The sequence below is a fragment of the Callorhinchus milii genome, unplaced genomic scaffold (genome assembly GCF_018977255.1).
Source record: "Callorhinchus milii isolate IMCB2004 unplaced genomic scaffold, IMCB_Cmil_1.0 Scaffold14, whole genome shotgun sequence".
Classification (NCBI taxonomy): Eukaryota; Metazoa; Chordata; class Chondrichthyes; order Chimaeriformes; family Callorhinchidae; genus Callorhinchus; species Callorhinchus milii.
The window spans coordinates 15707044-15779132 of record NW_024704755.1 but is presented as its reverse complement, the minus strand read 5'-3'; the positions used below and the strand labels follow the sequence as shown (position 1 = coordinate 15779132).

The 72089-nt window shown below is 39.4% G+C and overlaps 1 protein-coding gene and 1 long non-coding RNA gene across 2 annotated transcripts; one reads left to right on the top strand and one right to left on the bottom strand.

The window, feature by feature from the left end:
• Positions 1–47723: 47723 nt before the first annotated feature.
• Positions 47724–52900, bottom strand: LOC103185890. The gene is made up of 8 exons (XM_007904632.2): positions 52816–52900; positions 52266–52586; positions 50994–51313; positions 50548–50646; positions 50248–50291; positions 49431–49535; positions 48873–48980; positions 47724–48287 (listed from the first exon to the last, which is right to left on the bottom strand). The coding sequence occupies exons 3-8, from the start codon at positions 51112–51114 to the stop codon at positions 48159–48161; spliced, it is 606 nt and encodes a 201-aa protein (XP_007902823.2). The 5' UTR covers positions 51115–51313; positions 52266–52586; positions 52816–52900; the 3' UTR covers positions 47724–48158.
• A 6495-nt stretch (positions 52901–59395) lies between these two features.
• On the top strand, positions 59396–62397 carry LOC121850124. The gene is made up of 2 exons (XR_006085467.1): positions 59396–59907; positions 62097–62397. It is a non-coding gene; the product is annotated as an uncharacterized LOC121850124 (long non-coding RNA).
• The last annotated feature ends 9692 nt before the right edge of the window (positions 62398–72089 follow it).

Sequence of the window (72089 nt, the reverse complement as noted above, 5' to 3'; positions counted from 1 at the left end):
CCTTCCAACTATATGATAATATGTAGTCTATATAAGGCGTTATAAAAATGGAATTTTCTTCTTGTTGTTTAAGGTCGGAAGAAGAAAATCGCTTTTATGACAACCGAGAATCACAGCTGAAATATAGCTGAGAAGCTTTGTTCTATCGACTCTGCCTAAATTGGAGAAATAGTTTGAATCTGATATTCTATTTAATAGGAGCTAAAGAGAGGAATGAGTGAGTGGTTAATGTCGAGATTGTCTAACGATCTTCTTTAAGGTTTGATAGCACCTTCCATATAATGGGATCACCATGTAAATCCTTCAAGTAGAATCGTTATTGCAGAATCTGCTAAAATTTCCTGTCAGGCACAATGACAAAACAAAATCAGACTGATAATCAGACAGAACAAAACCCCATGTTGATGCGAGTGAATGTTCATAGCATTTTAATACAGGACTCTAGGAATGTATTTCCCAAAATGTAGCCCTTCGCGTGTCATACAGATAGAAAACAACTGACATTAACTTAGCGCATTTCACATGGCAGCACGTCTCAAATTGCTTCATACTGCTGATAAGGCACCCAAGTTAGCATGAAAGCCAAAGGGAGCAGGGATGGGAAAGATGATAAAATGCGCAGTCAAAGAGGTTCGTCTTGCGGAGGGATTTGATTTGTACCAGTCTCCACGACCATACATGCATGTGCAAGTTCAGATCATTCTAATTTCAAATGCATAATGCTTTAATTAAGTAATAGTGAGAAAAGTAAAATTTAAATATTTGTGCATTAAATTATGATTGGTATCTGTATGTAAACAGCAGAAAATTAAACATTTACTTATTCTGCATAGCTTCAAAGGGCAACAAAGTCAGGACTTCTTGTTCTCAAAAATGGAAAATATTCTGCAGCATTGTATCTAAATCTTTAACAGTCTGATGTCCACTAGTCCACATTTACTCCTTATACTACAACAACAAATGACATTTGTATAGCACCTTTCACGCCTTTCACATCCAAAGGCACTGGACAATCAAGTATCTGCACCCAAGCTGGTGGTTGGGATCAGGAGGGGTGGAAGGCTGGGAAGGTAGGGGTAGGAGGGTGACCGAAGGCATGGATGAAGAGAAGGGTCTTGACATGGTCTTGATAGAGGCAAGAGAGGGGGCGAGACAGAGGGACTATGGGATGGAGTTCAATAGAGCGGTGGTAGAGTGGCTGAAGGCTCACCTGTCAATGGTGGGGCGGGCAAGGCAAGGAACATGAAGCAGGCTGGAGCCCACAGAATGGAGGAAGCAGACAGGTTAGTAAAGGGTTCGGAGGTCACATAGGAAAGGAGAAACAAGGCCATGGAGTGCTTTGAAGGTGAGGACCAGGATCTTGAACTATAACTTCTGAGTGATGAGGAGCCAGTGGAGCCGGGCCAGGATGGGGATAATATGGTCATGGAGACTGGTGCGGGAGAGTATATGGACTGCAGAGTTCTGGATGATCTGTAGCCTGTGGAGAGAGGAGTTAGGAAGGCCAACAAGCAGGGAGCTTTCATAGTCGAGCCTGGGTGTCTTGGTGGTCCATGGTGTGAGATGGTGGTAGAGCTGGGCAATGTTGCAGAGATGGGGAATGGCGGAGTTGGTTATGGCACGGATGTGGGGGATGAAGGACAGTTGAGGGTTGACATTCCATCTTGGCTTCATAAGGTATAGAATACATCCATGAAGGGTGATGCTGTCAGCTCCCGAGGCATGGAGGTGCTGACAACAAAAATAACAACAAAATTATATTTATAGAGAGACTTTTATGTAGGGAGGACATCCCAAGGCGCTGTACAGTCAGGGGTCAGGACTGGAGCATGGGGGAGGGATAGGGTTGGGGTGAGGAAAGGCAGAAAGGTGGGAGGGTGACTGAAGGCACGATCGAAGAGAAGGTTCTTGAGACTGGGCTTGAAGGAGGCAAGGGAGGAAGTGAGGCAAAAGGACTGTGGGATGGAGTTCCAGAGTGTGGGGGCAGAGAGGCTGAAAGCCCAGTCACCGATGGTAGGGAGGGTCGTGAGACACGGAGCAGGAAGGAGCCCGCTGAACGGAGGGAGCGGGCAGGTTGGTAAGGAGTCAGCAAGTCAGAGAGGTAGGAGGCCATGGATGGCCTTGAAAGTGAGGACGCGGATCTTGAACTCGATCCTCTGGGGGATGGGGAGCCAGTGGAGTCGGGCGAGGGTGGGAGTAATGGGGTCGCGGAGCCTGGTGCGTGAGAGTACACGAGCTGCAGAGTTTGGATGATCTGCAGCTTGTGAAGTGAAGGCCGATGAGGAGGAAGCCAAGCAGGAGGGCCTCGGTCTATAGATAGATGCGATCGAGGTTCACTTCCTGCTATTTTCCCCTGATACAATCAGTGGTAGAGGTTGACATTCAGAAGCTGAAAGAAACCTCTATTTGTACTTTCGAACCAAAATAGTTTCCTTTTATCTGCCCTTGTTTTACATAAAACATAAAACTACTTCCTCTATGTTCTTTTTCAGAAAGTTGAAATATACTACAAACACATACCTATGAAAATCATCCCTATCAGATACATTTGCTGAAGCTCAAAATTCGCCAAAATTCTATCCTTGAACTTGTCTGCAACAAGGGATTGCAATTGCTCGACATAACAATGGTGGAGTGACGTACAATTTCCTGTTCAAGTTCAAGAGTTTAGATTTGTCTATTTTTGTTTTGAGAGTGGGTTGCAATAAAGGCTTAAAGAGTGACTAGAATCTCAGGTCTTATTGACAACAGAGATGAAAGGTAAATTGTATTCGTAAGTAATACTCAAAGTTTTGTTTACTAAACCATAATTGAAATGTTTAGGAGTCAGGGTCGTTTTAACTGATAGCTGCAACCAAGGATAATTTCATGAGAGCTATATCATTCTAACGTATACAATCTTAGGTCAATCGAGTTGCTACAAAAGAGCCATTTATACATTAGACATTTTTCCCCATGGAGCAACTTCATAAGTAATTTTTATATGAAACACTGAAGCTGATAAAAGAATAGAGTTTAATCTCGTGCAATTTGTACTGATAAAAGATAGAAACAACAAACCAGAAACATTCGGAGAAAGGAGCAAATCAAATGGATATATTTCACCCATCTTGCACCAGGATTGATGTTAGACTGGAACCCGCTGAAAGATTGTTTGTGCTTAACTCTAGTCAAGAGGAAATGACTATCAATGTAACCTATTTCGCAATATTTCATGACAACATCGGACATATTAATAACCCAGTTCCAAGAAAATATATTTAAAAACTGGCTCTTGAAGATCGTGTGTGAATAAATAGTGTAGGGCAATTTTCCAGTTGTTATGCATTAATTATACGGTCCAGGCTTCTATGAGATAACCAGTACACTCGAACATGGCCATAAGGAGCTTGCACTTGAAGTGTGAGCAAATATGTTGTTGCAATAATATTTGCGTAATAGCTACAACCGCTCACCACAGGCTCTATATTTAATGTGAAGAGCAAGACTTTGGTAAGTTTTTTTCATTGTCGCTGTCACAAACAACACGAGCGAGAGATTAGTTACATCCTGCTAGGTACGTTCTAGCAGATACGTGACAGACAGACCGACCACTATTTAGCTTATTCACTGGAGCAGATGAATTTTATTTATTTTATTTAAGCAGTTTCAAGCTAACCTGAGACAAATGGTTCTGCCTTCAATTTTATTGAAGAGGCAGGATGAATAAGGGAGAAAATATGATTTACATATTTTGTAAGTTGTTTAGGTGAAACAAACATAGTGATTGGACGTCTAGAGCTTCCAGCAACCATATTTTGAATTACATGTAAATTAAATGATGATATAAAATAGGTTTCCAGCAGTATTAGTGAACTGAAGATATGCTTTTCATCATTAAATATACCAATGTTAAACAGCCAAGCTTGGTATTGTATTAATATTCCAACCTAATTTGCTTTCTTTCTGTTATGCCTTTTTAATCAGGTTCCTTGTATTATGGTCATTGGTTTCCTAATTTTACATACNAAAAAACTCATGGTATTCAATGCCACATTTTGCATGATTTGAAATGTTTACGCCCAATATTGATAGAAAATTATGTACTAATGTGCTTGAGACTGCTCTGCTGTAAATGTGAGTTGATAAGGTTCTGTGAGAAGTTTTACTTTTCTGAATCTATTGAAAAAAAAATGAATGATCTGGGGATGGGGTTAAGCGGTATCTCATTGAAGCTGAACTGGCTCCAAGATAAAATGTTTTTTGCAACAGAATGTGGGAATTGAGCCAGGCTTCTATGGTGGGCTAGGTAGTGCGATTCCTGCACCAGGTGTGTCTCCAGTACTCCATGGGCATTGCTGATGACAGCACAGCCAACCTAGCTCATTGGCAGGACCTGGAGGAGCAGACCAGTCACTGGGGGCAGGGAATCATTCCATTCAGCTCCTGTAAACCCTGCAAGCCAAAGCCCTAATGGGTTGGGTGGGTCAAGCTGGACAAGCAGCAGGAAAACTTGCCAGATGGCAATATCAATGGCAAGCAATACATCTGAACCAAAACACAGTACATCTTATCCTTCCTTCCTGTAAAACAGAATAAAAATAATAATCCTTGCATTTGATATAGCGCTTTTCACGTTGGGAGGATGTCCCAAAGCGCTTCACAGAATACACTGTAAAGTGAATTCACTGTATATTTGTGGGCGAACGCGGCAGCCAATTGCGCACAGCAATGTCCCACAAACAGTCGTAGATTGAAAATGACCAATTTATTATTGTTTTTTGTTTTGGAGGGATTATTATTAGGCTCTGTGTGGAGTAAGGAAACTTGTCCAAGGTTTCGCCCTCTGCCTGGAATTGAACTCAGGTCTCTCACAGAATGTGTGAGTTACCCAAACTATGACTTATACTGTCGGTACAGCAATTCACCAGTAAAGAACTGATGAGGTGATTTTGTGTTTTAAAACATGTAATGGAACCAAAATCTTTCAGAAGCTTCTGCCCCCGGCTACGGAAAAAAAGCTTAAACTGCTTAAAATAACAAATTCCATTAAGAACGTCAATGAACAATAATTGTAGGCAGATTAATAATTATATTTTCTTCGTGCCCTGGCACTTCCCTACCTCTCTGACCTGCTTAATCCCAAACACACTACCCACTGCATCCGCTTGACGAGCTTTAGCTCCTGCTTTTCCCTCATGCCCTCCATTCCACTATCGTTGGCTGTGCTTTCAGCTACCCTGCCCCGAAACTCTGGAATACTCTTCCTCTATCTCGTCCCTTGCCCACTTCTTCCCAATCTTTAGATCACACCTCTCACTTTAACTGTGCCTATGGTCATCTGCCCCTCCCTCTGGATTGACCTCCTGCTTCACCATTGTCACTTCCCTGAGACACTACCCTGTGTGGAGGGGTAACATTAACGACTTGTAATATAAATGCAAGTTGTTATTGGTGTTGGACAGACACGTGTAAGATATTCACATAAAACAAGTGCATTGCCAAAACATTATCTCTGCTATGCACAGTATTGGTACACTCAAAACATCAAAACGTGAAAACCGGATTAGTTGATATTTTTGAAACATGTCATACATAGACACAATCCTTTGTGGAAGGCAAACATTTGGTTATTAAACAAACCGATGTATTAAATTCAGCTAATATTTTATTGAATACAATTCGAGATAATTGACAGAAAATATAATTTTCAATATAGTGATATAAGACATGTTTTTCTCATTGTCAGAAATGATTCCACTGTATTTAGGCAGAGATACACATATAGAGAGTCGACTTAATTTAAATTTGTCTCTTGAAATGCTGGATTTTTGTTTGCAAAGCTACTTTTGTGTTCACGACTTTATACATGCAATATCTCATCAATAACTATTCATTTCATGGCTGTTGGTAGTTCATGAATCTTTTGTGAAGAAATTGGTGCCCACATTCGCCTACAAATGATCCGTGCGCTGCTCATTAATTTCCTTGAAGCGCTTTGAAACATTTCAATGTGATAAGATGTTATAACAAAGGATATTATTATATATGATCACAGCAATAAATGTAACAATACCAATAATGCACAGGTGAATTCGAGGATTGTATTTTACTATTCATATATAACACACATTGTTTGCTTCTCTGATGCACTCAGATGTAAACTGTACATTCCCTCGATTCTTCAGTTGTACTGCAGTCAGACATTTCTTGGCACCTCTTTCTTTCATGATCTAACGGAACATAATTATAAATATTGCTGAATTATTCATTCTGTTATTGATTTCACTAATTGCAATGTTTGGCATAAAATTGGTCTTTTTTGTGATTTTGGACAATGGAGCTTCTTACATGATTTGCCACACGTCCTTCACCCAAATGTGAAACCATCAGTTTGTTGAATAATTTTATTCATATTGATTTAAATCGATTATAATGATATTCGTTTTTCAAGTTTGGTTAAATTTAGGATAGAAAGATTATTCAAACAACACATCAAAATATTTAATTTTCCCACTCTAAATGTAGCCTTAACATATTTAAGGATTTGTCCCAGGCAGGGCGAAACCTTAGGCAAGTTTCCTTACTTCACATGCTTCTATTTACCGAGCAGTAAGTAGGAACATGGTTGCTAGTCGATTGATGGATCGCTTTCTGGGTGTAATAATCCCTCAAAAAAATTGTCACTCAATCTCCAACTGTTTGTGGGACACTGCTGAGTGGTTCTGCATTTCACCCACAAAATATGCATTAAATTTACTTTACAATGTATTATGTGAAGCACCTTGAGACATCTCAATGATGACATGATAAGGTGCTATATCAAATGCAAGTTTTGTTATTATTATATTTAAACGATGGTGAAAGTATATTTCTGATTTCTTGTTCGACACCACAAACAATTTAATATTAAAACAATAGTAGTCTCAAAAAGTAATACATATTTTACCTTTGAAGGAGAATAATTCTGAAATGGTCTACAATGATGATGGTCAAGAGTAGTAATACCAGCACACTCAATATAAACCGGGAAATTATAATATAGCGGTTTCCATCAAAACCTATGAAGCAAAGACAGAACCGTTAGGCTGTGCGCTGTTCATACTAGCATTTAACTGAAATTAAGTGGATTAGATTGAGGAGTGGCACATGTCATGATGTGGCACAACAGAAGTATTAACACTTGGATGATTTTGAACAAAATGTGATATTAAAAAGATAAGGAAAAGACATAAACGATTTTCAAAAAGCAACAAATTTGTGTGACATAATATGTCAAAATTAACCTACCCATTTATGAAGCTTAAACATCACAGACAGTTTTACCTTACATCACCCCAAATGCCATTGAAACCCTCAACCACACCTTTTCCATCTCCCCTCAACGTCAAACAAATGCTTTACTGGTCTCCCCAGTTGCACTATCCAAAAGGTACAAATCATCCAAAATTGGGCCACTGGTGTCCTCACTGGTTCCAAAATCCGCATGCTGGCGATCCCTGACTCCGAAGGAATCGATTTCAAGACTCTCACATACACATCGCTTCACCGAGCAGCTTCCAATCTCTCTGACCTCACGCCTCTGCTCCCTTTGCTCAGCTGATATAGGCCTGCTGCGTTCCCCCCCTCCCGACCATCATCTTGGTCATGTTTTCAGATCTACCACCATAATCTCTGGAACTCCCTGCCTCAAATCTCTGCACCTGACACCTTTCTATTTTTTAAAAAAAATAAGATTTCCCTCTTTGACGGCGCCTATGGTCATCCCCTAGATTTGACTCAGACACTGCCCTGGGTGAAGGGCATTATATATATAAATCCACATATATAAAGGTTGTTAGTTTGGTGTAGTTCGTGGCATTTTCTAGCAATTTACTGCTGGTAAACTGTGATCAATGGGTCAAAATGCTCAATGCAGGTGATATTTAAGTCAAAATACACCATCAATCCACTTTTCAGTATATCCTGTGAAGCATTTTGAGACCTCTCGATGATGTGATCAGATGCTGTATCAAATGCAAAGATGAGTATTATTATTGTTATTATAAATGGATTGCTGGACGCATCCACAGAGTAATCTCCAGGTCTCAGCCAGGTTTCAGGGAAAATGAGCAGCCAAATCCCGACTGACGATGGCAACAGAAATAAAATATAGTTATGGGATCTATATCGCCACAAAAAAACATGCAGGAAATATAATCAGATAATAGGGAAATATTTGTGTGAAAAACAATTGCCATTAATTGACAGTAAGAATTTTGCCATCAAACCTGTGTCAGAAAAGTGAACTGTGTAGTACGCAGTGCCTGAAATTTGAAGACTGAGGTGAAAAACTTGACAGGTATAATTAGCTTTGCTCTGGACACCCTGTGTCTCTTCCACAAAGCTGGAAGCTTCATACAATCCCTCCGCATTCTGCTGTTCAGTGATATTTATTCCAGTTGTAATTTCGATGCCATTCTTATACCAAATCAAGGTGAGATTCTTCGGGTAATATGCAGCTGTTTGACACACAAGAGTCAGAGACACAGATGGATCACTTTTAGGAAACCTCGGGTGAATCTTCAGCGGCGTTGGTTGAACTATAGAACAGATAATGGAGCAGAATTACATAACTTCTATGTAACTTATTTTCTACAATACAGATCAACTCCCACAATTCATGTAAATCGGAAAGTTCCAGTTGAATGCACGTGTATCTGGGATTTTTAATAACTTATTATTTCTATTATTATATAGTCTTATAGTTGGAATTGAATTTGAGATGGAATCTCAGGACAAGAAAATACATTTCAAACCGTGTCACAATTCAGCTGAGAAGCTCTTTTATATTCCTCCTCAATTAACTGGAAAAATGGTTTGTGGCTGAAATGGTATTTAATGAAAGTGAAGATTCAGGTTGTCTGTACTAATAATATTAAACAAAATGATAAGCCTTGTATTCGGTCTATTGGTTTATTAGGTTCAAATACCTCAAAGCTCTTCACAGAGGTTTTCTGTCAAGTGCAGCACCTCTAATTGTAGAGGGACCCTGCAGTCAATCTTCTCATGCCAATGAGGCATAAATATTCAGGAGGTGAATTACTAATTTAAAATGGGAATGTTGATGAGAACCCAAGGAGAAACTTCCTTCTCTTTTCGAAAACTGTCATGGCTCTTTAGCATCCACCTGAACAAGTAGACTGGATCACAAACCTAATTAACAACAACAAAATTATATTTCTATAGCGCCTTTCATGTCAGGAAGATGTCCCATCAAGGATTAGCAAAGATGATAAGGAATGGTTACAGAAGGACTTGAAAATACTTGTGAATTGGGGAGATCGCTGTTAGATGAAACTTAATGTAGAGAAATGCAAAGTGCTTCACATGGGGACAAACAAAAATCCAGAAAGGGACTATTATTTAAATGGAAAGAAAATAAACTGGACTATGAGGAGCGATCAGCTGAACTGGGTATGTTAATGTTATGACTGCCAGGATGGTGGAAGGCGAACTGATAGACCTTGATCTTCTTTCACCTAGCAAATTCTTATGTTCTTATGTTTATGGTTTAGCGTTTCATTTGAAGGACAATACTTCTGACATTGAAAAAATACGAGGTTGAGGTGGGGGACTCTAGAACAGAAAAAAGAAGCAGATCACATAACCGGAGTTCAAATAAGTATTAAACTTTATTCAGTTTCGTACCCAATTTGTTTCGCTATAACGCTTTGATTCCTGTTCATTTGCTTTGCATTTCATGAATAGTTATAAATGTAATTCCTAAGAATAATTACTTCCAGCATATCATCTAGGGCACAATATCCATGTATACTAATTGTATTGTTATAATTAAATTATAGCTATATATTAAAAGTGACGAATTCGAAATCAATGAGAGTTATATTGTTACAGACTAAAAATAATCAGTTTGGAACGACAAACAATGTACAGCTGCTGCATTATTTATATTCGCCCGCATCTATATTGTTTTATAGCATTGGGCTTTCAGCCCGAAACTTTGGAATACTCTCCCTTAATCCCTCCGCCTTGCCCCTTCTCTCCCCTTTTTCAAGTCCTGCCTTAAGACCTTATTTTTCGACCCCCGGTTCAGAATCAGGCTCCATCAGTGTTTAAGTGCTCTGAGACGCACTTTATAAATGCAAGTTGTTGTTGTTGTTTTCACAGTAGCTAAATCTTGACAATTCCAGTCAATCTTATACTTGTAAATATCTAAGTTTCCATCAACAAAATTTTGCTGAACCTCGCCATCAGCGACTAGGAAGAACTTAAGAGTAAAATGCATTATTGATGCTGCTGGAGACTCATTCTCCTGCTATAGCTTTTCAATATATACACAATTTGATTTTATTCTGCTTCTTTTATCCACACGCGCTTGGTATGGACATGTTGCCTTTGCACATTCACATCAATTAAAGAAGAAATTTGTAACAATCATGCAGTTACATAACGCATTGATGTCATGCGTAGTGCTAGAATTGGTATATATAGAGGCAGAATTAAACATCAATTTACACAGTAAGTATTTTGCTTACTAAAAACAAAACTATAAAATATTCTGTACTGTTCGTCTGTGTTTTTTGTGCATTACACCAATATAACATCAATCAAGATCTGGGCTTTATGACACTTACCACAGACAGTTAGATGTGATCCAGATCCATTTCCTGCTATTTTTCCCTCACGGATCAGTGCACAGTGATAGACTCCAGAGTCTTCGACTCTCACATCTAGGAGATGGAAGAAGCCCCCGCCTCTTCCATGTTCTAGACCAAAATTTTTCCTTTTGTCCTCTTCTGTTTGTAGGTATCCACTCTCCCCGTGCTTCCACCAGTACACGTTTATACGTACATTGGTTGGAGCTACAGGAAAGATGCAGTGGAAGGTGATGTTTGTACCACTGATTGGAGTCTGGAGCTTGGGATATTGGGTCACTGTGATCAAAGTGCCGCCAATAACTATCAAAGATAAATTGGAACACAGATTAGTTAAATATGCTGATGGAAATTGGTACAGTAGAAATAAAATACGGTAAGACACGGAGAACACAGACAGAACAAGATAACTGCTTGGTTCACGCTACATGAATGGAATTGATTTCATGTTTTTTTTAGCAATCCAGGATACAGTGTATTAGAAACACATACCTGCAGAAATCAACCTAATGAGAGAGAGATATTGAAGCGCATCATTGGCCAACATACTGATCACTTGTCCTTGAAACCCCGGCTCAACTGTGACAAGGCTTTGTAGTTTCTTACAATTAAAACCGAGGCAGTGACGTTTGACTTACCGCCTCTTGGTTCAGATCGATTAACTTTGTTTGTTGGGTGGGATTTGTAGAGGAAGTTGTCGACTTAAATGATGACTAGGTTTGTGTAGTTAGCAACAAAGATGAATGTTAAATGTTGTCTGCAATGAAAACTAAAATCTTGCCATATGTTTACTGACGTAAACTGTTTTGAATCTTGCATTAGTTTACCTGCTATAACTGCAGCCTCCAGGAGTATCATTAAGTGCCAGCAACAATTTCCTCCAGAAGAATGCTCCTGTCCATAAACTTATATTGTAACCTTATAGCAGATTAACTAATGACAGAAGGTGATACAATGGAATGTTTTCCCATGAAGAAGATGGACTGTGTGAAACACTAAAAAAGTCGAAATGACAAACATCAACTTAAATTAATATTTAATTGAGTGGAATTTAAAATAAGTAATACAGACGTAATTTTGTCCATTAAATCTACAATGGTTAACACACTTATCATTAAAAAGTAGTTTTACAGTGACTTTACATTGTCAAAATACAATGGGCAATGCAATTTAACCTTGTCACCTGAAAATAGAAGTTTGTATTTTTGCAAAGCTATCTTCGTATTGATTACTTGACATAATTAACATGTCTAAGTGCAGCAATAGTTATATTTTGTTGCAGTGAAATCCTGAGAGTAGCAGCGGGCCAGAGTAGCTGGATAATTTACATCTGCTGGTAAAACCGAGGACAGAATATCAATCTATGAAATCCAACTACAAAAACAACAAGATTACATTTGTATAGCGCCTTTCACATCGGGAGGACATCCCAAGGCGCTGGGAGTCCTGGAGCTGAGTGGTTAGAGCACTCGTCTCAGAAGCGAGAGACCCAGGTTTGATTCCCGGCAGGGCAAAACCTTGGGCAAGTTTTCTAACCATACATGCCTGATAATAATCCCTCAAGAAAAAAAATAATAATATTGGTCACTTCAATCCACGACTGTTTGTGGGACACTGCTGTGCGCAATTGGCTGCTGCGTTATGCCCACAAATATACAGTCAATTCACTTTACAGTACATTCTGTGAAACGCTTTGAGACGTCTAGCAAGGATTATTATTATAAATCTAAACGCAGTGCACATGCATTTGGAGATGAACAATATTACTGTCATCTTTAAAATTATGCAATACTTATTCCCATTCAGAGTATTTGTTGCTCTCCATTTCTCAATTTCACTTGTTCACACATTGTGCATATTCTTGAACTCACATAGTCTAGAATGACATTCCAATGCGGTGTTGGGGGTATGATGCATTGTCAAAGGTGTGGTCTTTAGGATGAGATGTTAAACAAGATAATAATAATATAATAATAATCCTTGCCTTGATATAGAGCTTTTCATGTCTTCCAGATGTCTCAAACACTTCACTGAATTTACTGTAAAGTGAATTGACTGTATATTTGTGGGCAAAACTTGGCAGCCAATTGCACACAGCAGTGTCTCACAAACAGTCGTGGATTGAGTGACAAAATTATTATTTCTTTTGAAAGGATTATTATCCCCAGAAAAGTGAACCGCCAATTGACTAACAACTAGGTTGCTCCTTACTGCTAGGTAAGCAGAGGTGTGTGTGGAATAAGGAACTTTGCCCAACATTTTGCCCTGGCGGGAACAGAACCCAGATCTCTTGCTTTTGAGGCGAGTGCTTTAACGATTGTGCTACAGGACTCTACAGAGCTACAGGGATCTAGTCAATAAAGTTCCAAAGGCATACTCTAAAAGAGAAGGAAGGTTTGCACAGTGTCCTGGTCAACAATCCCTCAAATTAAAACTGGTCATTAATTTCATGCCGGTTGGTTGGACGTATCTAGGAATAATTGAGCTTCCGTGTTTGCCTAGAAATACAGTCATTACATTTGACAGTAACCATGTGAAGTACTTTGGGACTTCCTCCCAACAAGAAAGGCATTGTACCAAATGCAAGGATTATTGTTATTGTTATAATTATTATTACAAACTCCCTTGAATATCGTGTTCCCTGCAGTTAGTGTGTTTCCATCAGTTTTTCCTTCAGCTTTGCCTCTGAAAACAAACTAATGATTATTTAATACTATCTGTACCCATTGAAGCTACACTTGCAACCAAAAGATTCAATATCGAATGTAGATTTCCGTGATACCACTCACAAACCATCTAACATCCCATAAACACTGTGTGCACACCTTAAGCAAAACTGCCATACATGTACAATGAGCTTGTTTGGGTCATAGTTCATCAACAATAGAAGTTCCTATGTAAACTACACTAACCAAAAGGGATTACTGTGTGATCTGGCAGGTACTCGAATTATTGCAAGGCTTCCGTGTAGACAACATCTGCAGTTTTTTCTCCGTGGCCATGATGTACAGGTATTGAGGTGAATGCACATGTGAGCATCCAACATTCAAAATCCATTGGAAGAGCAGGGTGTATTCAAGAAAAGGTCAGCAACCTTTAAGCTCTGCCTCTGTGCCTTGTTAATTGACATGGTAAAGCACACTTGAACAAGGAATTAGAGCCTTTTGAACTCAAACTGGCTGTCATTTGTGAACAGTGGGATGCGAGGAATGAATATATTCTTCCCCTTTGACTGACCAGTCAGAATAGTTGCTTGTATAACCTGTGGCCTCAACTGGTTTACCACCTACCTTGTGCCATTGCATAGCTTTGGTGCATCTAGATTCCTTAGCAGCTATGAGTTTGTGCGGAGGCATACCGGATGGTTCCAAAGAGTTTAAAAACTCACTTGGGTAGTTGACAGCATTTTCGATGTAAGGAACAATATCTATGGACTTGTGCAACAATTTCTTGGGATGTCATTGAGTCGCTGGGAATTGATCTCACTGGCAGACTCATTTTTTGGAGCAAGGATTGCTCGTTCATATGAACACTTATGATTTGTGTAGTTATGGCTGTGGTTCGGGAAAACTTTGGTTTTGAGCTCTGCTATATCTTGTACAATGGACCCACAACCTTCGGGGCTCTCAATTTGGCCATCTGTTGCATCCACTGGAATTTTGCTATCCCCAATTTCCAGAAGGAGGTCAGCATATGCCCCATCTGTGGAACTGCCATGAAGATGGACTCACATGTTTGTCCTGAGGCTCATCTTCTCCACAAATACCCACAGCGTGGATGCCTTAAGACCTCTGAGTCGCTCTGGTTTTACCAGGCCAAGCAAGCAACACATGGAAGGAATTTCTTTTGCCCATTTCATGGCTCCACACAGGGCACATATGTTTAACACATTCCAAATTTGATGGGTAGTCTCTGCCTGGATCATAGTTGAGCACAGCTGCTGCTGGATGTCATGTTGCCGTGTTCTTGCATGCCTTTCTGCGTTCAAGTCCAGTCGAACTGTTGTTTGATGGGGCAACTTATTTTGCTGTGTTCTTACAGTTCTTTCTGCATCGAAGTCCTGCGGGCTGTTCTTTGAGTGGGCAACTCATTTTGCTGTGCTCTTGCAGTCCTTTCAGCAACGAAGTCCAGCTGCTGTATTTTGAGTGGGCCATTAATTTTGCTGGGTTCTTGTATGGCTTTCTGCGTCCAAGTCATACCATGCTGTTCTTTGTTCTTCCGTTTCATTTAATCGGCCTTCTCTCTTTCCCCTGGCATTTTTGATTTGTCCTTGAAAATTTGGATCTGCTTCTTGGGCATCTTGAGTAAATGTGCCATTTAAGTCGTACAGACAGTGTTGTATTTGACATGATGTAATTTTCATATTTTATAGCAAAACATATTTTGGTATAATCTTATCAACAATTACAGATACATGCCTGATAATAAAAATCCCACAAAAAAAAGAATAAGTTGTTCACTTCAATCCACGACTGTTTGTGGGACACTGCTGTGCACAATTGGCTGCTGCGTTTCACCCACAAAAATATGCAGTCAATTCACTTTACAGTATATTCTGTGAAGTGATTTAAGATGTCTAGAAGGCATGAAAAGCGCTATGTCAAATGTAAGGATTATTCTTATTATTATACTGATTGCATAATATTTTTATGATAGTTTTTAGTGCTGGCGTTTTTCAGTGATACCACTCACAAGCCATTTTACATGCCATAAATTCTGCATGAACACCTTCAGCAAAACTGCTATACATGAGTAATGAACTTGTTTAGGTCATCAAGATAGGAGTTAGGAGATCACACTAAAAAAAACGCCAAAGGCCTTTCCAATAAGGTATAAATTATGCCAATCTACTTGAATCAGTTATTGTGTCATTGGCAGACAGACACAGAGACAGACATTTCGTGTTTATTAGGATAGATTCAATTTAGAATTTTTTTGGGTTAAAATAACCATTTTTTAAATATTCATAGAAGCATAGAATTATGCAGCACAGAAGGTGGCCATTTGGCCCATCGAGTCTGCATCGGCTCTTTGAAAAGAGCTTTCCAATTTAATCCCACTCCACCGTTTTTCCCCAAAGCCAGCAAACTTGTCCTTCCCAAATAATTATCTACTTCTTTCTTAAAAGTTGTTATCAAATCGGCTTCCACAGCCCACTCAGGCAATGCATTCCAGATCCGAACAACTCCCTGTATGAAAAAATCCCCTCCCCTCTGTTTCTTTTAACAACTATTTTAAATCAGTGACCTCGGGTTACCAATCCACCCGCCATTGAAACAATTTCTCCTTGTTCACCCTATCGAATCCCCTCATAATTTTGAAAACTTCTATTAAGTCTCCTCTTAGCCGTCTCTGCTCCATAGAATAATCTTAGCTTCTCTAGCTTTTCCTGATAACTGCACCCATTCCACGATGTCCTCCTCACTGTTTATTATTTTTCCGAGCTTAGTATCATCTGCAAACTTGGAAATTGTACTCCCTATACCCAGGTCCAGCTTATTTATATAGATCGATCACAGCAGTGGTCCCAATACTGACCCCTGGGGGACACCACTAAACACTTTCCTCCAGTCATAAAGAGAACCGTTCACCAACGCTCTCTGCTTTCTGCCTCCCAGTCAGTTCTGTATCCATGCTGCCAATGTCCCTTTAATACCATGGGTTTCTATTTTGGTTACAAGTCTCTTATGAGGCACTTTATGAAACGCCTTTTGAAAATCCATATAAACCACATCAACTGCACTAGCTTCATCCACCCTCTCTGTTAATTCATCAAGAAATTCTATCAGGTTGGTTAGACATGATTTGCCTTTAACAAATCCATGTTGGCTGTCTTTTATTAACCCAGCTTTTTCCCTAGCTTCTGATACTCTATCTGTAGGATCTCAGCCTTTTTTTCCCTACGTCATGGATCTCAACCTGGAACATGACTTTTGGATGTTCCCCTTCCTCCTGTAGAACGTTTTGCACCCGTTCCATGATGTCTTCAACCCTGGCACTGGGGAGGCAACATACTATGTGAGAGTTACGTCTTTTTTTTGCAGAAATGCCTGTCCACTCCTTTCATATTGTGTCCCCAATGACAATTGCATTTCACAATTTTAATATAACTATTATATATTTTATAATTATGGACCTCTTTCCCCCTTTGCACCGAATTCCCACTTTCACTAAATTCCTGGAGAGAATTCTAACTCTGTCTCACCTCACTCAGGTGCCTCCTCACGGTGCTGGGCTCTCTGCTCCTATAATGAAGCAGAAATAGCACTAACTTTGTTAACAGTATTAAATATTTATACAATCTACATTGCATTATTTCATATTAACTTGTTATTAGCACTTTCACTCTGATGACCCTTTAAAAAACCAGACACAACATATATATTTCTCCTATCTTCTACTGAGAACTTCAGGCCTTAGGCTTTAGGCTTTTGTTTGAAAAATCCGTTATGTTCTTTTTATTTCGGTTGAAGATTGTGCACCCAGTATAAACAACAACTTCTGCGTGCGTTGCTCTGTGTGTAGCGATTTATTTTTGTTTCAATATCATGAGGAAAATGTTTTCTCAGAAACTCGTATCTTATTCGTTTATGACATTTTTATGACACCAAGTTAACAATAATCGATTTCACAACGATTGATATAAGAATGCATACCTGTTTGGAATATTAAACCGTGCAGTTGATAATTGCTGGAATCTCAATACCAACTTGAATTTTCTGACAGATATAAACAACATTGGGCAGTCCCTATCTTTTGCATAGAGTACAAAAAGCATCACATCAGTTCACCTGAATTCAATTATTTTAGTGGCAATTATCCAGTTGTATTTTGAAATACAATGATTTTCTGACTCAGTTAGTAGGACTGTCGCATCTCAGTCAGAAGGGTGTGGATTCAAGTGGCTGAAGGCACGGTTCAAGAGGAAGGTTTGTAAATGGAACTTGAAGGAGGGAAGAAAGAGCGTGGTGGAGGGATTGCGGGACAGAGTTCAGAGTGTGGAGGCAGAGATGCTGAATGCCCGACCGCAAATGGTGGAGCGGGAGGTGCGGGGGACCTGAAGCAGGCCAGTGTCCTCCAAGCACAGGAAGTGGACGGCCTGATATGGAATTAGGAGGTCCGTGAGGTGGGAGGAGCAAGATGTGTTAATAACAGTATTTCACCTTTGTCTCTGTGGACAGCACCACATTTCTCTGTTTTACTGATTCAGATATCTCTTTATGTACTGCATTACATTCTTCCTCAGTTTAGGTTTTCTAATTATCTTGCAATCCGGACACCTCGGCGAGGATTATGTGAGATGTAAAAAAGAAGCATGATATGGGATTTGCTGATTACTTTCATGTAGCTGTAGAATGCTGTGATGAGCCACAGAGGGAGAGAATAATAGGCAAGAGCTGAGAATGTGTGTTGTGGTAATGCTGGAGTTTAATCAGTTAAAATCACATTGCATTCAAATCAGCTGTCTCATCCTCATTCGTAATCCATTCTCTGTGATTTTCCTTTTCCCTTTTTGCTTTGTTTTGGATTGAATGTAACACCTTTCCATGTCAGTCTGAAATGCCCACATGCCACCCACTTCCATATTGAGCTGGAATCTATTGATGATAATATTTACAGAATTCTATACACTATCTGCTTTGCTAAATACAATAAGATGAAACACTAAACATTGGGAGGTGACATATATCTCGTGACAAATAGTTTGCACTGGCAATGATCATGGTTGTGGAAGTGGAAATACATCATTATAAAATATGTAGGAATATGATGCACTTCAAACGCATTTCTTTTGCTTCATTTTCTTTGTTTAGTTGACCTTAATAAGGTCAGATTTTAAGACAATAAAAATAGTACTGCAATGTTCTTATTTAACGTATGAGGAGAATAACTTCAGTGTAACCTTATTCAGCAATAAATAGAATCACTACATAATGAGTAACACTGAATGTTCACTGCTAATGGAAGGACAACAACAAGATTTCATTTATAGAGCGCCTTTCACGTCGGGAGGACGTCCCAAGGCGCTGGACAGTTGGGTCAGGACCCGAGCAGGGGGAAATGGTCAGGGTGAGGGGAGGGAAGGGAGGGAGTGAGGAGGGGGTAGAGAGTCGAGAGGGGAGCTGAAGGCTCGGTCAAAGAGAAAGGTCTTGAGACCAGGCTTGAAGGAGGAAAGGGAGGAAGCAAGGCAAAGTCACTGGAGGAACGGAGGGTACGGGCAGGTAGGTAGGGGGATAGTAGGTCGGAGAGATAGGAGGGAGCAAGGCCGTGAATGGCCTTGTAGGTGAGGATGAGAATCTTGAATTCGATCCTCTGGGGGATGGGAAGCCAGTGGAGGCGAGCGAGGGTAGGAGTGATGTGGTCCCGAAGCCTGGTGCGGGACAGTACACAAGCTGCAGAGTTCTGAATGACCTGCAGCTTGTGGAGGGAGGGCCGGGAAGGCCGGCGAGGAGAGAGTTCCCATAGTCCAGCCTTGAGGTGATAAAGGCGTGGACCAGAGTTTCAGCAGCGTGAGGGGTGAGGTAGTGCCGTAGTCTGGCGATGTTCCGGAGGTGATGGAAGGCGGTGCCAGTTGTGGCGCGGATATGAGGAAGAAAGGACAGCTCAGGTTCGAACAGAACGCCGAGGTTCCTGATGGCTTTGAGAGGTGGAGAGTGCAGCCTTGGATGCTGATGCTGTCAGCGCCTGAGGTGCGGAGGCACTGACGTGAGCCAATCAGGAGGGCCTCAGTTTTGCGCACGTTGAGCTGAAGAAAGTTGTCTCTCGTCCAGGACTCGATGTCGGACAGGCAGCTGTCAGGACGTCGGTGGTCGTGGAGTTGAGGGTAGAGGAGGAAAGGTAGAGTTGGGTGTCATCCGCATAGATGTGGAAGTTAACCCCATGTCTGCTGATGATGTCACCAAGGTGGAGCATATAGAGGGTTAACATAGGTTAACAAATCATGTTCCATATTTAATCACATGCAGCGAGACGGTTGCAGTGGAATTATATACGTCACTTGCAAGCACAGCAAAAATAGCACTTTTAGAAATTATGCTATAGCAAATTCATGACCTTTGGAACGCCCACTGTTTAAGCTTATCGCTGATTGCGATTAATTGTATTAACAAAGTCTGAAGCTAACTTATGTTACGTAATACTTTGTTACTATTTTAGGGTTGAAGTGTTTGAAAGCGCAAAATATGTTTTATGAATTATGATCGCTTTTTGGATGAGACATTAAACCGAGGTCCCGTCTACCTGTTTAAGTGGACCCTAAAGATTCCATGGCACTATTGGAATAGAGAATGGAGATTTCTCCAAATAGAATCAGTCACTAACTCCATGATTGTGGGACATTATTGTGCCCAGATTGGTGGTACTTTCACCCACAGAATAGAGGCACACCATTTTACAGAATCCTGCGAAATGCTTTGAGATGTCTGGACGATGTGATAAGGCACTACATCAAATGCAAGGATTATTATTCTTTATTAAATAGGTGATTGAAAAGTTGAACAGTTATTCCAATCTCTTTCAAACAGATTACATAGTTTTATTGGTATTTGTTTTGTGGTTTATCAGTTATTTTTGGTTAAATCATTCATACTTAGATTTAAAGACTAAAGTTAGGATTAGACATGGTGCTTTTATTTTAGCGATGAAGCAGCGTAATATTGCTCTAATCAGCAATATATACTTGCTTTTTTAAAAAAAAATCAACAGCAACAACAACTAGCATTTATATAGAACTTTTCAAGTTGGCGAGATGTCCCAAGGCATTGAACAGTCAAGGATTTGCGGCAGAGCTAGGGGTTAGATTCAGGAGGGATTGCTCCCGATGAAAGTGTGGGGTTAGATGACCGAAGGCCCGATCGAAGAGGAAGTCTTGAGATGGACCTTGAATGAGGTGAGAGAAGGCAAATGGCACAAGGCAAATGGGCTTCAGGTTGGAGTTTCAGAGAGGGTGAGCAGCCTGACTGCTGATGGTGTGACAGGGAATGTGAAGCAGGTCAGTGCTCGCTGAACAGAGGGAAGGGTGGATTTTTAGGGTTGACGAAGGTTGCAGAGGTAGGATGGGCATGACAGTGGAGAGATTTAAAATAGAGGAGAAGTATCTGGAACTCCTCTGGGGAATGGGGGCTGGGTGACCATGGGCAGAAAAGGTAAAGACACAAATAAGTACAGATATATTTGAGATATGTTTAATAGAATAGCAAAACAGGCCTGATATGCAATTTTCTCTGCATCACAGACCAATACCAACATACAGCAATCAGCTGTCAGCCTCTATTTGCAGCATTATGCTAATGTTGATTCCTGTAGGTGGTCTGATCTGCTGCTCTATGGTTTCTCACGTGTATCTGGGCATACTCTGTTTTTGTGTCACTGCATTTCGGATTTCCCTTTCCCTTTGTTTTGGAGCCAGACAGGTTCAAATTTGCATACGTCAGCACGTTACCGTCTGCCACTTGTTTGGTCTGTAAAGGTAATGATTGAGACTTCAGTTACTAATTCATTTCGTCAGCATTTAGAAATCTCCAAAAGTAACTATTTGAATCTTCAGATCCTGTTTCTCATCTGGTAAAGCATCACTTAATGCTGAACTCAGACATATAAAGCCAGCGATTACAGTTGGCGGGGATCAATGCAATTAGACTTGGTATCTCTTAGTTTGTGGTCAGTGCTAATTCCCTGGGGAGTGGTGTGTTATTCTCGCTGTGGACACGTTCCATTGGTGATCTCTCCAGCATCACATATTTTGCTACATTCACTGGCGAGGCTGCCACACGAGGAATAACTATTTGGACTATTTGGACACTACTTTGCAAACGTAACCGAGTCCAGACAAGCACCTGAGGAGAGGATGAAATATAGAAGGAGGAAAACTATCGCATTACACAAACAAGCTTACCCTAAAGAATAAATGTCAGTGCAATTGTATTTAATATAGCAAGATATCATATTAGTTATAATGGCTCTGTATCAGGATTTTGTATACCTTGGCACATACTCCAATTTCCTGTGGATATCATGTTCTCGAGGTCTTGTTTGAACAATTCAAATCAGATGGGACATATCCCACCGTCTCAGACATTGCTTCATGGACTTTCTGCAAAACACAGTGTGAGGTTACTTGGTTGGTTCCTCGTATTCGCTGGTCTCCACTGCTGGTAACCCGATGCAGAAAGCCATGTGATAGAAATAAACATCATCTGCCATGTTTTGAATATTTAACATATCACTTGCAATGTTTTACACAGATTTATGCAACACTGCTGCATTGCACCATGTGCCATATATTAAGCATATGAATAGCTTATAGAAAAATTTGAATGACACAGTGAAGGGGCAAAGGATTATAACAAATGGAAGAGGGTAAATGCAGCATTCGATGTTAAGAATGGTTTGAATATCCAGTCCCTGTTCATAATATTCTGATGACATTATAACAGAGGATCTTATTCCATTATAACATGGAAACATCTTCTCTAATTACTTCTGTACTTTACCTGATCTCCACAAATGTCACAACCATTCAGCTTTCTGTGTAAACCTGAAATGAAAGAAATTCAAAAAGTGAAATGTTTATTCAATTTCTACGTTGTCTATATTCCGAAGAAAACAGATAGAATGAACGCAAATGATTTGGATGCCCAAGAGCTTTCTGGGACGATTTATAAAATATAAAAGCTTACTGCTGCACGCTAAGGCCAGCATCAATCTTCCCTCATAATTAAATATACAATAATTTAGTACAACAATAATTAAACGTACAATAACCTAGGGATCATATTTTTGGTGGGCCTTGTATCTGACATGTGGAGAAACACATCACCAACCTAAAAAGTATCCAAATCAGACTGCGAGTTCCACTTATGTATACCATACACATGGAAATGGAATGGAATAATAGTGCTTTCCTTTGACATCAAGGGATGTCACAATGTGCTTCAGAGGATACACTGCAAAGTGGATTGACTGTATTTTGTATGTAAACACTTGCCCTCTTCCCTGAAGAGATGCTGGAAAGCATTAGGTGCAGTTTGACCATAGCGGAGGCTTAGGCACTTCAAAGTTTGTGTTGGGAAATTAGTGGCAACGATTTGCACTTGACTTACTCAAAACCAAATTACTTAATCAGGATCCTCACACTCATGTTCAAATCCCTTCACTCTCAGGTATCTCCCTACTTCTCCGACCTCCGAACACCCCAATCCAGAACCCGGTACCTTCGTTCGACGGGCACCAATCTCCTGCTCGTCCCTCGCACCTTCCACGCCACTATCGGAGGTCGCGGTTTCAGCCATTTTGCACTAAACTCTGGAACGCTCTTCCTCAGTCCCTCCACCTTGCCCCCTCTCTCCCCTTTTTCAAGTCCTGCCTGAAAACCTTCCTCTTCGACCATGCTGATGACCATCCACCTCTCCCACCCCAACCTCCGGCTCAGAGACAGGCTCCGCCACTGTTACGCGCTCTGAGATGCTACCCTGCGTGGAGGTCGCTATATAAGTGCAAATTGTTGTTGTTGTCTTCATGCCAGGGGCATCAGTAAATAGACTTGCCTGTTGTTAATCCTTTGTATCTGCAACTAAAATATTCATCTCACTGCTTGGTCCTGCATTACACAAATGACCAAAAATAACCATCTATGCTACATACCCAGTGCTCCGAATCAAGAAAGAGAACTATTTGGACACATGTCATGTGCTACAAGCTGAACCATGAAAAGAACTATGAGAGAACAATGAGCACAATAAGAGCGCATCGACTTAAACCGATCATGATCTCTTTCTGTCTCTCCTTCCAACCTGGTTTCCTTCTCTCTGTGTCTTGGTTCAGTTTTGTTTTGATTAAAAAACATCTTTAATGTCACATTTTGCTAGAATGTTCTGCAATATTTACACCCATCACTGTTGGTGTATCCTTCCATACACAAGACATGTTTGACATCAATTCTAACATTTCTATGCTCACATTTCTGCCGATACTTATAGATATGAGAAGATTTGAGCCATTTGCTGTCAAGCCTAAACTTCTGCTGTAAACAAACATCTAATTATATTCACAGTTTGGTGTTCTGCATTTTTAAATTTGATGTAAATTCCAGTAAAAAATAATCACATTGCTTTACTCTTTATCATTTAAACCGCTTTAATGGCCATGCCACCCAGTGACCCGTTAATTTACTCATTGAAGTATTAACATTAGAATAAAACTAGAATCTAAGCCTGAATAAAACCTGAATGTGTCTTACCTTTCCCTTTCATTAATCGACATGATATTCCAATGATTAAAGGCACGAAAACGGTCAATGCTGCAGATCTAGATATTAGCATATGATGGGACTGAGTATTATTTCCTATAACAACAATACAAATGAAGAGGTAAAACAGCATTACTTCACACCATTTAGTGTTATAAGCAGAATATGCCAATGATTATGAAAGATGCTTTTCAAATGTAATTTGTTGTTGATACCCAATTAAAGAGACATAATAGTAAATAATAATAATAACCATTGAATATTGTGCCTTTCACATCAGGAACAAGTCTCACAATGCTTCAGGGGTTATATTGCTAAGTTTATTTGATAGAAAAACATATGTATGATTGGACGTTACCATTTTCTGTAATTAATAGTAGGAAATATTCTTGTGAAAAAATAAAGATTAATTGACAGTAAGGTTGTTGGCGTCCTACCTGTTTTAGAACACTGAACTGTGTAGTTGGCAATTTCTGGAATCCGAAGGCTGATGTGAGAAACCTCACAGATATAATCAACCCCACTTTGGATAGGCTTGTTCTCTTCCACAAAGCTTGAAGCTTCATACAATCCCTCTGCATTCTGCTGTTTAGTGATATTTATTCCAGATGTAATTTTGGTGCCATTTTTATACCAAGTGAAGTTAAGATTCTCTGGATAAAATGCAGTTGTTTCACACACAAGAGTCAGAGGCGCTGGTGAACCTATTTTAGGATCTTTGGAGAAAATCTTCAATGGAGTTGGAGGAACTGCAGAACAAACAGTACAGCAGAATAACAAACCTACATTCAGTTGGTGGAGATTAAACTTTTGTGATTTGTATAGCATTCCATTCACTACATTTTGATTCTGGTTTATTTGCTTAGTACTTAAAAAAATCTTTAGGTCTAACATTGATTTGTTCGCCATCAATAACAACTATAAAAGCGTCATCGGAAACATTCTTTATCACTACAAATCCCCCCAAAAGTAAATAAGTACCATGAAAAGCTAGCACACATTGTCATCGAATGTTTCAATCTCCACTCAATAAAATATTGTTTAACACAATTCCAATTGCATCTCCCCATTAATACAAATTGAATCTTTTCATTTTTTTCCCTACATGGAACTGGAGGAAAAAAAACTTGAAGAAAATAATGTTCCTGACACATAGACGATCACAACAGCAATATAGCCAGTGCTGATATGCTCTATTGTATTCCTCCTCGGTAAAATTAAGAAATAGTTCATTACTGAAAAAATATTTAACTAAATGCATTTAATTTAGGACTGAAATTAAAATTAAACTCCAATAATTTGGAGTTTGAAATGGTCTAAACAAATCTCTAAAAAAAATCCTTGCATTTGATATAGGTCCTTGGTATGTTAACATCACAAAGGTTTTTTAAAATCTACGTAAAATTGTAAATGAGTTCATTATTACACTAGGAGAAACTCTTCTCGTTTCAAAAAGTGTCATTTTTTTGAACGTTAATCTGAAATGGCAGACGGAATCTTGATCTTATCCGAATAAAGGCAATTCTGGCAATGCCGCATTCCCTGACATTCCTGGGCAAGCATGCGCTTTCCAAACATGTAAGAATAATACAACTAAGATTTGCTATTACATGTAGCAAATTGCCCACGAATAAACAGTCAATTCACTTTACAGTCAATTCTGTGAAGCGCTTCCAGATGTCAAGAAGACGTAAAAAGCGCTATATCAAATGCAAGGATAATTTTATTATTATTATAAGAGTGCATGAGCTACGTGACACAACTGTACCCATCAGGGCTTTGGCTTGTAGCATTAACAGAAGTTAAATGGTTAGATTCCCTGCCCGTAGTGACTCGCTTGCCTCTCCCAGTCCAACTGATGAGTCAGGCAGGCTGGGCGGTCATAATGCCTCCAAAGACAAAAACAATAATAAATTGGTCATTTTCAATCCACGACTGTTTGTGGGACACTGCTGTGTGCAATTGGCTGCCTCGTTTCGCCCACAAATATACAGTCAATTCACTTGACAGCATATTCTGTGAAGCGCTTTGAGATGTGTAGAAGACGTGAAAAGCGCTATATCAAATGCAAGAATTATTAATATTATTATTATCAGCAGTGCCCCAGAATACTGCAGACCCGTCGGGCTCAAGAGCCAGACTACCGATACCATTGCAGAGGTTTATCTTGATTCAGATATTCTATTGCTAAACATTTCATGCTGGAGCTAGTTCAGCTCCGAACAGAGCCCACCTGCCCCCAGGAGGATATATTTTAAAGGATAAAAATTTAAAATAACTGTTTCATATTCTTAATTAATGAAAACTCCCTTCACACTTTTTCAGAATTTTTATCACAATATCTAATTTGGAATATTTCCGTTCTCCACTGAAACAGGACTTACCGAGTACAACCAGATGTGATCCACGTCCACTGCCTGCTATTTGCCCCTGAAGCGAGAGAACACACAGATACACACCAGAGTCTTGGAGACTCACATTTAGGAGCTGAAAAAAGCTCTTTTGGTCACTGTCGAACCCAAACAGTTTTCTTTTATCCGGCTGCACTTGCAGGTTTCCATTGTCTTCCAGCTTCCACCAGTACACTTTTATACGCGAATTGGATTGGGCATCAGGAAACATACAATGGAAGGTAACGTTAGTGCCTCTAATTGCCTCCACATGGTCGGGCTGTTGGGTCACTCTGATCAGTCTATCGTCAACAACTATCAGAAATAAATTCAAATGCTAATTAGAAAAAGAATTACAGCAAGAGACAAAGTAATTCACAGAGCAAGACACAGATTTATTCTATCCACAAAAAAATTATGAAATCTATGTCCCTTTTTGGCAAATTGGGGTAAAGAAGGAATATACACCTGTGGAAATCAACACCAATAGACATGCACCCTGAAACACAAGACTCGCCAACATTGTCATCTCGTACTGAGATTAATGATTGTACTCTGCTGGTCTGCAGTAAGTAATTATAGTTGTTTAAGATTTTATATGTAAGGAGTGATGACTGACTTCCTGCCTCTGTCAGGTCAGATGATTGGCTCTCAATGTTTTGTGGGGTTTTGCAAAGACAATTGTGAACTTAAAAGTTGATTACTGTCACTTATTATATAGGCAGCAAAGTTGAAATTGTATCTGAATATAACATGATGTCATTGTTCCTACAGTTATCAAAGGGAACTACTCTTAGTCCAAACTCCAGGAGTCGCATTTCGTGTCAAAAATTAATCCTTTAGCTCATCTGTTCTCATTCTTGCAGAACAGCATTCCCCCTGACCTCCCATCACACCTTTAGGCTGTTTTCCAAATTAATACCACGACCTGCCCTCCACCACCCTTTTCTCTGGGTAAAGAGAAATTTGGTGGTATTGGTCCTAAAATTGTATTTTGCAACTCTAAACCTATTTTTTTTTGTTCTACTGTTTTGGTGCATCCGAAAGTATTGTTCTGGATTTACTTTTTCAATCCCATTTAAAATTGTATACACCTCTACAAGCTCCCCTTGGAGATTATTCTCTCAAGCCTGAAGAGTACTGACTTTCCTTATCATTGTTCATAGCTCATTCTTCTAACACTGAAGATTATCTTTGTTGCTCTCCTCAGTGTAGCTTCACGTGTTTGGGAAGCCCTTTAATGTTTTGGTGACTAGAGATCTGTGCAGTCTCCATATGAGGCCTGACCAGCACACAATATAGCTTAAATATATATAGAGTGCATATTTTTTTCTTACTTGCTATATGTTGTAGCTTGCATTTATCTGTATGGAACTTCATTTGCCACTTATCAACCCATGTACATACCCTATCAAATTTATCTTCCTTATCTTTTGTGTGAGAATCAGGTCATTAACATTTATATAACATTCATTTACATGTATATAAGGTCATCTTTCCACCCCCAAAATCCTTGACCCACTTCTCCCAAATCAAACTCCCAACTCGAGTGCATACCCTTGACTCTCCAGCGGCTTGGGATGTCCTTCCCACCTAAAATGGTGCAATATCGATATAATTTGTTCTTGTTGGTGTTAGAGCACTCCAGCATTGCAGTGGTGCGTCAGATTACCATATGGGCTGTAAATCTAATGAGGGAATTGAACTCACAGCATTTCTGATTCAGTGATGAGAATGCATGAAACTGACCTGGTTGGCCACACCAGGGAGTAGGTAAGATGGATGCATGAGTGACAAGAGTGCATCAATTTAAAGCAATTAGCAAGGGAGCAAAGAGGGAGATCAGGAGGTCCCCACCCCCCTCCCCTCGCTCCACAGAGAATTTTCAGTAGTGTGAGAGGGCGAGAGTTTGAGATAGAGGGAGTGATTGTAAGGGAGAAGGGTGAGAGAAACAGAGAGAGGGGGAGATTGAGGGGGAGAGAGAGAGGTGGGAGAGAAGGCGGGAGAAAGAGAGGTATGAGGGAGTGAGGGGAGAGAGATGGGTAGACAGAAGGGTAGACAGAGAGAGAGGAGAGAGTATGTGTGTGAAAGAAGGAGGCCATTCAGCCCATCGTGTCTGTGCCGGCCCTTTGAAAAGAGCTATCTAATTCAATCCCACTCCACTCTCTGTAAAAGGCTTTGTAGTTTCTTACAATTAAAGTTGGGGTAGTGGAGTTTGACTTTCGCCTCTTCGTTCAGAACGATTAACTTTTTTGTTGGGTGGGATTTGTGGAGGAAAATGTCTACTTAAATGATGACTAGGTTTGTGTAGTTTAGCCGTAAAGATGAATGTTAAACGTTGTCTTAAATAAACACCAAAATCTTGCCGTATCTTTACTGATGTACACTGTTTTGAATCTTGCATTAGTCTACCTGGGATAACTGCAGCATCCAGGAGTATTATTAAGTGCCAGGAACAAGTTCCTCCAGAAGAACCCTCCTGTCCATTATCTTGTAACTGATTAACTAATATCAGATGGTCATATACAATGGAATGTTTTCCCATCAAAGAAGATTGACTGTGTGAAACACTAAAGAAGTCAAAATGACAAACATCAACTTAATTTAATGTTTCATTGGGTGGAATTTAAGATAAGTAATACAAATGTGATTTCCTCCATTAAATCTAAAATGTATAAGACACTTATCATTGAAAAGTAGTTTTACAGGGACTTTACATTGTCAAAATACAATGGGCAATGCAATTTAACCTTGTCACCTGAAAATAGAAGTTTGTACCATTGCAAAGCTATCTTCGTATTGATTACTTGACATAATTAACATGTCTAAGTGCAGCAATAGGTACATTTTGTTGTGGTGAAATCCTTAGAGTGGCAGCGGGCCAGAGTAGCTGGATAATTTACATCCGCTGGTAAAACCGAGGACAGAATATCCAAACCATGAAATCCAGACGCAGTGCAAAAGCATTTGGAGGTGAACAATATTACTGTCCTCTCTAAAATTATGCAATACTTATTCCCATTCAGAGTATTTGTTGCTCTCCATTTCTCAATTTCACTTCTTCACACATTGTGCACATTCTTGAACTCACATAGTCTACATTGACATTCCAATGCGGTGTTGGGGGTATGATGCATTGTCAAAGGTGTGGTCTTTAGGATGAGATGTTAAACAAGATAATAATATAATAATATTCTTGCATGTCTTTTCATGTCTTCTAGATGTCTCAAAATGTTTCACAAAATATACTGTAAAATGAATTGACTTTATATTTGTGGGCAAAACGTGGCAGCCAATTGCGCACTGCAGTGTTCCACAAACAGTTGTGGATTGAGTGACCAATTTATATTTTTTTAGAGAAGATTATAATCCCCGGAAAAGCCATCCGTCAATTGACTAACAACGAGGTTCCTGCTTACTGCTACGTAAGCAGCGGTGTGTGGAGTAAGCAATCTTGCCCAACATTTTGCCCTGCCGGGAATAGAACCCAGGTCTCTGGCTTGCGAGTCCAGTGCGTTGATGATTGTGCTATAGGACTCTGCTGAGCTACAGCAATCTGGTCATTAAAGATCCAAAGGCATACTTTAAAAGAGAAGGAAGGTTTGCACAGTGTCCTGGCCAACAATCCCTCAAATTAAAACTGGTCATACCTTTCATGCTGGTTTGTGGGACGTAGCTGGGAGTAATTGGGCTTCTGTGTTTGTCTACAAATACAGTCACTACACTTTGCAATAATCATGTGTAGTGCTTTGGGACATCCTCCCAACCAGAAAGGCATTATACCAAATGCAAGGATTATTATCCTTGCAACCAAAGGATCCAATATTGAATGTAGATTTCAGTGATACCACTCACAAACCATCTAACATCCCATAAACACTGTGTGTGCAACTTAAGCAAAACTACCATACATGTGCAATGAGCTTGTTTGGGTCATAGCTCATCAACGATAGAAGTTCCTATGAAAGCTACACTAATTGAGGGGGTTTACTGTGCGATCTGACGGATACTCGAGTTATTGCAAGGCTTCCGTGTATATATTTGCAGTTTTTCCTACTTTGGCCATGATGTACAGGTATTGAAGTGAATGCACACGTGAGCATCCAAGATACAAAATCCATTGGAAGAGCAGGGTGTATTCAAGAAAACACCAGCAACCTTTAAGCTCTGCCTCTGTGCCTTGTTAATTGACATGGTAAAGCACACTCGAACAGGGAATTGGAGACTTTTGAACTCAAACTGGCTATCATTTGGGAGCAGTGGGATGCGAGGAATGAATATATTCTTCCCCTTTGACTGACCAGTCAGAATAGTTGCTTCTACAACCTGTGGCCTCAACTGGTTTACCACCTACCTTGTGCCATTGCAAAGCTTTGGTGCATCTAGATTCCTTAGCTGCTATGAGTTTGTGCGGAGGCATACCGGATGGTTGCAAAGAGTTTAAAAACTCACTTGGGTAGTTGACAGCATTTTCGATGTGAGGAACAATATCTATGGACTTGTAAACAATTTCTTGGCCAGGGATGCATTGAGTCGCTGGAAACTGATTTCACTGGCAGACTCATTTTTTGGAGCAAGGATTGCTCGTTCATATGAACACTTATGATTTGTGTAGTTATGGATGCGGTTCGGGAAAACTTTGGTTTTGAGCTCTGCTATATCTTGTACAATGGTCCCACAACCTTTGGGACTCTCAATTTGGCCATCTGTTGGATCCACTGGGATTTTGCTATCCTCAATTTCCGGAAGGAGGTCGGCATATGCCCCATCTGTGGAACTGCCATGAAGATGGACTCACATGTTTGTCTTGAGGTGCATTTCTCCACACATGCCCACAGTTTGGATGCCTTATGACCTCAGGTGGCTCTGTTAGTCATCTTGGTTTCACCAGGCCAAGCAAGCAACACATGGAAAGAATTTCTTTTGCCCATTTCATGGCTCCACAGAGGGCACATACGTTTGAAACATTCCAAATTTGATGAGTAGTCTCTGCCTGGATCATAGTTGAGCACAGTTGAATGGAGTGACCTCCGCTGCTGGATGTCATGTTGCCGTGTTCTTGCATGCCTTTCTGCATCCAAGTCCAGTCGAACTGTCCTTTGAGAGTGCAATTTATTTTGCTGTGTTCTTGCAGTACTTTCTGCATCGAAGTCCTGCGGGGTTGTTCTTTGAGCGGGCAACTGATTTTGATGCACAAGGCAATGTGTTTGTCCAGGGCACACATCGCATCGCATAGAGTACAAAAAGCTTCACATCAGTTCACCTGAATTCAATTATTTTAGTGGCAATTATCCAGTTGTATTTTGAAATACAATTATTTTCTGACTCAGTTAGTAGGACCGTCGCATCTCAGTCAGAAGGGTGTGGATTCAAGTGGCTGAAGGCACGGTTCAAGAGGAAGGTTTGTAGATGGGATTTGAAGGAGGGAAGAAAGAGCGTGATGGAGGGATTGCGGGATAGAGTTCAGAGTGTGGAGGCAGAGATGCTGAATGCCCGACCACGAATGGTGGAGCGGGAAGTGTGGGGGACCTGAAGCAGGCCAGTGTCCGCCAAGCACAGGAAGTGGACGGCCTGATATGGAATTAGGAGGTCCGAGAGGTGGGAGGAGCAAGATGTGTTAATAACAGTATTTCACCTTTGTCTCTGTGGACAGCACCACATTTCTCTGTTTTACTGATTCAGATATCTCTTTATGTACTGCATTACATTCTTCCTCAGTTTAGGTTTTCTAATTATCTTGCAATCCGGACACCTCGGCGAGGATTATGTGAGATGTAAAAAAGAAGCATGATATGGGATTTGCTGATTACTTTCATGTAGCTGTAGAATGCTGTGATAAGCCACAGAGGGAGAGAATAATAGGCAAGAGCTGAGAATGTATGTTGTGGTATTGCTGGAGTTTAATCAGTTAAAATCACATTGCATTTAAATCAGCTGTCTCATCTTCATTCATAATCCATTCTCTGTGATTTTCCTTTTCCCTTTTTTGCTTTGTTTTGGATTGAATGTAACACCTTTCCATGTCAGTCTGAAATGCCCACATGCCACCCACTTCCATATTGAGCTGGAATCTATTGATGGTAATATTTACAGAATTCCATACACTATCTGCTTTGCTAAATACAATAAGATGAAACACTACAAATTGGGAGGTGACATATAACTTGTGACAAATAGTTTGCACTGGTAATGATCATGGTTGTGGAACTGGAAATATATCATTATATAATATGTAGGAATATGATGGACTTCAAATGCCTTTCTTTTGCTTCATTTTCTTCTTCAAGTTGACCTTACGAAGGGCGGATTTTAAGACAATAAAGATAGTACTGCAATGTTCTTATTTAACTTATGAGAAGAGTAATTTCAGTGTAACCTTACGAACTCATTCAGCAATAAATAGAATCACTGCACAGTGAGTAACACTGAATGTTAACTGCTAACGGAAGGACATAGGGTAACAAATCATGTTCTATATTTAATCACATGCAGCAAGACGCTTGCAGTGGAATTATATACGTTACTTGCAAACACAGCAAAAATAGCACCTTTTGAAATTTCTGGTATTTCCGTTCCAATGTGTTTTAGCAAATACATGACCATTGGAACACCCACTGTTTAACCTTATCACTGATTGCGACTAACTGTATTAACAAAGTCTGAAGCTAACTCATGATACGTAACACTTTGTTACTATTTTAGAGATGGAGTGTTTGAAAGCGCAATATATTTTTTTAAGGCAAATGGGCTTCAGGTTGGAGTTCCAGAGAGGGTGAGCAGATAGTTTGGAAGCCTGACTGCTGATGGTGTGACAGGGAATGTGAAGCAGGTCAGAGCTCACTGAGCAGAGGGAAGGGTGGATTTTTAGGGTTGACGAAGGTTGCAGATGTAGGATGGGCATGACAGTGGAGAGATTTAAAATAGAGGGCAAGTATCTGGAACTCCTCTGGGGAATGGGGGCTGGGTGACCATGGGCAGAAAAGGTAAAGACACAAATAAGTACAGATATATTTGAGATATGTTTAATAGAATAGCAAAACAGGCCTGATATGCAATTTTCTCTGCATCACATACCAACATACAGCAATCAGCTGTCAGCCTCTATTTGCAGCATTATGCTAATGTTGATTCCTTGTCTGTTCTGCTGCTCTATGGTTTCTCACGTGTATCTGGGCATACTCTGTTTTTGTGTCACTGCATTTCGGATTTCCCTTTCCCTTTGTTTTGGAGCCAGACAGGTTCAAATTTGCATACGTCAGCACGTTACCGTCTGCCACTTGTTTGGTCTGTAAAGGTAATGGTTGAGATTTCAGTTACTAATTCATTTCGTCAGCATTTAGAAATCTCCAAAAGTAACTATTTGAATCTTCAGATCCTGTTTCTCATCTGGTAAAGCATCACTTAATGCTGAACTCAGACATATAAAGCCAGCGATTACAGTTGGCGGGGATCAATGCAATTAGACTTGGTATCTCTTAGTTTGTGGTCAGTGCTAATTCCCTGGGGAGTGGTGTGTTATTCTCGCTGTGGACACGTTCCATTGGTGATCTCTCCAGCATCACATATTTTGCTACATTCACTGGCGAGGCTGCCACACGAGGAATAACTATTTGGACTATTTGGACACTACTTTGCAAACGTAACCGAGTCCAGACAAGCACCTGAGGAGAGGATGAAATATAGAAGGAGGAAAACTATCGCATTACACAAACAAGCTTACCCTAAAGAATAAATGTCAGTGCAATTGTATTTAATATAGCAAGATATCATATTAGTTATAATGGCTCTGTATCAGGATTTTGTATACCTTGGCACATACTGGCATTTCCTGTGGATATATATTTCTCGAGGTCTTGTTTGAACTATTCAAATCAGATGGGACATATCCCACTGTCTCATACATTGTTTCATGGTCTTTCTGCAAAACACAACATCAGGTTACTTGGTTGGTTCCTTGTATTCACTGTTCTCCACTGCTGGTAAAGCAATGCAGAAAGCTGGATAATAGAAATGAAGATTAGCTGCTATATTTCACATATTTAACATATCACTTGCATTGTGTTACACAGATTTATGCAACAGTGCTGCATTGCACCATGTGCTATATATTAAGCATATGAATAGCTTATAGAAAACATTTGAACGTAACAGTGAAGGGGCAAAGAATTATAAGAAATGGAAGAGAATAAATGCAGCATTCGATGTTAACAATGGTAAGAATATCCAGTTTCTGTTCAAAATATTGTGATGACATTATAACACAGATGATCATACCCCATTGTAACATGAAAACATCTTCTCTAATTAATTCTGTACTTTACCTGATCTCCACAAATGTCACATCCATTCAGCTTTCTGTGTAAACCTGAAATGAAACAAATTGAAAAAGTGAAATGTTTATTCAATTTCCATGTCGTCCATATACCCAAGAAAACAGGTAGAATGAATACAAATGGTTTGAATGCCCAAGTGCTTCCTGGGACAATTTATAAAATATAAAAGCTTACTACTACAGGATAAGGGCAGCATAATCTTCATGATCAGCATACATTAAATGTACAATAATTGAAAACAACCTAGGCATCTTATTTTATGGTGAGCCTGGTATCTGACATGTGGAGAAACACATCACCAACCCAAAAATTATCCAAATCAGCCTGCGAGTTCCACCTACGTACATCACCTACACATTGAAATTTTCCTGCAGCTGGAATGAAAAAACAGTTTTTTCCTTTAACGTCAGGAGGATATCACAAAGTGCTTCAGAGGATTCATTGCAAAGTGGAATGACGGTATTTTGTATGTAAACTCTTGCCCTCTTTCCCTGAAGAGATGCTGGAAAGCATTAGGTGCAGTTTGACCATAGCGGAGGCTTAGGCACTTCAAAGTTTGAGTTGGGAAATTAGTGGCAACGATTCGCACTTGACTTACTCAAAACCAAATTACTTAATCAGGATCCTCACACTCATGTTCAAATCCCTTCACTCTCGGGCAGCTTCCTACCTCTCCGACTTCCTCACTCGACAATCCACCACCTGGTGTTTCTGTTTGACTGGTACTGGTCTCCTGCTCATCCCTCGCATCCTCCGCCCCAGCATCGGAGGTCGCGCTTTCAGCCATTACGCCCTGAACCTCTGGAACACTCTCCCTCAGTCCCTCCACCTTGCTCCCCCTCTCCCCTTTTTCAAGTCCTGCTGAAAACCTTCCTCTTCGACCGTGCTTATGACTATCTCCCCCACCTTCTACTCAGAGTCAGGCTCTGCCACTGTTAAGCGCTCTGAGACTCTACCTTGCATGGAGGGCGCTATATAAGTGCAAGTTGTTGTTGTGTAGTCTAACGGGCATTGGTAAATAAACTTGCCCATCATCAATCTTCTCTCTGCTGGAGAGCTCCCTTCCTGCAACTAAAAAATCCACAAATGACCCCAAAATAAATCTATTCTATATACCAGTGCTCCGAATCAAGAAAGAGAACTATTTGGACACATGTCATGTGCCACAAGCTGAACCTGCATTCAGACCATGAAGAGAACAATGAGAGAAAGTATTTTGTTCCTTCTGAGCTGCTGCTGAAAGATGACTTAAACCGATCATGATCGCAGTCTGTCTATTCTTTCAACCTGGTTTCCTCCTCTTTGTGTCTTGGTAAAGGTTTTTTTAATAAAAAAAATCTTTAATGTCACATTTTGCTGGAATATTCCGCAATATTTTCACCCACCATGTTGATATATGCTACCATAATAATAATAATAATCCTTGCATTTGATATAGGGCTTTTCACGTCGGGAGGACGTCCCAAAGCGCTTCACAGAACACACTGTAAAGTGAATTGACTGTATGTTTGTGGGTGAACGCGGCAGCCAATTGCGCACAGCAATGTCCCACAAACAGTCGTGGATTGAAAATGACTAATTTATTATTGTTTGGGTTTTTTGGAGGGATTATTATTAGGCGTGTGGAGTAAGGAAACTTGCCCAAGGTTTCGCCCTCTGCCGGGAATTGAACTCAGGTCTCTCGCTTGCAAAGCGAGTGCTTTTAACCACTGAGCTACAGGACTCCATACACAAGACATGTTTGACATCAGTTCTAAAATTTCTATACTCACATTTCTGCTGATAATTATAGATATGAGAAGACTTGAGATATTTGCTCTCAAGCCTAAACTTCTGCTGTAAACAAACATCTAATTAAATTCACCAGTTTGGTGTTTTGCATTTCTAAATTCAATGTAAATTTCAGTAAAAAATATTGCATTGCTTTATTCTTTATCTTTTAAACCGCTTTAATGGCCATGCTACCAAGTGATTCATTAATTTACTCATTGAAGTATTACATTAACATAAAACTAAAATTTAAGCCTGAATAAAACATGAATGTGTCTTACCTTTACTTTTCGTTAATCGACATGCTATTCCAATGATTAAAAGCACAAGAAATGTCAATCCTGCACTTCCATATATTAGTATATGATGGGACGTATTTCCTATAACGACAATACAAACGTAAAAGTAAAACAGCATTACTTCACTCCATTTAGTGTTGCAAGCAGAACATGCCAATGATTATGAAAGACGCTTTTTCAAATATAATTAGTTGGTGTTGAGGCACAAGTAAAGCGACATAATAGAAAATAATAATAAATATCGTGAATATTGAGTAATGTGAATATTGAATATCGTGCCTTTCACGTCAGGAGAAAGTCTTACAATGCTTCAGGGGATATATTGCAAAGTGTATTTGATAGAAAAACGTATATATGATTGCCTGCAAACAGTAAGTGAATGTTACATAATTTGCTGTAATTAATAGTGGGAAATATTCTTGTGAAAAAATAAAGATTAATTGACAGTAAGGTTGTTGGCGTCCTACCTGTTTTAGAACACTGAACTGTGTAGTTGGCAATTTCTGGAATCCGAAGGCTGATGTGAGAAACCTCACAGATATAATCAACCCCACTTTGGATAGGCTTGTTCTCTTCCACAAAGCTTGAAGCTTCATACAATCCCTCTGCATTCTGCTGTTTAGTGATATTTATTCCAGATGTAATTTTGGTGCCATTTTTATACCAAGTGAAGTTAAGATTCTCAGGATAAAATGCTGTTGTTTCACACACAAGAGTCAGAGGCGCTGGTGAACCTATTTTAGGATCTTTGGAGAAAATCTTCAATGGAGTTGGAGGAACTGTAGAACAAACAGTACAGCAGAATAACAAACCTACATTCAGTTGGTGGAGATTAAACTTTTACGATTTGTACACCATTCCAGTCACAACATTTTGATTCTGGTTTATTTGCTTTGGATTTAAAAAAATCTTTAGGTCTAACATTGATTTGTTCGCCATCAATAACAATTATAAAAGTGTCATCGGAAACATTCTTTATCACTACAAATCCCCCAAAAGTAAATAAGTACCATGAAAAGCTAGCACACATTGTCATCGAATGTTTCAATCTCCACTCAATAAAATATTGTTTTCCACAATTCCAATTGCGTTTCCCCATTAATACAAATTGAATCTTTTCATTTTTTTCCCTACATGGAACTTGAGCAAAAAAACACTTGATTTTTCCTAGTTATAGGTTTAAATTCCCGAGAAGAAAATAATGTTCCAGCCATGTAGACGATTACAACAGCAATATAGCCAGTGCTGATATGCTCTATTGCATTCCTCCTCAGTAAAATGAAGAAATAGATCATTACTGAAAATATATTTAACTAAGTGTATTAAATTTATGACTGAAATTATATTTAAACACCAACAATTTGGAGTTTGAAATGGTCTAAATAATTTTTTTTTAAAAATCCTTCCATTTGATATTGGTCTTTGGTAGGTTAACATCCCTCGAATCACATCACAAAGATATCTTGTATGAACACATCTACAATTTAACTTCCGATAAACTGATGAGTCAGGCAGGCTGGGCGATCATAATGCCTCCAAAGGCAAAAACAATAATAAATTGGTCATTTTCAATCCACGACTGTTTGTGGGACACTGCTGTGTGCAATTGGTTGCCTCGTTTCGCCCACAAATATACAGTCAATTCACTTGACAGCATATTCTGTGAAGCGCTTTGAGACGTGTAGAAGATGTGAAAATCACTATATCAAATGCAAGAATTATTAATATTATTATTATCAGCAGTGCCCCAGAATACTGCAGACCCGTCGGGCTCAAGAGCCAGACTACCGATACCATTGCAGAGGTTTATCTTGATTCAGATATTCTATTGCTAAACATTTCATGCTGGAGCTAGTTCAGCTCCGAGCAGAGCCCACCTGCCCCCAGGAGGATATATTTTAAAGGATAAAAAATTAAAATAATTGTTTCATATTCTTAAAATAATGAAAACACCCTCCACACTTTTTCAGAATTTTTATCACAATATCTAATTTGGAATATTTCCGTTCTCCACTGAAACCGTACTTACCGAGTACAACCAGATGTGATCCACGTCCACTGCCTGCTATTTGCCCCTGAAGCGAGAGAACACACTGATACACACCAGAGTCCTGGAAACTCACATTTAGGAGCTGAAAAAAGCTCTTTTGGTCACTGTCGAACCCAAACAGTTTTCTTTTATCCGGCTGCACTTGCAGGTTTCCATTGTCTTCCAGCTTCCACCAGTACACTTTTATACGCGAGTTGGATTGGGCATCAGGAAACATACAATGGAAGGTAACGTTAGTGCCTCTAATTGCCTCCACATGGTCGGGCTGTTGGGTCACTCTGATCAGTCTATCGTCAACAACTATCAGAAATAAATTCAAATGCTAATTAGAAAAAAAATTACAGCAAGAGACAAAGTAATTCACAGAGCAAGACACAGATTTATTCTATCCACAAAAAAATTATGAAATCTATGTCCCTTTTTGGCAAATTGGGGTAAAGAAGGAATACACACCTGTGGAAATCAATACCAATAGACATGCACCCTGAAACACAAGACTCGCCAACATTGTCATCTCGTACTGAGATTAATGATTGTACTCTGCTGGTCTGCAGTAAGTAATTATAGTTGTTTAAGATTTTATATGTAAGGAGTGATGACTGACTTCCTGCCTCTGTCAGGTCAGATGATTGGCTCTCAATGTTTTGTGGGGTTTTGCAAAGACAGTTGTGAACTTAAAAGTTGATTACTGTCACTTATTATATAGGCAGCAAAGTTGAAATTGTATCTGAATATAACATGATATCATTGTTCCTACAGTTATCAAAGGGAACTACTCTTAGTCCAAACTTAGTCCATTTCGTGTCGATATGAATCAGAGATAATTTCATGTTTCTTCTAAAATAAAAGGATTTATATTATATTGATATTATATCACAAGTTAACAAAATTAATCCTTTAGCTCATCTGTTCTCATTCTTGCAGAACAGCATTCCCCCTGACCTCCCATCACACCTTTAAGCTGTTTTCCAAATTAATACCACGACCTGCCCTCCACCACCCTTTTCTCTGGGTAAAGAGAAATTTGGTGGTATTGGTCCTAAAATTGTATTTTGCAACTCTAAACCTATTTTTTTTTGTTCTACTGTTTTGGTGCATCCAAAAGTATTGTTCTGGATTTACTTTTTCAATCCCATTTATTGTATACACCTCTACAAGCTCCCCTTGGAGATTATTCTCTCAAGCCTGAAGAGTACTGACTTTCCTTTTCATTGTTCATAGCTCATTCTTCTAACACTGAAGATTATCTTTGTTGCTCTCCTCAGTGTAGCTTCAAGTGTTTGGGAAGCCCCTTTATGTTTTAGTGACCAGAAATCTATGCAGTCTCCATGTGAGGCCTAACCAGCACACAATATAGCTTAAATATATATAGAGTGCATATGTTTCCTTTTCTTACTTGCTATATGTTGTCGCTTGCATTTATCTGTATGGAACTTCATTTGCCACTTATCAACCCATGTACATACCCTTTCAATTTCTCCTTATAAGATGTGTGCTGCCTCTTCTGTTATAGTTAATGCAAAGTTAGTGTCACCTGCAAAAATATCTGCCTTACTTTTGGTGTGAGAATCAGGTAATTAACATTTGTGAAGACATTAACTTCATTCATATAACATTTATTCATTTGTCCTTGAGAGAAGCATCACCTCCCAGCTTTGCTCTTTCCTCTCCTTCAACTCCTTCTGTGCACCCCTCCAGTCAGATTTCCGTGCTGCCCCAGCACGGAAACTGCTCTGATCAAGGTCACAAACGACATCCTGACCATGTGCGACGAGGGTTCCCTTTGCATCCTCGTCTTCCTCGACCTCTCTGCCACCTTTGTCTCTGTGGACCATTCAATCCTCCTCCACCGCCTCTCCTCCCACCTCAACCTTCAAGGTTCAGTCCTTGACTGGTTCAGGTCCTACCTTTCACAGCGCCTCCACAGCATCAGCATCCACGGTTGCACACTCAACCTCACCCAGCCAGTCAGGATCTTGAGTGTCTTGTTTGACCCTGAACTGTCCTTTCTCCCCCACATCCGCGCCATGACTGGTACTGCCTACCACCATCTCCGCAACATTGCATCAGTGACAAGAGTGCATCAATTTAAGGCAATTAGCAAGGGGGCAGAGAGGAAGATCAGGAGCTTCCCCCCACAGAGAATTATTTATAGTGGGAGAGTTGGACAATGTGAGGTGGAGGGAGTGATTGTAAGGGAGAAGGGTGAGAGAAACAGAGAGAGGGGGAGATTGAGGGGGAGAGAGAGAGAGGTGGGAGAGAAGGCGGGAGTAAGAGAGGTATGAGGGGGTAGACAGAGAGGAGACAGTAAGCGTGTGAAAGAGAGGTAAGAAAGGGGGAGTGAGGGAGAGAGACTGTGAGTGAGAGAGGAACAGAGAGAGATTGAGTGAGAGAGAATGGTAGAGTGGGAGAGTGTGAGGGGGAGGGAGCCAATGTGAGGGAGTCAATGTGAGGGAGAAGGGGAGAGAAACAGAGAGAGAGGTGGGGAGATTGAGAGAGAGTGATTGAGAGTTTGAGAGGGGATAGAGATAGTGTGTGTGGGAGAGAAGGGGAGTGAGAGAGAATAATTGAAAGAGGGTGTGAGAGAGAAAGAGAGCCGGGAGAGAATGGTTGAGAGGGGGAGGTGGAGTGTGAGAGGGAAGAGAGAGTGTGAGACAGTGTGAGAAGTGGAGTGACAGAGTAATTGATGGAGAGACTGTGTGTGGTGTGTGTGTGAGAGAGGGGGAGGGGGGAGAGAAGGAGAGAGTGTCTCCCTCCTCCTCTCTGTCCCCCTTTTCTCCCCCCAACCCTCCCCACTCTCCCCCCACCAAACCAGCACCCCACTCTCTCCCACCTCTCTCCAGAATTTCCCCCTCTGGATTTTTTTTTTGGGGGGGATCTCTTTGTTTTTATGTTTTTCTAATATGGTTACCTTTTTATACTGTACATTTCTGCTCTGCTGAACAATTTTCTGTTGGTTGTTTCTCTTTTCAAAGAGAAATGGGCCAAATGGCCTCCTTCTCTACTGTATAATTCTATGATTTCTCCCTGTAGCTACATTTTCGAAGTGTTTTACAAATTACCCTTTGAAGAAAAGCACATAGGAACATATGAATTGCTAGATGAAAAAAAGACTAGGGCCCATCTAGTTCACCTTCCACCACTTTGGCAGTGGCGTTCTACAACAATGGAGATGAAGATTGAAATTAATTCTGTATGGATTAGTCTATAACAGAGTGGAAAGTTTTGGTAACCTAAGATTAAAAGTTGTCCGGTTCTTCCAAGCATACTACACTTACTATTTATCATGTCTCAAAATATTATTATAAATATACATTTATTATATCATAATAAAGGTAGTGCAGTTGATGTAGTTTATATGGACGTTCAAAAGGCATTTGACAAAGTGTCACATGAAAGACTTGTAAGAAAGATAGAAGCCCACGGTATAAAAGGGACAGTGGCAGCGGATCCAGAACTGGCAGGGAGACAGAAAGCAGAGAGTTGTGGTGAACGGCTGCTTTTCTGACTGGAGGGAAGTGTACAGTGGTGTCCCCCAGGGATCAGTATTAGGACCACTGCTGTTCTTAATATACATAAATGATCTGCACTTGGGTATAGCAAGTACCATTTCGAAGTTTGCGGACGACACAAAGTTAGGTCGGGTGGTAAACAGTGAGAAGGATAGGAGCCAACTGCAGGAAGACATCGGCAGAATGGTAAAATGGACAGACACATGGCAGATGATATCAATGTAGAGAAATGCGAAATAATGCATTTTGGTAGAAAGAATGAGGGGAGGCAATATCGGCTGGTAAGACAACCTTAAGGGGGTAAAAGAACAGAGAGACCTGGGGGTGCAGGTAAATGAATCCTTGAAGGTGGCAGGACAGGTAGATAAAGCTTAAAAAGGGCATATGGGATACTACGCTTTATAAATAGGGGCATAGAGTACAAGAGTCAGGAGGTTATGATTAACCTATATAAAACACTGGTTAGGCCTCAGTTGGAATACTGCACCCAGTTCTTGGCACCACACTATAGGAAGGATGTTAAGGCATTGGAAAGGGTGCAGAGGAGATTTACGAGGGTGGTACCAGGAATGTGAGACCTTGATTATGAGGAAAGGCTGGAGAGGCCGGGATTATTCTCATTGGAGCAGAAGATCTAATAGAGGTCTTCAAAATCATGAGGGGATTTGAGAGGTTAGAAAGGGAAAAAGTGTTCCCACTGGTGGGTGTGTTGGTGACTCGAGGTCACCAAATAGTCTCTAAAAGAAGCAGAGAGGAGGTGAGAAGAAATTTTTTCATGCAGTGAGTTGTTCGAATCTGGAACGCATTGCTTGAAAGGGTGGTCAAGGCCGATTCGATAACAACTTTTAAAAACGCGGTGGAAGGGTATTTGAGGAGGACGGGTTTGCAGGGTTATTGGGAAAGGGCTGGGGAGTGGGATTGGCGTTGCATTGCTCTTTTCAAAGAGCCGGCATAAACCCGATGGGCCGAATGGCCTCTTTTTGTGCTGTACAATTCGATGATTCTATGACAATCGTATCCCAACATATTATCTATCTAATTTGCATTTGAATGAATTGACACTTTCTGCTTGCAGCTTCTTCCAAGGAAGCCAGTTCCTTAGATTTACCATTCACTCGCTGAAATAGTGTTTCCATAGATTGGTTTTGAATTTACCTCCACTTCAAGCACAGGTCATGTCCTCTGGTTCTACGATTCCGGACACGATGAAACGGCATGTCATGGTCTACTCTACATTATCTATTCCCTTTAGAATCTTAAAAACAGAAATCATCTCAACTTTCTATTTTCCAGTGTGAACATGCCTAGTTTACTTAACCAATCCTCTTAATGCAGTCCCTCTATCCTATCAACCGTTCTGATTGCCTTCATCTCTATCTTCTCAATACCCTTTTTGCAGATAGTGGAGTCCTGTAGCTCAGTGGTTAGAGCACTCGCTTTGCAAGCGAGAGACCTGAGTTCAATTCCAGGCACAGGGCGAAACCTTGGGCAAGTTTCCTTACTCCACACACCTAATAATAATCCCTCCAAAAAACAAAAATAATAATTAAATTGGTCATTTTCAATCTATGACTGTTTGTGGGACATTGCTGTGCGCAATTGGCTGCCGCGTTCGCCCACAAATATACAGTCAACTCACTTTACAGTATATTCTGTGAAGCGCTTTGGGATGTCCTCCCGACGTGAAAAGCGCTATATCAAATGCAAGGATTATTATTATTATTATTATATCCGCAGGCCCAGATTATCTCAAGGGCTTTAGGGGCTGCAGCCCAAGACATCACTGTTGAGCTCCCCGCCCAAGGAGCGAATCGGGAAGACATGGCAACGTGAGCCATGCACAGTCGATTTAATATTCTCACCTCCAGAGAGCTTGAAATTTCACCAGATGGTCAAAGTGCTTTTGTCTCATTTTCAGCTTCTCAAGCATGTGCTGAAACGATAGACTGGGCCAATAGAAAATTACACCAGGGCGTGCGAGGCACAGGGTGTTAGGCTGGCGGCAGCAGCAAGGGCAGGAAATGGGCTTCGCTGGTGAGTGCCCACGTTCCCATGAGGGTTCCCGCTTCGCCTCCTGTTGAGATTACCCTGGGCATGTGTCTCTCTCGCTCCTCTGTCCGTATGTGTCTGACTCTGCATGTGGGTATATGGGTGTCTGTCACTGTGTCTGTGAATGTGTCTGTCTTTTTGAGTGTCTCTGACTTTCTGCAAAAAATGTCAAACTTCACCTAAATTTTTGGCAAAAATTTCTGCAATTTTCTATCGGCCTGGCTTTAGAGATTGAAGAGTGTGTGAAGTGTGAGACAGAAAGAAAAGGCAGCAGACGAGGAGTCTGCTTTGAATTTTTCAACAAAAGAGTCTGGATTTTGTATTTCCCGATGTAGACATCGCTTTACGACATGATACATCCAACATCTGGTCTGACTGTTTTGACACTGACATTAATTAATGCTGGAGGTAGTCATTCATTTTCAACACTGATGCTAAAGAGTGACTCAGGTCAACTATGGATCAGCCAAGATTAGATAATTTGACAATAACTTCATTCAAGTGTGATTTGCTTTGCAGCTGGATTTTAATGATATTATTGAAGACCTTTCGGCCAAGAAAAGTAGGAAAAAACTGATTTAACAGCAAATCTAATGTGAAATCCTTGTTTGTTTTGACCCTTAGCATCACTAAGCGTATTAGTACTAGCAATTTGTGCTGAAATTAATATGGTTATGTTTTGTTCATTGAAGCATTGATTGAGCTTTACAATTGTTATATCACATTAAAAAAAAACGGAACTGAAATAATCAAGGTAAATTAACAATTAGTGTTTGGCTTCGCTGTGGGTGGTAAAACAGTGCAAGAAAGGAATTGAACATGGAAGAGAGGCCCCCAAACTATAATAGCCTTAGACCCCCATCAAGCTTAATCTGGCCCTGCGTGTCAATACTTGTTCAATTACATTTGTTATGATATGTAATCGTTGTTTGTTCCTGGATCACTATCTTCTGCTGCACATAGAATGTTTTGAGAGCAGATTGTAAGGAGCTTATGGGAAAGTATGTCAATAAAGGAGCTTTTGGAGCATAAAGGAGCTAACGTCAACTGAATATCCAGTTTGTAGTTGCACCATGCCCACATCAGACAGGCCACTCCAATTTAGATTTTACGCTATCCACCACACTAAGACTACCTCCACGTACTCAGCAATTACCTACTCTCTCTCTGTGTTTCCCTCTGCCAACTTGTCCTTCTCGATCTTTTGACACCATGGACAAGTCCACACTTCTCGATTGCCTTTCCTCCCTCATCCAACTCTATGAGACTGCAGTCTTACGGTTTCTATCCGGCTTCACCCATTTATTTCTCATCCAACCCTTGCTCAATCACTTGCAGAGCACCTCAGGACTCTATTCTTGGCCTATTCTTTTCCTCATTTGCATGCTCCTCCATGGTGATATAATCCACAAACATAAGGATAACTTCTTCATGCATACAGATGACATCAAAATCTATTTTCCACTTATCAGCTAGATTCCAGATCAACTGATATTTTCTCTACCTGCCTATATTATATCAGAGCTGATTTAAAACATCATTTTCCTGTAGCTATATCGTAGAATCGTAGACTTATACAGCATAGAAGGAGGCCATTCGGCCCCTCATGTCTGTGCCAGCTCTTTGGAAAGAGCTATCCAATTCAGTCCCACTCCCACCCTCTCTCCCCATAGCCCTGCAAACTTGTCCTCCCCAAATAATTATCTACTTCTCTCTTAAAATCTGTTATAGAATCGGCTTCCACCACCCTTTCAAGCAATGTTTTCCAGATCCAAACAACTCACTATGTAAAAAAATTTCTTCCCATCTCCCCTCTGTTTCTTTTAACAACTATTTTAATTTGGTGTCCTCGGGTTACCAACCCACCCGCCAGTGGAAATCGTTTCTTCTTGTTCACCCCAACGAATCCCCTCATAATTGAATCTGTGAAACTCAGTCACTCTGACTCGTTTCTTCCCTCAGCTCAAGACCTGTTAACTGTGTCGTTATTCATCTTTCCCCAGCCCCCTTGCTCCCACCCACAGCTTGGGTACCAACCAAGTACTTTGAATGCTTTAGGACATCTTCCCGACATGAAAGGTGCTCTATTAATGGTAAATTTATATTGTACTGTTTTAAATTTTCTAATGTGCTCTTCGCCAGCTTCCCTGGTTTCACCATCACAGGACGCATCTTATTCCAAACTCCACCACCACATATCGACTCACACCAAACCCCACAATGCCCAATTATCTGTCCCAATCATCTGTGGCACTCTATTGATAGCCCTTTCCACTGGATTAACTTGTACATGCGACCCTGCAAACTCTGCACCATTATCCGTGTCATTACACACCTAACCTCTGTAACTGTCCCTCCCTTTCCCTTCCTCAGCCCCATCCACTCCTCACTACATGTTTAAATCCCACCTCAATCCGTGCTTATGGTCACCTGTTCCCTTCCTCGGCGGCTGATTGCTGTATGAAGCACTCTAAAACAATATCGAAGAAGGGCGCTATATATATTTCAAACCATCTCTCATGCTTTCCTCCTCCATACCGTTGATCTTGGAACAATTGATGCTATTTGTGAGATTGTCCCATGACTTGTCTCCAAGCATATAATACTGCAACATGGGAGTATTTGAAAAATATTGATTACAATAATAATAGGTAAAGATGTCTTACTATAATAACGATTTAGAAATATGACATAATTCAATATGTTTTCACTCTATCTGTTTTATTTTGCCAATGAATGTGGATAAGGGCCCAAATAAATAATGCTACTATTCTTAACTGATAATGAAATGTGTATATCCCACTTCGAAAAACAATATTCCAGAAAATGTAATTAGAAACTAGATCTGCAATTTGATTGTGAAGAAATAGAGAACAAATTAACAGACAATGCAAACTCGAATTGGACCAACTATACTTCCAGGATTTAGCGATAGTGGACCAAGACGCATTTAAAAATTTACAGAAAGAAATCGGTCTTGTAGTTCATATCGATTGTTGCATCAATACAGAAATTACATATAATAGCTATCTACAGCCACTCACGATACAGTGATCCACAACCATTGTTCGTACTGTCAAATAATAGTTTTAAATTCATAAGCAGGATACTCTGTTCATTTTGAGAGCACAACACTTCTGATCTAACAATATAAAAATCGCTTTAAAATACTGAAAAATTAATGCAATCAAAAGTTTAGTAACTTCCTATTAGGTAAATTTTTGTAGATACTTGATCAGTTTGAATGCCCACACGTTAACCTTTTCACAGTGGTAGATGAAGGGCACTATGTATTCTTAATCAGACCGTATGATAACGCATATCAAGTGTCACTTCATTAATACCAAAGAGATAAAATGAGTAAATGAGATATCAATACAATTTATATTTCATAAGTATTCTTAATTAAAATGTTATAAAAACTGTTTACACCACTATTCCAAACTTTTGTAATTTGGGTAAAGTTTTATATTGATAGATTTATTTCTAAGTAATTCACTGAAAACTTTTGATACTTTTGCTGATCGGATGAGGGACATGAAGGAGGCCCGTGTTTGCTGAGCAGAGGCAGTAGCCGGGGCAGTAGGGTCACACGAGGTTGCATGTGTAGAGGAGGGGAAACCTACTGCTAAGCATTAAGATGATTTTTTTTAGTAAGTAACTATGGTTATAGATTTAACCATCAATGATTTCTTGCAAAATAATTGCTTAAGTTAAGTAAAATCATTAATAGCCAGAGTTGTGCTTGAGAGATACTAATTGGTTAGTAACAAAGAACATAGATTCTTCTATATGACAGAGATCTGTGAACAATATATGCAACGAATTATAGTAACATTATATGGTTCCCGATTCCCTGGTGGTGACCTTGGCTACTGCTCTGCTGTTTTCATCTGTACCTCGGCATATTCTGTATTCTTGTTGAATTTAGGCATTCCTGTTTTTTTTGAGCTACCCAAATCCAGAGCAGCATAAGTCAGCTTGTTTACCCCTTGTTTGACCTGTAAGGACGAAATTTCGGAATACTGTTAGTTCTTTGTTTAAGTCACTTTACGCAACTCTGCCACATTTCTGCCAAATATTTATACCATTTATAAGATTTGCATTGGTAGTCTTTGTTCTAGTTATATGGCAGCCATAATTTTTATGAAACGTGTGATAAAGATATCATCCAGATTAAGAAACATTATTAGATTGGTACAAGATATTACTTTGAACACAGGAGCATTAGAATTGGTATAAGAAAAAAGACTAAGGTACATCTAGGTCATCTTCTACCATCCTGGTAGTCGCATGCTGCAATAATGAAGATGTTGATGGCAATTAATTTTGTTAATTAAAATGGTTCTGGTTTGTCAAATATGAATGTACCAGACAGATTTTTAGTGGAATGAAAAATCCTAAGGTAATAAATAATTGCTAATAACTGCAGGTGATGACGAGACGCCAACATATAACTGGCGTACCCATAAGTGACACCCAATATATATGGCAGGGAAGACTCTCAATATTAACCAATTTTCAGCTTCGATATGTAGTATTGTAACATTTCTTGTCTCTTAGCTCCATGGGTTGATGACCCTTACCTTGGCATATTCTGTACTCTTGGAGGTAGGTTTAGTCTTTCCTATTTTCTTGGAGCCAGATAAATCCCGAGCTGCATATGTTGGCTTGTTACCAATTGCTCCCTTTGTCTGGGAAGCAAATATTTGGAAATGTAATTAATTTAATTATGTTGTCAGACTTCAGAAATCTCCCAAATAAATGCACTCAGAATTTCCAGCACCGCTTTCCCTTTCCATTGCTTGGTTAATAAAAAAACTAGGAGTTAAATATTCCAACTCCTTTTCATGTAGATACGATTAATAGTAGCTACTATAAAATTCCACGAGGATGTTAGGGAAGAGGGAACTCAGTTATTAGGCAGTTTCTAAGTACCCAAAGGACATATATTATTCATCTGTAATGTTCCTATAGTCAAATAATTTGCCTTACTCGCATTCCAAGATTCAACCAGAATTAGATGATTTGAGGAGCGTGAAGCACAGAAATAATATTATGTTAAACAACTGGAGTTTCATTCTAGTTTCTAATCCCATGATTTAGGATCTGAAGGAATTATATCTCAATTTAGTATTTCTCACCTGGGTGTACGCTGTCCTCTCCTGATATTTAGGTCTTGGAGATTTCTGGGAACTTGTCAAATCCAATGTGACATAAGCCATCTCATCGTGTGCTCCCTGCACAGTCTGTAAAATGCAACTCGTAGTTCCATGATTGGTTCATTGTCTTTAGTTCTGTACACACTAATAATAATCTTTGCATTTGATATAGTGCTTTTCATAACCTCTAGACGTCTCAAATCGCTTCACAGCATATACTGTGAAGTGAATTCGCTATATTTGTGGGCAAAACGCAGCAGCCAATTGTGAAGAGCAGTCATGGATTGAGTGACCAAATTATTATTTTTTTTTAAGGATTGTTATCCCGAAAAAGCAATCCGCCAATCGACTAACAACTGAGTTCCTACTTACTGTTAGCTAAACAGGCATGTGGAGTAAGGAAATTTGCTCAACATTTCGCCCTGCCGAGAAGTGAACCCAGGTCTCTCCCTTGCGAGTCGAGTGCTCTGACCACAGGGTTACAGGACTTCACACTACTGCGTAAACACTGAGTGTAACACTGCGATGAACAAGTGAACTTCAGCTGCCTAGTTTAAAATATTTTAAAAATCACTTGAGAATATTTTACAATACTTATAGTTGATAATATATACTGCTAGCAAATGCACTATATTATACGTGGTGCTCAATAATTGTGCGCAAATTATAAAGTGAGGACGTATAAATGCTCGAAGGAGAATGAGTTAAAATGTTATAAAATCTATAAGGAATAATCTCTATTTATTCCATCAATCTCTGCAAGGTGACAAACCTGCTGAGACAAGTTATATAAAGTTACCTGTTCTCCAGAACGGTGCGATCCATTAATTTCTTTATGGGAGCCTAAAATTAATGAAACTAAATTAATGAAATATGTATTAAATTTCTATGACAGAAATTTAAAATAATGTGTGGACTAGAATGAATACAAATTCTGAAATTGATTAATATTTAATAATCATTAGTGGACTGCACAGACATTTAGTCTTCAAACCTCTCTTCCCATTGCATAATCCGGGGATGTCTCATTTACTCATTGAAACATTGAATTAAAATGGAAATAATACACTTAATTTCAATAAAAACAGATATTTCTTACCTCTCCATTTCATCCATTTGCATCGCTTCCCAATAATAATTAAAACTACTAGAAAAATCAGTGCAGCCACTGCATATCCAACGATCCAATAGTCAAACCCTGGTAAAATGGCAAGATACAAAAAAGAAGCGATACATTACGGTGCATGACGTTCATTTATTTTCTCAACACGATGTTTGTGGCCTGTTAACTAATGTATAATTTAATTAACTCCAGGTTTCACCAGAATAGAGATTCTGTTATTAAATTGATGATTTCAAGTTTTCATATTTTAATGAGTCTTCTTGCATTACTTTTCGAGGAAGATAATGCGCATACGCCTACATTTCTAATACCTTTTACTAAAAGTTGATTTTTAAAAAATATTTAGCAATTAGCTTTGCGATAAATTAACTAATCATGGAAAAAGACACTTATAATTAACAGTAGGATTTCTGGCATGCTACCTTTTTCAGAATGTTCAGGAAGTTGAACCTTGTATTCGGCAATTTCTGAAGCCTTGAGGCTGATGTGTGACACCTTACAGGTATAAACAGCCCCCCTCAGGATGGGCTGTGCCACTTCCATAGAACTGGAAGTTACATACAATCCCCTGGATTCTGCTGTTCAGTGGTATTTATTCCTGTTGTAATTTCGGTGACACTGTTATACCAAGTCAGGATGAGATTCTTCGGGTAATACTCAGCCGTTTGACACACAAGAGTCAGAGACACCGATGCATTACGTTTAGTAAACCTTGGGATTATCTTCAGTGGTGTTGGTGGAACTGTGGGTTAGATAATGGAGCAGAATTACACCATTTCTATTCAGTTGAGGAAAATTTAATTCCGATTTATATCTGATTAATTTCTCTGTGACAACTTGATCTGATTTCTACATTTTGTATTTAATGAATTACTCGTAATAACATTTTCTTTACTCTCCAGCAATCGCAGTTGCCAAAAGTAATGAGTCGACATTACTATTTATAAATGTAGTTCACATTTAAGTAAATAACTTCATCGCAAAAACCTGGTGCAGGCGGCATTAAAACACAGTCGACTGCTATTTACTATTGACAATCTTCACCAAAGTAAGGATTCTGTTTCGGTCATCAATGTGGAAACCCATCACAAACTGCTTAAAAGTATTCATATTTAACTGTGAATTCCTTGGTTCCCACCTATCCATGGACATTCCAGAGATGTTAAGAACTCTAAATTGTGTGACTTGGCTAGTTGTGTTCGAATTGCTTTCAGTGTACACCTAACGGATATTAATGTACTTTGATTTGGATTGATTACTTGCATGTTTATCATGTTTATAGTGCCAAAATAGTTACCCTCTTTGGAGCGGGGGTGGCAGTAAGGGGTGAGTGGGAATCTTGCCACTCATCTGCTGTTTAACCCTCAAGACAAACCGGTACCGGTCGGGCTTTTCCTACCTGCACAGCATTGCAGGAAGCCAAACTGTGCTTTCAAATTTCAAGGGGTTGGCAAGTATGTGGCTTTAAAATCTGATTAAACTCCAGGGGACACAACAAACCTCTGCTCTCCAGAATTAGGTAACCAGGAAACATCATTCCTTTTCAGATACTGCACAATTTCCCAATGTAGATGTCATACACACCTGCAGTTCTCAGTCTAGTTTTGATTCTCTTAAGATTATAGTGCGTTAGATATATTTGCGTAATATGTAAAGATAACAATGATCCAGTTCTGCGAAGGGTTAACACTTACCGCATACAGTTAAATTCGATCCAGTTCCATTTTTTGCTATTTTTCCCTCCAACGCCAGAGCGCAGTGATAAACTCCAGAGTCCTGAAGATTCACATCCAGGAGCTGAAAGAAGCCGCTTCCTCCTTTTTCAATATCAAATATTTTCCTGGCATCTGGCCGTGTTTGCAGGTACTCCCTCTCCCCATGCTTCCACCAGTATACTTTTGTACGTGAGTTTTCTTCAAAGTAGGAAATGGCACAATAGAAGGTGATGCTTTCACCTTTGATTACAGTTGTGTGTTTGGGGAGTTGAGTTACTTGGACCGAAATGCCGTCAACAACTATCAAAACAAATTCAAACACTGATTGAGTAAAATATGTAGCCGATGAAAATGAATACAGAGAAAATTTAAAGCACGAGGTAAAGATGCAAGTAAAGCAACAAAACTTTGTTTGCAACAATTTGGATTTATATAACGCCTCTCACGCAGGGTAGTGCCCCAGAGCACTTGGTTCAGTATAAAAATGAAAACGACTGCGAGTATCTATTTAATTCAACCAAATACCTACCTGTGGAAAGCATCCCCACGAGAGAGAAACAGTAAAACACAACACTCGCCATGGATCACTGTCTGCGATTATCCTGAACCCACTGCTGGTCTGTACTGAGGGGTGCAAGATGCTAAAAATGAATGTGAGGCAGTGACGTTTAACGTCCTGTCTCTGTAGGTTGAGCAATACCCTTTTAATTGATTGCCATTTGCAGAAAGGTTATTGTCTACTTGAGGAGCGTCTAAAACTTACTTACTGTCGATACAGATGAAAGGTGAATTGTATCTGAAATTTACAATACATCCGTTATTACTGTTTGAACTATTATCTCGTGATAATCTACAGGATAGTTCCTCATTGCAACGTCTGAAAGTTATGTTCATGATTGTGACCACCGAGTTTGGTTTGACACCCATATCGCAGGAGATCTGTTCCAACAGTTTCCTCCAACTGTAGCTGCCGAATGGAACCATTTGAAGGGACCTTTTAGAAAGAGCGTATGAATTAGGTATTTTATTGTGCTATTGAAGCATTCTTAGTTTCGTACATCAAACTAATCCTATTTTTGTTTAATTATTTGAAAACGTTCAGAATAACATATTATAACAAATTAATACTTTACAATTATTGGACGCCTGAAGAATCAAAATATTCGACAACGATTAAAATGTTAAAGGAGAATTAGGAATTTATGGACCAAATCCGATTTTTACTTTATTTTTTCAGCTGCTTGTTTATTGTATATTGCTAAAACGTAATAGTTTTAATCCCGATTTAAATTTCTCTCATTTGTCTCACAGCTGAAGAAATGTCATTCATTTGAAATTTGGAATTATCTTCCTAGATTTTTCTAGAATTGAGATTGTAAATCATGTTCAAACCGAAACGAGTTGCTGCTTTAAAAGAAGCCTTTTTTGTGTAAACTTAATATGTAGTAAAGATTCTCATTTTGATCAATAATAATACAATTTGGAGCGCAAATGATAAGTGAAATAGGAATGTAGGTCCTGTGAGCATATTTCACATGCAACAAAATGTTTGTCTCGAAGTAGAACTCAGTGTAACGATTTCTGGGATATTCACAAATGCATTGAGTTTTTCTACACAATGCAAAGAAGAATTGTTCATCAGTGATTGGGTTACCTTGATGGAAATTTCCTAACTGCAGGGAAACAGAAGATTATAAATCGGAAGGAGAGTATATAGTGTTATCATTGCTCAGTTGAGAATATCAATATAATGCAATCATCACCTTTAGCTGTGGGTGAAAGGGAAACGTTTTTGAGCTCCCTCTGATTTATTGGATGACCATCGTGTACTGCGGTTTAAAAGTAGATTTTTTCCAACCAGAAAGAATATGTTTCAGATGAATCTTTTATCTTTTGTCTGCCCTGCTTGGCCAGGTTGACAGTTGTCAGGCCAGGTTGATGGTTTGTGAATGAAAATGATCAAAATACCAGCAGAACTCTCGGGGATATAAGCAATACAATTACAAAACAATTTACATTTGTATGGCGCCTTTCACATTGGGATGACTTCTCAACGCGCTGTGGATATCTATCTGGGTATCTGAGCCGAGGCATGGGGGAGTCGAAGGTTACATTGGGAGCGAGGAGGGGGAAATGAACCAAAAGATTTATCAGAGGCACCTTTTGAGGGGTGCTTTGAAAGTGGGCAGCAAAGAAAAAAACCTGGGAGACTCTGGAATGGGAGTTCCAGAAAGTGGAAGCAGACTGACTAATGGCTCACTCTATTATGGTAAGGTAGGACAAATTAAGTGGAAGATATGAATTAGAGGTAAAAGGAGCATTGCAGTCAATCGTGTTAGGAAGTTGCTGATATGGTGGGGCTCTGCTGCGGGATGGGAAGCCATGGTGAATTTGAGTGATGGGTTGACTTTTGGTGCCAACGGGCAGGTTACAAAGTTGTGGGCAGCCTCAAGCTTGCGTCTGGAAAAGCTGGGAAGTGCACCAAGCGGGCACTGGATTAATCAAGTTTATATGTGATGAAACCACGAATGATGGCCTGGGCAGCCCCGGGAAAATACACTGGTGACGGCGAGGGAAAGTTGACTAAATGGGAGCCCAGAGTGAACGAGAAACCAGATATAGGGCTTGAAACGTACTTGAGGGTCAAACAAGACCCCAAGGTTCTGCATTGACTACTCGGTGGCGTGAGTTCTGCAAAGTAGATTGATGCAGTCAGCACCTGAGGTGAGAAGAAGGTTACAGCGTTAGCAACCAAAGGGGTGAGAAGAAGACCTGGAGAGGTGTGGGGATTCGGTCAGTGGATCAATTTGTTAGGGAATATGGGAGGAAAGAGATGCACGGGACATGGTGAAAACTATTGAAGCAGGAATGGGGTAATGCTGGAGGGGGAAGGACTGTGCTACAAGAGGAGATGCGGAGCTCAGGGTAATTTCTCGACTCCAGGAACCCCACCTTTTTATGCTTGAACATTGTCCTTCGGACCATGCTGAGAAGTGCAATTCTGGGTATTTTTATCGATCTTGAGAGATAGGAAGGTCCGAATACAGGTTAATCTTATGGTATCTAAGTCATATCTCCAACCAGCTTTCCTAATTGACGTCCTTAAAGTGCATCTGAAGGTTTCGTCTTGCCCATTTATGAGTGCTAGAGCTGAGTAATTCAGATATGTGGCATTGGGCATAAACAACGACAACAACAACTTGGATTTATATAGCACCCTCCACGCCGGACGGTGTCTCAGAGCACTTCACAGTAACGGATCCCGGTGCCAAGGCAGGGGGAGGAAGGAAGGAAGGTAAACCTCTGGAGCATCAAGGTGGCTGGCAAGTTACGAGACTTTCTGCAATGGTCATTCCACCATGCCAAAGGCAGGTGTCTGTAATATATCTGATGAGGAAATTCTGAGGATTGGGTCGTTAGCTGATGGAAGACATTACATGGACTCCAGAATCAAAAACACAGGTTCCTATGTCTTGGGCTTGGAATACACCAACTGGAAACAGCTGCTGCTAAAGCACAACACCTCCAATATGTGGACCATCGCTCAATGTGAAAGGATGTGTATCTGAGATGTGAACAGAAAGATGAGGACAATGCTCTTACACAACCCATGCTGAGTTTTGCTCCTCACCATGAAACTTTCAGGAAGTTCCTGATACTTGTCATCCACCTTTTGAGTTTTCAAACCTCCATCTGTCAAATGTCCAAATAATGACTATTATCCTTGTGGGAGGCAAGAGGGGATCTCATTGAAGCTGAATTGGCTCCAAGGTGGCATGTTTGGCAGCGGAATGTTGGCAATGAGTTGATTATCTGTGGTGCTCTCAGAAGTCCCTTTCCTCAGGCAGACGGGTCTGAGGTATTATAGGAAACTACTGATGTCAAAGCAGTCAGATTGTCTCACCAGGAGAATTTGGAAGGGCAGACCAGTCACTTTGAGCAGTGATTCTCCTCAATCATCTCCTATTAACCCTGCAAACTAAAATCATCCGGGGAGAGAGTGAACATGCCATTACAGGCATTGGAATTTCCAGGTGTAGGTGACATGGAAGGAATTCTCAGCCCGTTTTGGATACTCTTAAGCACTGAGAGGTTTTCTGCATGTGCTACTCCGATGACTAAAGAAAACAGAAGCCTTTCACTCCTGGCAGTTGGAAGTTGAGATGATGGTGAAGGAGGCAAGAGAAAGTGGGCGAAAGAGGTAATTGGTGGCAGATAAAATTAACCTAAGGTTGTCCCTCCCTTCCCTCCCCTCACCCTGACCATTTCCCCCCTCCTCGCTCTCTCCCTTCCCTCCCCTCACCCTGACCATTTCCCCCCTGCTCGGGTCATGACCCAACTGTGCAGCGCCTTGGGACGTCCTCCTGACGTGAAAGGCGCTTTATAAATGGAATCTTGTTGTTGTTGTTGTTGTCTTTGGCCTCATAGTTGAGCTTGAAGTAGAAAGATGATTGGGCTGAGGTGAGGGCAAAGTGACTTTGTATGTATCTGGCTAAAGATAGCCATAGACCATGAGGCCTGATTTGTGTCACATGCTTCCAACAACAAGAACCTGGAATTTGAGGAAAGAATGGTAGCTGTTGTATCAAGAAACTGCATATTTCTCAGTATGTGCTCACGCTGTCATGTTGATCTGTGATGTTATCAACTTGCCTATTTCATAGGAAAGTTGTTTATGAACACTTTTCTTCATGGGGGAAAACTGTAGAAATTAACTGCTTGTATTGAACTGATATGATTGATTTAATACACTGTTAGATCTCCATAAAAATTAATCCATTTGTTGCCTTTGCCAGAACTACCAGAGCTTCATTAAGAGTGCTACAGTCTTGTTATAATTAATTAAAATCACTATTTCACTGGACAACCCTCTGTGCAATCACACCCAACCAAAACATATAACTCCTGAATGTACAAAGACTGGAAGTCACTGTGACTTGTCGCAATTCAAACATCTGCAACCTTTTATCACACACAAGCAACAGTTCAGGATTTGTCAGACAATGATCAGAATATTGGTGTATGTTATATCACAGTATCTGTCTTTTATGGGAAGATTTCCTTGGGTGAGTGATTATGTTACGCAAGTTTGCTATAAAATAACATAGATTAATGTTATTAATATTTTATGATCTTTTATTTATTACATTGAGTGAACCGAGCCTCTGTTTCTATGTCTCTGTCTTTTGTTTTAATTATATTGAATGTATTTCTGAAAGTTGTTGACGGTATATTTATCAGAATGACTAAACTCCCCTAACACATAGAGGTCATCAAAGGTACAATCATGACCTCCCACTGCATGGTTCCTATCACTCAACCCAAATCGAGTTTAAGAACGTGCTGGTGAAAGTAGGTAGAGGGTGGATACCTGCAAACAATGACATGCAGACCGAGCAACCTATTTTATCTTATTACATCAGTGTTATATATTACAACTATTATGCGACTTTGTCATTGATCTTCAATTGCATGGGCTGTGTGTCTGTACCAGATGTGGATAATAAATTGCATTGCATTAAAATTGCATCATTCACCAGTGCCGGCGCTGACAACAACAGTGCGTTTCATCGCGTCTGGTGTTTTATTTGCTCCTGGTCACTTACTGACATTCAACAAATTATCCAGCACTGAAGGTTCAGCCATTATAAATTAAAGATTCGCATAAAGCGGCTTTTAAAGACATTTGTTATTAACACTTAACCAACCTTAACATTGACATCTTTAATAACCTTTAACATATTTAACGTCATTGGTGCAATATCTGCAATAAATCCTTTCTTCAGAATCACATGTGTGGATAGAATGATGTTTCCAGCAATTTCTCAACATATATTTCACTTCTGACTGTTATTGCAGGTCATAACTGATTTTCTCCCGAATTTCAATCTCATGTTTTATCATGATATCCTATTTTGGGCCAGCCGGGTATTGATGCATGCAAAAACCTTTCACCATGTTTAAACTGATTAAAATCAGACTATGAAGTCGCATATGCTTACCATCTACTAATGGAAAATATTACCATCTGAAATTGAATAAGGATTATCTCTTTGGAGGGAATGATTGTACCTGTTTACTCAATTCTGGTAATTATTAGGTGCCAGTTGGCCAGAGCTAAGGTTTGGGGACGCCGAAAGTATGTTGCGGTTCCTATTGGAGTTTAAACATCCAAATCCGCAATGCACCTGGGAAGCATATCACTGTTTTTATAGCTACTTTCAAGGGCTTAATCTTGCTCGGCTAACATGACCCAATGGGAAGAATCACCAATCTTAGTCTGAACCCTAAGCCTTACCGACAGCCAGGCTGTCGGCCTATCGTTCGCAGTGCATTAAAGTACTGTAGACGTGCTTGAGGGAGGTACAGGTTTCCAGAGCCTTCAGATCCCAGAAAGAGACATGTTGGAATAAGAGACAACCTGATAAGCTTTGATTCCAACACAGTGAGGATGAAACATAGGGGTTTATCTTAATTGACTTTAAAGTCACTGGTTAATACGTATTGAATTACATTCATTTTAAGTGCACAAATGGAGCAAAATAGATCGGATTATTGTGAAGAATGGGGAGTCTTAAAGCAGTTAAATTAGAGCATTTTAAACCTATTTTCTGCAAGTATTTACTTGGGTTCAGTGTGACATTCAAATCATGTTCATGCGAATATCAGGTTTAATACTGGTGCAATTTGGAATAGTATGTACATACAAATTACTGGCTTCTTACCAATGTTTGCAGCACTTATTATTTTTAAGAACAATAAAGTTGGGGGTGGGTGGATTCATTTTAGAAACTAATTTTACGTATGTGGATTGGGAAAAGTCATCCATATTTCAAGGTGCAGTTGTTACTGAAATTGAGAGTCAGCCTGACTTCATTGATAGCGCCTTCGCATCTGAGTGTGATCATAAATAGTTAACTTAAAACTGGTTGATAATATGTTGGGCAATGCTGCCGTTATAAGGTCAAACTGTAGGCGTTCTTGCAGGCAAGTAGCTGCTAAAATGTAACAAACAGGAAACTACATTCTACCGTGTGGTTTCTGGTGAACTTCACAGTTTCCTTTAACATCATTTTCAACATCAGCGTCTCGTCTGATTGTAAATATAGAACATGGTTTATCAGGTTATCTTCGGCCACGAGAAGTTCATTGCAGCTCATTCTGTGATAAGTAGCGGCAGCTATTTTATACATGGTTTCAGCATTAATGCAAGAATAGGCACGCTGTGTTCTTCCCATGACTCCTGCTAACCTTGTATAACAAAGCTGTGACTGATTGGGTGGTCCTAGCTGGACAAGCAGCGGGAAGCTTGCTAAACAGTCCTCTCGATGACCATCTGTACAGTATTAGTGGGTTAAACTCTGGCAGTATCACAAATGCAAACTCTGAAGTCTACACTTTTCGGTTCTTGCCAACATGCCACAGTGCTTTCTGGAAGTAGGTAAGCAGGATATGTCCCTCCAGGGTGATGTTGTGTCTTTCATTCCAGACTCCAGGATAATTCCAAGCGTAGGAGGAGTGAATATGTGGAACTCAGTCTACTTTGCTTATGTTTATGAATGATCATGTGTCAGCTATTCGGATGACCAAAATGAAATAGAATGGAGCTTTCCTATCACGGGTGAGTTCATTGGGTTGATCTTGTTGTTCCTTATCACCAACCTAGACTGTGTAATTATACTGAATTCGAACTTTATCACTTCTATGAAACTGTCTTACATTTTAATTTATGTGCAAATTCCGCAAATATTATTTTAAAATAGATTCCTAGAGTTTTATTTGTTGATGCAATGAAAGGGGTTATGCACTGATAATGTATTACTCGTTATGTGGGCTCCATAATTACCTTAATAATAATAATAATAATCCTTGCATTTGATATAGCGCTTTTCACATCGGGAGGACGTCCCAAAGCGCTTTACAGAACACACTGTAAAGTGAATTGACTGTATATTTGTGGGCGAACGCGGCAGCCAATTGCGCACAGCAATGTCCCACAAACAGTCATAGATTGAAAATGACCAATTTATTATTGTTTTTTGGTTTTTGGAGGGATTATTATTAGGCTCTGTGTGGAGTAAGGAAACTTGCCCAAGGTTTCGCCCTCTGCCTGGAATTGAACTCAGGTCTCTTGCTTGCAAAGCGAGTGCTCTAACCATTGAGCTACAGGACTCCACGTGTCCACCTTATCTGGACACTTGTGTAAATTGTTCTGAGAAACTGGCTAAAGTGAAGCATATGCTGTCCAATTGTTCAATAAGCCTGAAGGATTTTAAGCAAGATATCTGCATCCAATAGCAAAACCAGTTACTGAGTTACAGCTATACTTCTTAAAAGAATATTTAGAACGGCTGTTTATATGCAGAATGTGAGCAGGGATTTTATTTCCTATTGACAACTCAGTGTTCTCACTCTCATCACATAATGGATATAAATATCTTCCGCAGACTACTCCTAACCCACTACTGAAAAGGTTGGCAATCCAAACATCATTTTTTTTTACAACTTTTTTTATCATTGTTGAGAAAATAATTGTGAAGGAAAGGAAATCGGAGTTGAGTTAGGGCACAGTCATATATGAGGGAATAGCAGTTTTAGTTTGATTGCTTCGGAACTCATGTTTCAAATATATTCATAAATTTTAAATTGCTTCTTGAATTTAATAAAATTGTTTATTTTCATCTGAATTAATCCATCACTAGTTAATCAAGGACAATGGAATAAACCAATAAGATAAACATATAATTTGTTCATGAGATATAATTTCAAATGCTGTTTTAAAATCAATTGAGCTTTTGTACAATATATTTCATCTGGTTTAGACATATAATGTAATCATAATAATTAAGAATTCTTACAATCCATCATAATCCTTATACACATTTGGTACAGTGCTCTTCACACTGGGAGTATGTCCCCAAGTAACGTCACAAGATATAATGTAAAGTACAGTGTCGGTGTTTTGTGAGAGCTTCTAGTATTAAAAGGATTAAGCTTTCGGTTCCTGATAGTTGTTGCTAAAGAGGTGGAATTCTGTGGAATTCCTGTGAAATTCCTGGCAAAAACTTTTCAACTCACTGTACATTTATAGTTGTTTGCACGCTTTTGAAGGTAATACAGTAACCATTTGCTCACCGTTGGGAAATATGATGTTTCAGATAATGTTATGATTTCGAATGAGATAATACTTAACAATAATAATAATTCTTGCATTTGATATAGTGCTTTATCATTTATTGGAGATGTCTTGAAGCACTTCACAGAATACACTGTAAAGTGAATTGACTGTGTGTTTTGTGGGCGGAAAGCTTGCACACAGCAGTGTCCCACAAACAGTCATGGATTGAAGGGACCAATTTATTATTATTATTATTTTGAAGGAATTATTACACCAGGAAAAGCGATCCACCAATCGACTAACAACCGGGTTTCTACTTACTGCCTGGTAAACAGAGGCGTGTGGAGTAAGGAAAATTGCTCAACATTTTGCCCTGCTGGGAATTGAACGCAGAACTCTAACCACTAAAGCGACAGGAATCCACTAATGCGCGTATAACTGAAGTAAAAGAAAGACTCCTACAATTATGTACAAAATAGTGGAAAGTGTCCTTGAGGCATCAGAAAGTACTTGCCCTGCACAAAGAGTAACCCAGTGTGATAAATTGAAGTTAAGTGAGAGTAAAATAATGCTGTGCAACGTTAGCTTGGTAGGTTGGAATTAAAGTTGAGAGGTTATATAGTACTTGAAAAAGGCATGTATTTTGCCCTGCCGGGAATTGAAATTATTTAATAATATTCACTTTTCAACAGGTAAAGCTTCACTTCAGCTCAAGAATTCAAAACGGAGATGACCTGAACGCATATATACACTTCCACAATTGTGTCCATTTCAGGCAATTATTGATGGAACAAGAATCTGTCGAAACTTGACTGCCTTCAAAGCTAATGCTTTTCTTCCCAATACTGAGGGATAGAGACCGTTAAAATTTTAGTATGTTCAACTCTTTATGGAGCAAATGGTCTGTTTCTGTCTGTGATAAATTAGGATTTCAGCTATTTGTAAGTGTAAACTGAATCTGTGTAACAATAAAATTGTATTTCGTGCCAAATATTAACAAGTGTTCTATGTGTTCATTAAAGAAAGCATAATTTAAAAAATATATTTTTTTATGAATAATAATGAATCATAAAATAATAAAGAAAATAAAGATTCAAATAGATTGTACATGTAGTAACGTAATAATAGTGATGTGACGATCACAAGTTATTACAATGTGAAAAATAAGGAATTAGAGAAAATCAGGAATATATCAGCATGCAAATTGAATGTGGACGTTTGTGTCACTGTAAAACAAACATAGTTCCTCTAATTGTGGGTGCAGCTGGGACTGTTAATAAGGCTATTCAAAAAAGGCTTGACAAAATACCCGGTAAACAAAATATCAACCTCTTGCAAAAGTAGCTATTGTTGGAATCTCAAATATATAAAGAAGGGTAACATTTATTCATATGTAAAGTGACCGTGTTATTAGTCTGGCAGACCCATCAATGAAAACCATTAAGAACTACCTCTACAGAATGACTTAAACTTTAATAATATAATAATCCATGCATTTAATAAAGACCTTCACCACATTGTATAGCCTGCTCCACAGGATGTACTTTAAAGTAATGGTGGCCAACATGTGGCCCGCGGGTCAGTTAAGAAGCAGACTCCAGAACATTCGCATGAGTAAATCAGTTTTCGATCGGTAGTGTGTTTTCGGTTTATTCTTAATTGAATATTTCTTGATTTATGGCATGAATCAAGAAATATTCAATCAAGAAATTGTATTTTGTTGACCGACCATAAAGGTTGCTGTCCACTGCTGTAAAGTGGTGTGACTGTGTGTATCTTGTGGGCTAAGACGGCAGCCAATTTGCACATAGCAAAATTCCACAAGCAGCCATGGAGTAAGTGAATCATTTTATTTAGGCGATTATTGGCTTGAACATCTGGAGAAATTCACTTTTATTTCCAAATCATGCCATGGGATATTTAATGTCCACTTGAACAGGCAGAGGGGACCTCGGTTACAATGGTAATCCTTGCATTCGATATAGTGCCTTATCAGTTCTTCTAGACATCTTAAATTACTTCACAAAATATACTGTAAAGTGAATTGAGTTTATATTTTATGAGTGAAATGCGGCAGCCAATTGCGTACAGAAGTGTCTGACAAACAGTAATGATAATAATCCTTGCATTTGATATATCGTCTTATCACACCTCCGAGACATTTTAAATCACTTCATAGAATATAATGTAAAGTGAATTGACTGTATATTTTGTGCGCAAAACATGGCAGCCAATTGCACACAGCAGTGTCTCACAAACATTGAAGTGACCAAGTTATTTTTTTTGAAGGAATTATTACACCCGGAAAAGCGATCCGCAAAATCGACTAACAACCGGGTTCCTACTTACTGCTAGGTAAACAGAGGCGTCTGGAGTAAGGAAACTTGATCAACATTTTGCCTTGCCGGGAATCAAAAACAAGTCTCTCGCTTGCAAGGCGAGTGCTTTAATTACTGAGCTACAGGACTTCACAGTAGTGGATTGAGTGACCAAATTATTATTATTTCTTTTTTTTAACTGATTCTTGTCCCCAGAAAAGCAATTCATCAATTGACTAATAACCAGGTTCCTAGTCGATTTAACGTCTTATCCGAAAGACAGCACCTCTACACTAGAGTGTTAACAATTTAGGACTTGAACCCACAGCATTCTGGATCAGAGGCGAGAGTGCTACCAATTGAGGTATTTTAATAGCAATATTTCTTTAATATTTTTCTAATGACAATGATAATGACTGACAACTTTCCAGAAGAGATATTTATTTGCGGTACCTGGAAGAATTCCCTTCTCTTTTCGAGTTGGAGCATAGGGCATTTAATATCTTCTTGAACAGAAAAATGGGGTTTCGTTTCAATGTCTCTTCCTAAGGAGGACACCCCGATCAATACAGCATACATAGCACTGCATTTGAGGGTCATCCTAGACTATTAGAATTCAAAGTCCTGGCGTGGGTTTGAATCCACAAACATCTGATTCAGAAGTGGGAGGTGTTTCAGTTGAGTGAGTGAGGCTGACACAATTAGTGACATTGTGACAGAGCATTGTATGCTCTGTCGACTTCGGAAGTTACATATCCTATCCACCTTTCCTATGCACTGTGTATTGGGTCCCCAGAACATACCAGTTTGACTATCTCCTGCCCATATTGATCCCCAAATCGTCCATCAACATATAAAGAATGAAAATAAGGGTAGCTTACAATAACAAGAACAATAACAACAACTTGTGGGTATATTGCACTGTTCCCATCTACAACTTACAATGACAGCAGACAAAAATAATATACATATCAATTGTGAAACTAAGGAGGATCCAGTCCTAGAATATCTTGAGTCTGTGAGTCTGTGAGCTCTGTGATAAGACAGAGGTTCCAGTCAGTGCCTCCTTACCTCAGGCGCTGACAGCATCTCTGTTCATGGCTGCACTCTCCACCTAACAGAGTCAGTATGGAACTTCAGTATCCTGTTTAACCCTCAGCTGTTCTTCGAACTCAATATCCGTGCCATGACCCGTTCTTTCTTCCCCACTTCCGCAACATTTGCCTGTCTCCCTACTGCAATTCATGCATTCCTCATGTCGAAGATCGACTACGCAAACTCCCTGTTCTCCAAACTTCTCAACTCTTCCCTCCACAAGCTGTATATTATTTAGAACTCTGCAGCTCCTCTCCTCTCCCGTAACAAGCTCTGTGAACTGATCACCCCCATCCTTCCTCGGCTCCACTGGCTCCCCATTCCTCAAAGGATCCCATTTAAAATGGTATACCTCATTTTTAAATCTCTCCACAGCCTTGCTCTCCCTACCTCTACAGCCTCTTAACACTATACCAACCTCCCTGCTCCCTCTGATTGGCGGGCACTGGCCAGCTTAATGTCACCCGCCCTGCCCGCTCCACCATTGTAGATGGCCCCTCAGCTTTTCTGCTCCCACCCTCTTGAACTGCATTCCTGAATCTCTCCGCATCGCCCCCTATCTTCACCTCATTTAAAGCCCATCTTAAGAACTTCCTCTTTGACTACAGCTTCGGTCACAATCCCATCCCCACCTTTGATGGTCCAGCACCATGGGACATCCCTGCACTGTGAAACATTGTATATAAATATAATTTGTTCTTGTGAAATGTGAAGGAGATTGTAAATCAATTCCTAGAGACTGTGGTCATGTCATTGTGATGCTTTGAAGCGCTTTGAGACGTCGAGAAGACTTGAAAAGGGCTATATCAAATGTAAGGATTAGTATATATTATTACTTAAGATACTTTATCCTCTTGGGCAGCTGTAGATTTCTGATTGGGGTTGTTTCTGCAGACCAATGTCAAAAACACAGCAATATATTTCCTGCATGTTGACTGCAGCTCTTCCTCAGCCTGTTCATTGCTTGCATGGTAGTCTATTTTGAATACCGTGTTGAAAGCACTCATCCCTTGTTGGGGAAAGGATTGTTGGGTGGAGCAGGAGATGAAGTCACAGAAGTAGTTCGGGGAAAGGGAGCTGTTCCAGTCACTAGGGGTTCTCTCAGCCGAGTTGAAGGGTTGAACGTCAGCAAAACATTCCACGAGGAACGTGGAAATCAGCACAATAAACAAATTGGTCATGCAAGCGACCACGGAAATCAAAGTCGTGGCAAAGATCTAACGTGTAGGGTAGGGTGTGACTACTAATGGCTACCAGCATGTAGCCATTAGTGTCCAAACCACTCCAAACAATTTGAAGGAAAGTCTCAACATCCGCCTGAGTGCAATGTATTATAATTTACATTAATATTGTGTCTTTTACATTGGGATAAAAACTAAAAATGCTCCATAGCGCTGACTGAGATCCACAGCTTATGGTATAGAGAATGCATGGAATTTATATCCTACTATATTTTGCAATTGCTTTCAGTCGCTGTCCATCCAGATTTCAATTCAACAAGATTTGCAAGGTAGTTGTCATCCATTACCGGATTATTATTTCTTGCACTAATGTATGTGAAAACTGTCTTGGTTACACTGTCCAGCTAGGTTTTAAGTTCTGGTAACAACCAATTTAGAGGTTAATTTAATCCAAGAGCTGTTCTTTTAACAGATCCTCCCAGTTCCTTCCTATATTAAGTCATTAATAATAATTATTGCATTTGATATAGCACTTTATCACGTCTGCAAAACATCTTAAAACACTTCATGAGATTTTTAATTTGAGAGAAAAGGACAGCAGTAAAAATGTACACCTGTAGAGGCGGGAGGTGGGTTTAAAGTCTCGTCTCGGACAATGACGTGTATTGGAGTGTTAGCCTAGACTGTGAGCTCAAAGTTCTAACCTTGCAATAATTGAATGTTTTCTACTAAAGCAGACTGTTCATGATTTATTGTCATGTGAAATATTACAGCTGATGAAAAGATTAATGAGCTGAAACATAAGAAAGGTTATTGAATGCAATTGAAAATAATTAGTGCAGATATAATTTCATATATGAAATACATTATATAAGACTTAATTTGAATGATATACAGATATTTGAAGATAACATTTTTCATTATCAAATGAGATTGAGAAAACCTCACACAGAAATACAAAATTATTTATTTTAATTCGATTCAGATTAATTTATGAAAATGACAACTGTTTGCGTTTTCTATTGCAAAGTATTATTTCTAATCATAACTACAAAATGAATATATCTGTCTACAGCAGGAACAATATTTCATAGTAAATAAAAGCCCTGATATCAGGTAGCTTAGTAATAACCTTCGCTTAGTAATTTACATGTACAAGTGATGTCAAAGGAACCTACCACACATTCGGACATTAATGAGACAAGACTCAGCTGCATTTGGTTATACCTTCATCCTCCTTCAGGCTTCTGTTTTTATAATTAGTAAAGTTGTATTGGTGCAAAACAGTTCTCTTCCAGTTCAGTTACTTACAACTTCTATAAAACGCAATGTATTTGTGAATATTGCAAATTCTATAATCACATGACTATTTTCTCTGATTGCTACTTTTGAAAACAAACACATGTAAAGTAATTAGAGATGCTTGTTTTGTAGCAGTATTGATTAATTGAATATTAACATGAATCAAATGAAAATGAATTTTGATTTAAGTTTGCAAATGTCATATTTGCAGCAAAAAATGTTCACCATGGGAAATCTAAAAGATGTAATCCAAAAGTTTAATGTTGAATGAGGGTAATTAACTCATAAGAATCCAAAAACACAAATGATAAGTAAAGCATAACAGGTACATCAATGATAGAAAAAAGACAAATTAAGATTAATATTTGGTTATGATCTTTAATTTTCTGGCTCTTTCTGACTCCATTTTCCATTTTTTTCCCCAGTCCTATGTGGATATTTAACGAATCTTCAGTCTGCAATACATGAGAAAATATTACATTAAGATAAAATAATAATCACTCCAAAACCAAAAACAATAATAAATTGGTCATTTTCAATCTACGACTGTTTGTGGGACATTGCTGTGCGCAATTGGCTGCCGCGTTCGCCCACAAATATACAATCAATTCACTTTACAGTGTGTTCTGTGAAGCGCTTTGAGACGTCCTCCCGACGTGAAAAGCGCTATATCAAATGCAAGGATTATTATTATTATTATTATTATTATTATCCGCATTGCTTTCGATTAAAGAAGCAATCCATCTTCAAATCTGCAGAGGCTTTATGTCACGATCACAACTGCTACAATTCTGCAGTACAACTTCACTTGTGGTAAAAGAATGAATCTGATTTTTTTTAAAAACGATATTTATGAATTTACCATTCTCAGATCCAACTGTTATTCTCCTCTCTAAATGCTTTAAAATTAGAACAATATTTCTGAAGGAAGTAATGAATGTCTTACCTTTAAAATGGTTGAAATCTACAATAGTCTACGATGATTACCATCAAAATAAGTATTACTAATACGCTCAATGTGAACAGGGAAACCAAGACCTCGACAGCAATAACTGCAAAGTAAAGACAGCAGTAAGGCAGGATCTTTCAACAGAATTAAAGTTGCATTGTGTTCAAGTCTAGCATGAACTGGCGGCACGTTATGGAGTTTAATTATCATATTTAAACATGTTTTTCAGGCAGGCAAATATCCGTCAGATTCCGAGTTCAAGCTGCATGCTAGGACTTGGAACGTATATAGTCTATGTTGATGTGCCTTTGCAGTGCTCGGTGTACTACATTGTTGGAGGTGATAAACTCAACAATGGCACTATTTTTGTTATTTAAACTAGCTTCAATATTTCCAGCATTTTCTGTTAGCTTTACCGACTTTAAATAATAAATAATAAATAATTCATAGAAGCAAAGCAGTGGGGAAGTCTCCTTGGCTGCAGTAACACTGACCGTTTTTCAGGTACATTCAGTTTAAATGTCATTAGCTTCAAAAAACAACAAAATTGCAATATTAGCCATAAACCAATCCACTTTCACCTTTGTCCTGTATGTATGTGAACGGTTAAGAAAATAAACTAGATGATTCCGGCAATAGCCTGACCATTTGATCAGATCCTTTCAAGATAAAGTAAACAAATCTGCAAGTTTTTTGCATTAGTGAATGAAAAATATTCCGAACAAGATTTACGTGTAGATGGAGAGGGAGGAATGACGTTTAAATCACGAATCCGAATAAAATGGCGAAACACTACATGCATTAAATTACTAGTAATCATCACTGTGAGAGACGCTCCCTATTTTTGTGTCACTGGGAAAATTGGACCAGATTCGTGATAATTTATATAAAAAGTAGAAGTCTTAACTTGGACACCTGCAGGACACCACTATCTATATCTATCCATTCCAAAAACAACCATGTGCTCTCACTCTGTTTCCAAGCCTATAACCAACATTATGTCCATACTGCCACCTTTCCTTTAATACCGTGTGCTTTGCTTTTAAATACATTTTGCAAAGGCTTTAACAGAGGTGAAAAAATTCTGAAAATCCGTTGCAGCATTCCCCTTATCTGTTCACTCAGTTATTCCATCAAAGGGCTCCTTTAGATTTATTATGCAAGACCTACCTTTAACCAATCAGCGTTGTTTGATTTCAATCATTTGTTAATGTTTGCCCACAAGGGTCTATACTTACTTGGCTTATTAATCGTGTGGCTGATGAAAATTGGGTCAAGTTTTGCAACCTAGTTCTTTGATGATTCAGACCTTAGTAACTGATTTGGTCAAACATGTTGTAACCAAGTAACCTAAATTCACTGTGTGCATTGCTGATGTAGCCGATAAATGTCATTTATGTTCTTATTTATTCTAGGACTGCCTTGTTCTTCGACAACTGGAATATAATACAAATTTGCAGTAAATTTGCGTTTGAGGCAGTTTTTTTTGCGATCAAAAGGCACAATTCAATAATCAACGGTGCAATGATTGGCATTGACACTTTCACTGTCAATGTGGATAAGTTAACAATGTATATATTTTGCCTGCTCTACAAGGAGGTTTATATATATATTCCTCAATGTTAATTGAATAAATATTTGTAACCAATATGGTGCGTTTGGAGAAATAGTTCATAGCTTTCTTTTGGGATTAAGAGTGCATTTCCAACTCAAAACAAGCATACAGCCGAATTGGTATATAACTTTAGCAAGTTTCAAATGGCTGAAAACCCAACAGATTTCTGCAAACAGGAAGTACAATAGGGAATACATGGATTCCATTGATGTATTATAACTTGCCAAGGGGGAAGCTGAAGGACATCTAGAAATGTTATTTGAAGTGTTCATATTGTCAAATAGTGTGAGGCAGAAAATAAACAACGCAAACAAGAAGCTGGTTATTGCCATGAGTTCAGATCTCCATAAACACCGGGGAACATATAGAACTATCGAAATTTTAAGTGAGATTGAGATAGTAAACACAGAACAATATTTTCGAGTGCACCAGGGCAGCAGAACAAGAGGACGCAGGTTTAATGCTGTGCAGGGCAATTTTAGAAATTTCCCCGTACAACATTGAACCTGACTGACACCAAAAAGTATCTGTCTGACAATAGGTCATCGACCTGAAACGTAAACTCACTATCCTCTCTCCATAGATGCTGCCTGACCTGTTGAGTGTTCCTGTTTTTATTTCAGATTTCCAGTATCTGCAATATTTTGCCTTCTTTTTCCAAAAAGTATTTGTTTCTCAAATCAAGAACTGGAACAAGTGACCAAAAGGGTGGTTGAGCCCATTACTTTTAATTGATATATAAAGCAGCTTAATGTTATGTTGGGAAGTTAATATGTTAGCAGTTTTGAAAGGATGCGATCAAATGCGTAAAAGAGTCTTCCTCAGCTGCACTTCTCCTGCAATCTTGTAACCTTGTTTAAATAGTCACCAGTTGCTAGAATCTCATTGTTTATTCTACATGCATAAAAATAATGTGTCTCACAATACCCACGGTTCCAATCTTGTCAACTAAAAGTAATTTTTTTATATATTTAACATGGAGTGCTTGTGACTTTCATGACTATAATTTGAGGTATGAATTGAAATACTAAGTCAAGGTGTACTTAACTATAATTGACAGTTGGCACCACACCTGTTTCAGAAAGGTCAACTGTGTAGTTGGCAGTTCCTCCAGTGCGGAGACTGAGGTGCAATACCCCACAGGTATAAACAGTCCCGGTTTTGATATCCTGTCTCATTTTCACAGAGCTCGATGCTTCATACAGTCCCTCTGAATTCTGTTGTTCATTTGTAATTATATCATTTGTGATTTCGATGCCATTTTCATACCAATTGAACTGAAGATTCTCTGGGTAAAATGCGGCCGTTTTACATACAAGAGTCAGAGACACAGATGGATCTCTTTCAGGATCGCCAGAGAAAATCTCCAGTGGTGTTGGGGGAACTGTAAATAATATGATGGAACAAAATCACATAACTTAGCTTCGAATGGAGTTTATTCTGATTTGAATTCAATGCATTTCTTTAAAAAACTTTGATTCTAGTTTACTTTATAACTTAGTTTTCAGTTATATTGCTGAATACAAGCTACTATTTATTGCTGCCACAATCGATTTATGGCAAAGACCAGTTATGGATGAAATTCCAATAGAAATAAATAAATGGAGAATTAAAGGTGCTACTCGCCCTTCATCCGTAAAACAGATTTATATTCGTCCACAAAACAGAGTCACTCCAATTTACAGTACAACAACAACTTACATTTGTGCAGTGCCCTTCTCGTGGGGTGGGGTCTTGAAGCGCCTAAAGTAATGCAGGCTGACACTAAGCCGGGGGTGAAGAATGGGGGGAAAGACTGTAAACACCATTGAAGAGAAAGGTCTTCAGGCATGATCTGAAAGGGGGAATGAGTGAGCAAGGCAGAGGGATTGAGAGAGAGAATTCCAAAGGCCACCTGTGGTGGAGCGGAGACTATGAGTGTTATATGAGGGTTATATATCTGAGCGATTTACTTTACAGTGTATACTGTGAAGCACTTGGGGACCCCAATAATAATAGCAATAATAATAATGATTTTTAAATTTGATATAATGCAGTTCACGATGGGAGGACGTGAACTGCGTTATAACAAATGTAAGGATCATTATTATTATTTGTTAATCACTGTCACTGATAGCATGAAAGAAAAAAATCACTTTTCAAGCGACTGACTGTAATTTGTATTGATTTTACAATTCTAAATGAATTATTCTCTGCTTCGAGACCAAGAGAAACAAAATCAATAA

Excerpts from the sequence above, each read along its gene's own strand:
- LOC103185890 (XM_007904632.2), bottom strand. The coding sequence starts at position 51,114 with ATGGAAGTGGCACAGCCCATCCTGAGGGGGGCTGTTTATACCTGTAAG. Across the intron at positions 49,536-50,247 it reads CGCACCGTTCTGGAGAACAG|ACTGTGCAGGGAGCACACGA; the intron begins GTAACTTTATAT and ends TGCATTTTACAG. Across the intron at positions 48,288-48,872 it reads AGAGTACAGAATATGCCAAG|GTCAAACAAGGGGTAAACAA; the intron begins GTAAGGGTCATC and ends TCGTCCTTACAG.